Genomic DNA, 72,089 nt, shown 5'->3' with positions numbered 1-72,089 from the left:
CAAAAATTGTAGAGGATCGGATCAGCAGCCAGCTGATTTGGGGTGGAATCTATACGGGACTTGTATAAATAAAAGTAATTGGCCATGTTGAAATTGGATTTTTCATGATCTTATGTGTTCTACTAGTCAGGCCTTTTCATTTGAAATCATTTGATATCCATATTGATGAGGTTTATATCGCCGTTTTGGATTTGCATTTTCACAAATAAATATGTTCTACTAGTCAACCCCTTTCGTTCGATACCCATATTCATGAATTCAACAAAAATGTGGCGATTTTGTGATGGCGGTCATTTTGAATTTGCATTTTCAAGAATAACTGTGTTCTACTAGTCAATCTTTTTCATTTGATACCCATATTGATGGGGTTTTGTTAAAACATGTAGTCCGCCATTTTGTAGCGGCCGCCATCTTGGATTTTCAAGATCATGAAATACGCAGTTTTATAACGATAGCAGAGATAAAGGCGTGTTCAAAATTTCAGATCAATCACTCAACAGGAAGTGGGTTAAATTTCTGTTAATGTGGGACAACCCTACAGATAAACATACAAACATACTTACAATAGGTCATGCTAAATAAAACTGTTTAAAAGTATAGTATACAATAAAAAAATCATAATCTATATGATCAAATAATCAAATAATCAAATAATCAAATAATCATAATCAAATCAGTATAAATAATAAAATCATAAAATAAGAATCATTCATATTTCGATCATCAGTATGTTCTTCGTGATTTATGAATACACAGACATGAGACAAGTTAAATTTGTTAAATTTACAACTAGAGGTCGTTCAAATATTACGTAACGCATTTTTTTACTATTTTATACTCCCAACCTAAAATGAAAAAAATGGTCATTTGCATAAAAATGTTTAGACTTATTTAGATTTATATCTAAACTAGTTTCCACAAGGAATCCCCTCCTCTCTTCCTGAGTGCGTTACGTAATATTTGAATATTTGAATGATCCCATGAGCCTCATTAGCGGCTGTTTCGGAGCCTTACTCTGACTTGAAAGCGTCTAAAATAGTATTCTTTTTTTTTTATCCAAAATATATATTTTTATTAAGGCTCATATGGCGTCAACCTGACGGGGCCGGGAGTTCAATATTTCGACAATGTTTGCCTTATAACTATGTTAGTAATATGTAACCGATTACTCGCGGTTGGCTCGAGGTTAGTATTACAAGTGTTTTCGTAATTGTGATGTTGCTGTCTTCAATGATCTGTACCTGTGCCCGACACGGGATACTTCCTATTGGGATGCAGCTGACCGTTAATCAGCAACGCCCCCCTAGTCTGTACCCCATATCTAGCGTGGTGCGTCTTCTCGAGGAATCCAGGATAGAATGGTCACTAGCCGGCGCAATCATCAGCTCGTGTAGAGTTGTCATGAGCGGTACAACCTTTGGCTTTTGTTGAATCATCAGTGGACTGCACAACCTTTGGCCCGTGTGTCTGTAAAGAGTGTGTGTATGTATTGCCGCGACTAAGTAAAAGTTTATAGATCGGATAGGAGGGATACGAAACAGGGACACAACGAAGGAAACATCATTAAACGTTGACATCGGCGTTTCTGAGGAACAGGTATAGATGAAGCACAAGATCAGGATCACGGCTACCTAAGATATCCCGGACGGGGATATCCGATTGTCTGCCTTTTGCTCTCAGTGCTCTAGAGAGCTGAGAGCGAGCAGCATGGAACCGGATACACGACCAGACAATATGCTCGATGTCGTGGTAGCCATCGCCACAATCACAAAGATTGTTTGCTGCGAGCCCAATGCGATAGAGATGCGCGTTTAGGTTGTAGTGATTGGACATAAGCCGAGATATCACGCGAATGAAATCACGCGAAATCATTCAATCCCTTAAACCAAGCTATCGTCGAAACCTTAGGGATAATCGTGTGTAACCAACGACCGAACTCATCTTCACTCCACATGCGCTGCCAACTAACGAGTGTGTCCTGACGAGGAATGTGAAAAAATTCGTTATAAGCAATTTGCCTTTCAAAAAGTGTGCCTTCTGAAGCGCCCACCTTAGCTAGCGAGTCCGCTTTCTCATTCCCCGGAATCGAGCAATGAGAGGGAACCCATGCTAAGGTAATCTTGAATAATTTTTCAACCAAAACACTCAATAGTTGTCTTATTCTTGTTAGGAAATAAGATGAGCGTTTATCAACTTTCATTGAGCGGATTGCCTCTATTGAACTGAGACTGTCTGGAAAAATAAAATAGTGGTCGATGGGCAATGTTTCAATGATCCCTAAAGCGTAGTATATCGCACCCAGTTCAGCGACATACACGGAACAAGGATCTTTGAGTTTGAAAGAGGCACTGGAATTTTCATTGAAGATGCCGAAGCCAGTGGACCCGTTTATGCATGAACCGTCAGTAAAGAACATTTTATCAGATCTAACTTTCCCATATTCTGCCGAAAATATCTCCGGAATATAATCGGAGCGTAGATGATCTGGGATTCCATGGATCTTTTGTCGCATGGACAGATCAAAATTGACAGAGGAATTGCAAAAGTATGGGAAGCAAACTTGGTTGGAGATGCCCGGTGAAGGGTGCACTTCATGGGTAAGGTACTCATGGTATAAAGACATAAAACTTGACTGAGGAGTCAGTTGGAGTAGATTTTTGAAGTTATCAATCACCAATGGATTCATGATCTTGCAACGGATGAGAAATCTGTAGGATAATTCTGTGAACCGAAGAGTAAGCGGGGGTACTCCTGCCAAAACTTCGAGACTCATCGTATGTGTCGAATGCAAACACCCCATGGCTATACGCAAGCAACGATATTGTATTCTCTCCAGCTTGAGAATATGAATCCTGGCAGCTGATCGGAAGCAAAAACTGCCATATTCTAACACTGATAATATCGTTGTTTTGTATAACTGAATGAGGTCTCCTGGATGGGCACCCCACCATGTTCCGGTTATTGTTTGGAGAAAATTGATTCTTTGCTGGCATTTCTGTTTCAAATACGCAATGTGTATTCCCCAGGTACATTTAGAGTCAAAATATACTCCGATGTATTTGAAAAACATCGAGTGCCTGATCGCTTTGCCGGATAGATGAAGCTGGAATTGGGCGGGTTCGTGCTTCCTAGAAAAAACGACCATTTCGGTTTTCTCCGTAGAGAATTCGATACCCAGCTTGAGAGCCCACATGAACAGGTTGTTCAGGGTATCTTGCAAGGATTTTTGCAGAACGGCGGGATTAGTACCCGTGATGGAAATAACTCCATCGTCTGCAAGTTGTCTCAACGTGCAATCTCTAGTTAGACAATCATCTATATCATTGACGTAAAAACTGTACAAGAGGGGGCTTAGGCAGGAGCCTTGCGGTAGGCCCATAAAACTGTATCGAGAAGATTTCAAGCTGCCATGATTGAAAAACATGAAACATGTGAGAGTAAATTGTACAGAAAATTATTCAGAATTGGTGAAAGTCCACAATTATGAAGTTTCTCTGAGAGAATTTCCATGGAAACTGAATCAAATGCCCCTTTGATATCGAGAAAAACGGAAGCCATTTGTTCTTTGCGAGCAAATGCGATTTGGATTTCAGAAGATAGCAGCGCGAGACAATCGGTCGTCCCTTTACCTCGGCGGAAGCCAAACTGCGTATTTGACAGCAAATTGTTCGTTTCAACCCACTTGTCCAAACGAAGTAGAATCATTTTCTCTAACAATTTACGAATACAGGATAACATTGCAATCGGCCTATACGAATTGTGATCGCAAGCCGGCTTGTTGGGTTTTCGTATGGCTATCACTCTCACTTGTCTCCAGTCATGCGGGACTATATTCAGCTCCAGAAACTTGTTGAACAAGTTCAGCAAACGCTGTTTTGCCAAGTCGGGAAGATTCTTCAATAAGTTGAATTTAATCTTGTCCGACCCAGGAGCTGAATTGTTACATGAGAGAAGTGCAATTGAGAATTCTACCATGGAAAAATTCTCATAGTCGCATTGGAGCGGAATATCGCGTACGACGCTTTGTGCAGGAACAGAATCGGGACAAACCTTCCTTGCAAATTTGAAAATCCAACAGTCAGAGTATTCCTCACTTTCATTTGTATGGTTCCAGCCACGCATTCTCCTAGCCGTATTCCAAAGAGTGCTCATAGCTGTCTCCCTTGACAAACCATTGACGAACTTCCGCCAATATCCACGCTTTTTTGCTTTAATCAGATATTTTAGTTTGGCTTCTAGAGCTTGGTAATTTCGAAACCATTCCACTAATCCAGTTTTCCTGAATTTTTTGAAAGCGGATGATTTTTCAAGGTAGACCTTTGAACATTCCTTGTCCCACCAAAGTGATGGAGGACGACGTCGGAAAGTGGTAGCCGGTACACGTTTCTTTTGAGCTTGAAGTGCGCTTTCGTAAATCAAACTCGATATAAAGTTATACTCTTCGAGTGGTGGAAGTTCATGCATTGAAACAAGTGCTTCAGATATTATTTCTGCAAATTTTCTCCAGTCAATATTTTTCGTGAGGTCATACGCAATATCGACTGACTCACGAGAACCTGATTCATTGGCGATCGATAAAATTATTGGCAGGTGATCACTACCGTGGGGATCTTGGATTACCTTCCACGTGCAATCCAGGGATAATGATGAAGAGCAAAGTGATATGTCTAGCATACTTGCCCGTGCAGGAGGGTTGGCTATCCTAGTTGCTTCCCCTGTATTTAAAACTGTCATGTTGAAGTTGGCGCACAGATCATAAATCAACGTGGCACGGCTGTCATCATAGTGTGACCCCCATGCTGTTCCATGGGAGTTGAGGTCACCTAAGATTAGCCGCGGCTCCGGCAATTCCGCGATGATATCAAAAAACTGATGGCGGCCGACCATGGTTCTTGGAGGAATATATATCGAGGCAATGCAGAAGTCTTTGCCATTGATTTGTGTCTGGCAAGCGACAACTTCAATGCCTGTCATCGATGGGAGAGTGACTCTATAGAAGGAGTGACATTTTTTGATCCCCAATAGTACGCCACCAAACGAGTCATTTCGATCGAGGCGAATAATGTTGAAATCGTGGAAATTCAGCTCGTCGGCTGAAGAAAGCCATGTTTCACAGAGGGAAAATACATCACAGTTAGAACTATGAACTAAAAATTTAAATTGATCTAGTTTAGGGATGATGCTTCTGAAATTCCACTGTATTACAGTGGTCAAATCCTTGACCTCTTGCACTGAATCAGGCATCGAGGGAAATGAACGCTGCTAAAAAACCACATTTTTCTTTCAAAAATGTTCTCACAATCGGAAGCAAACATAATACTATGCTTTTAAGAGGGTCATTTATATTTAGAGCATTTAAAATGTTGTCCACCAGGTCAGAAAGCGCAAGCAAACCAGATTGTGGCTGTTGCCTCGACCGCGAAAATGGAACAGACGGGGTGGGTGCTGCTCCGGGCAGTGCTGAGGACCCCTGGTGCGTAGAAGAACCGCTTAAACCAGGAGGTACTTGCTATGGTTTATTCTCAGCACGTTCAATTCGAGTTTTCATTCCAACTTGGGAAGTTTCGGTCGTCTTTCTGGGGAGTGAAGGAAAAGAAGTTATTTTTCTTTTCCTGACGGCACCCTGCGATGTACCGGAACTTCCTGCATTGGGAGCGTCAGCAACAGGCTCGTCGTTCTGCAGAATGGAGTAGGGATTGTCCTGAGTCGTTGGAACGGAACTCTTAAGCATTTCTGCATAAGTCCGCTTGGAACGTTCCTTTAAGGAACGCTTGATTTTTTCCCCTCGTTGTTTGTACACCGGGCATTGAATAATATCATGAGGAGTCCCGCCGCAATGAAGACACTTGTGCTCTTTCGCGCAAGGATTCTCATCATGGCTCTCTCCACAATCTGCGCAACGTTTTTTATTGCAACAATAGGCGGCCGTGTGACCGAGTTGCATACATTTGTTGCATTTCATTACCCGGGGTACAAACAACCGAACAGGTAAACGAAGTGCACCTATTGCAACGTAGTTTGGAAGGGCGGAACCCTCAAAAGTCGCACGAAAAGAGTTTGTCCGATTGAGAACCCTTTTGTCATTTTTTTGTGACACAGATTTCAGTCGATCGCATGCAAGAATCTTCACAGTTTTTAGTGAAGAGTTCTTGAAGCGACCGACACCATCGATAATCTCTTTTCGAGTCAAACCCTTTTCGGTTATTACGCCGTCTATTTCGACGTTGCAACAGGGCACGTATACGCGATACTCAATCGCAAAGAGGTCGCAGCGCGTGATTTCGTTCGCTTGGGTCCTGCTTGAGACGACAACTCGTAGTTTGTCTGGCCCCATCCGTGTAATCTCGGTAACTTCGGAAAACTTCTGAGTAAGTTCCTTCGAGATACGAATGACATTGAGAGGTTTAGATTTTCGTCTAAAGTATACAATGAATGGGCCTTTGGAGCCTCTAGGGTATTCTTTTGGACGAAAATCCTGTTTTTCTTCAATGTCCTCATCTTCGGAACTTCCAACTTCATATACAGAAGTTTCTTCCTCAATTTCTGCTTCATCTTCCTGCTCTTCAGGAGGAGGATCGGCATCGGAAATATTCAATGGCGTCGATGGGGGATCCTTCCCGCCCTCAGCCATATCAAAAAAAATCGTTCAACTGTTCGATATGAACAGAATATAATGATAATCAAAATAAATAAATAAGTGAAAAAAATATTTTTCATAAGGTTATGATGCGAATATTAAATTCAATTTATTTTATGTTAAATAAAATGATAAAATGAAAAAAAAAATCCAATAAAAGTTCAACGGTATATAAGAAATAATGATCACCCCTAATGCCAACGTTTGCCGATTTGGTTAACACAAAGTTGAACTTGAAATAGTATTCTTGTTGTTATTGTTTCGAATATTAATTCCTAGTATTTAGTGTCCATTTAGGTCCCCTTTTATATGTAATTTCTTTCAATTTAGTGTTTCATTAATCAGTTGTAGATAGTTCGAGAAACAAAACCGCACATTAAACTCATGATAGCTCCACGTTTCAACTTACCCCGCTCTACGAGACAAATTGAAACAGTGCATATGAAGATTAAAACATTTGCAGAATTGATATTTTTCGAAACATCCAGTGTGAATCTCTATTTTTTATCGAAAGTCATCTGTCATACCTTGTATATGCTGCAAACAGATTTCAATTTGGTAATTTGATGATTTTTTAAGATAATTTTCGAAAAAACACTTCAGCTTGCCCCGATGTACCGTATAACAAGAATAACGCTATCGCGCTCCTCGGCCTTAAACGGGTAAAGACGCGTACTGCTTTCTTTTTCACAGCCTCAACGGGCCGAATAATCTTGTTCCTTCGAATGAAAATTGCATCTGAGACAGATAAAGGCAAAAGGCGAAGTCCGACAAATGAGACGAAACATCCAACTGTGCTAGTCTAGGAATCGCTTGAATTTGATGAAAACCTTATAGTTTTTTTCAGCTAGAACGTGAAGTATTGATCCATGGTCTCACCTTGAAGAACCCACTAAAGCTACATAGTCCCAAGTTTCTTTTCCTTATATTCTATATTTTCGTGAAATTTTTGCATATATTGATAAGTAAGAACACATGTCAAATTTTCCTCAGTCAATACATAATCTCTATCTCTATGTCTATCATTCTGTCGAATTTATTATGTTTTTTTTACAATGACCAGATATGATGTATGATGTTACCTTACAAAACAGACCTGAGTCCACCGCACAACGGGGCGACTCTATACAAAGATTGGCCAAGCAAAAAAAGAGTCGTTGAATGCGAAAAAACATAGTATCTACATAATTTCGGGATGCTGGATACGAATCAGGCGTTCATTTTTTATTTGGGGCCGTCCATAAAGCACGTGATCCAATTTTTTGGGATTTTTGTACCCTCCCTTCATTGTATTTTTACATACTTTTTTATATAATTTTATGAACTTTGACCACAAGCAACCTTACTATGCATCCTCCCTATTGAAAAAGATGACGATCACCCCTCAAATCTAACAAATTCTGCTATACAAATAAAGGATTTTTATTACATTACAAATTAAAACAACACAGCTTATCAAAACAATAATCATCATCATCTTTTCCTGATTCAACAATTCTTTCCTTCAATAGGAATACTACTTCATCTGAAAGTTTTTTACAACTTCTTCTCTCCTTTTCAAAATAAATGTTTACTGTTGCTTCCGTGAATTATGAATTTGATTTTCTAAATATAGCTGAACGAATCGTGGAAACAATGACATTAGAATCACAAAACGTTGCAAATGAAACTGAAAAGATGCGGAATTGCCAGGAATGTTCTTTTTTTCTCATACAACGAACTGTGTATTTTACTTCTGTTTGTCAACAAATACGAAGTAAAAACGACCTGCAAACAGGCTATTGTTGGTTCGAATTTTATAATATTTGGTTGGGAAAAGAGTAAACCATTATTTTCTCGGTAGCTGGCTTTAGTGATAAATATCTCGAGTAATATCGATCATACAATTTCATATTTAGGCTCGTTGTAAAGGTGCCGTTTCACACTAAAAAAATCTTTTGCTGTTTTTTATTTGTTTCATTCTGTAGGCGAACCAGCCCAGGAGGCTGAAAGCCTCTCAAATGAGAAAATAAAAAAATTGTTTCATTCAGTTGTGAATTACAGGGTGTTAACAATGGAAGTCTACGAAAAGAAAATTCGGTACATTTCACACTTTTTCTTTTATAAAGGCGAAAAAGCAAGTCAGGCCGCTGAAATTGTGAATGGGGTTAATGTAGCTAATACTGTAACAATAATATTTTTTTTAGTGCAATTCACTGCTGATTATCCAGAAACGTCCACAATTGGCCAACGGAAAGGTGTTGTATCCCATCAGGACAACGCAAGGCCACACAACTCCGGGAGCATGATTGGGATGTTGTAATGCATCCACCATATAGTCCGGACCTGGGCACCAATCGATTACCACCTTTTTCTCGCATTATGAAACTTCCTGAGAGTTATCAGTGTTAAATTGAGATCAAGAGAAGATTGTAAAAATCTACTGCTAGAGTTTTTCACCAATAAGGATTATATGGGAGCCTTGAATCTTGAAAGCCTATGAGGTAGCTTCTATGAAGCCACCTTTAGAATGATAACAAATTTTACAACAAAACGGTGCATATTTGACCCAAATCGGTCAATCCGATACATATTGAAAAAGGTTGAATTTCACCCAAAAATATTGGATCACTTTTTCCCCTTCGGCTGAAGGAGGCCTGGATGATGATAGCTCTGGATTCAGGATAATGTCACACTTTGGTCTTATTGAAGACCATTGGTTTCGTGTTGTTCGGAAACTTAATACACTCTGCAAATTCAAGACTTGGAAAACTTCTTATCACACATGGATTTTATTCTCGCGATCTTGCACGGATAAAGGTTGGAATCGGAAACAAAATATTGCATTGGTAGGGATCGATTCGTATGCACTTGTTTAGTTCTATGCGTTTGATGTTGTACTTCGAGTTTCGATGCTAGTTGTGGTGGTGTAATGACCACACATTGTCTTTTGAATGGGAGGAAATAATTCGGATAGGAAAAAGGATAGGGATGGACATCAAAAACTGGGAATTTGGAACACTTGCTCAAACTTCGCGCTTTGTTCGCGAACACTAGTATTAAGCACTTGAATATATATATTCAGCCATTCCATGGCTAACCGATATAGTGGTTCTCAGATTTTCGTGAAAAGTGGTAGTTTTGTTCTTTATCGCAAAACATTAGACCCGTATTTTTTTATTTTTTCAGTAGGGTGACCATTTCCATTTCAAAACATTAGACCCGTATTTTTTATTTTTTCAGTAGGGTGACCATTTCCATTTCAGGGTTGTCCGAAAAATCAACTTTTTCCTCTTTTTTCCAAGAATGACTTTTCAATTCATAACTTTTGAACTACTAGACCGATTCAGATGATCGACATATCAAATTAAAGCCAATCACCTTGTCTTTTCTGAAAAAATACTAAACCTGCGAATTCGAATTTTGTTCTCGTTATTATTGATTGTATTCGCTTTTTATTGTTTTCATAGTCTCGGGACTCATAGAGGAAAAGAATTATTTTTCGAACCATCGGTTAACTTTGAAAAAACATATCTCAAAAACGAAAAAAAACGCCTCTTTGGTTTCGACATCTAAATCAGTCTAGTAGTTCAAAAGTTATGAATTTTTGACAAAAGTCATTTTTGGAAAAAAGAGGAAACAGTTGATTTTTCGGACCACCCTAAAATGCAAATGGTCACCCTACTGAAAAAAAATAAAAAATACGGGTCTAATGTTTTGCGATAAAGAACAAAACTACCACTATTCACGAAAATCTGAGAACCACTATATCGGTTTGGCATGGAATAGCTGTATTGTTATAAATATGCGCTGAGTGACAAACTGGTTTAACATGATGGAGATTTCATTAATATTTTTTACCCTACTCTAATTTTCCTCCCTTTTTTATCACGCACTTTTTTATAACTTTTTAATAACATATTTTGTGGTTTTTGTTTTTTTTTAATTTATATTTTATGCTCTGATTACTGTGATACGAAAATTTTCATCTATGGATTATTATGATTTTGAATTAATTAAATTCTAGATAAATTTTCATTATTTATAAAATTGGTTTCCAATAAATTGATTGTTAAATTCGCTGTGTGGCTTTTGGCACCGTCCTGTTCAGACCACATATTGTCCATATCATTCAATTCGGGAAAAAATATTCGGTTATGATTGAGCGGTAGCGATTCAGATTCACAGTAACGTGCCGGTCTTGATCATCACGGAAGAAGTACGGCCCAATGATGCCGCCGGACCATAAATCGCACCAAACCGTATTTTTTTTCGGGATGCAATGGTGACCCATGAAGTACGTGTGGATTGCTCCCTGACCTATAACGCATATTTTGCTTATTGACAAAGCCACTCAACCAGAAATGTGCCTCATTGCTGAAGATGATTTTTCCATGAAAATCCGGATCATTTCCAAGTTGTTGCTCAGCCCAATTCACGAACATACGACGTTTCTGGTGGTCAAGCGGCTTCAGTTCTTGCGTCAATTTGACCTTGTAAGGATGAAGATCTTTTCGCAAAACTCGCCACAACGACGTCACAGAGATTCCTAACACTTGAGAACGACGTGTGAGAGACTGATTTGGGTCTTCCTCAATTGATGCGCTAGCGGGAGCAATATTCTCGACACTATGGGCACTTCTTTATCTCACTGGCCCTGGAACATTTTGTACTGTGCCTGTGGATTAATTTTTCCACTTATTGATCTTGCAGGACGATTATGACGACCATAAATTGGACGTAGCGCTCTTAAAGTTGAGTCCATTGACTCCGAATTTCGGTAGTAAATTTTAATAATCTCGAATCGTTGTTGTATCGTATATCTTCCCATTACGAAATGGCAAACCTTTACGGAATAGAAATGTCAAGATAGCGGGAAAAAATATGGTGTCGTTTGTTGTCCTTATCGGTCTACTTTTGTAGCGTTCCTATTGAAATACCCGTTATTATGAAACAGCTGACACCATTTTTATTTTTTGCCTGATGGCTAGCGATTCCCCACTGTGCACCGGCCGTCGTTCTCTAAACTGGGGAAGCCAACATTCAGAAAAATAGTCAGTCAATGTCAATAAATATGAATAATTCGTTTGTTGTTTTCTGACCGATTGAATCGGAAGCTGTAAGCTGCATCGTCGGAATCCCTACTGAGACGGATTGTTATGTAGACATTGTTACAAAAGGTAACTTTAATAGATTGTATTGCGCTTCTTTCCGCAGATATGCATAGCTACTGAAATTCCCTGCAGCAACTGGTAATAAAATAACAATACAGCTTGAGCCCGCTATACTTGCGTTAGGTAGGAACTTATCTCTTCTGCGAAAAACCGATTTACGGTCATAAACAACTGTGCTAACAACACTTGACCATCTTGCTCCGCTGGTCAAGTTTCGCGCAATCGAAAACACATTTGCACCCCGTTTAGAATCGTTTTATTCCCCACATATAGGGTCACACATTGTACGCACTCCCGGTTTCGGTCGAAACTCGTTGCCACACCGGCACCGGATTTGTACTCCAACGGTTGGTTTTTGATGGCTTTTGCAGACTCGGTAGATGAAATTCGATGCTTCAGGGGTTTGGGTTTATCGCAATTCTGCACAATAAACAAACGCTGATGTGTAAATTGCTCATTTAATTAAATCTTTCCACGGCATGCGCTTTTCGGGCGACGTGACCACACGAATAAATGAACCACAAATTTTGCACTACTGTGTGGCAACGCATTCAGTTCTGCAGAGTTCTACAATGTGGGAGAAATGGAGGAATTTGGACCCCCTAATCAAATCGTCTAATATTTCCGGTCTAAATAAAAATTTCACATTGTACACTGACCTACACTTGTTTACTCTCAATCAATAATGTTTAATCATTATTTTTAATCATCAAGCTTCAAACTACCAAATACATCATAAAATACAATAGTTGATTTTTGGACATTCAAATTTGATGCGAGGTGATTTGGACCGTCAGTGGGGTGATTTGGTCCAGTGTATGTTTCATCGAAAAAAAAACATACTTATTTTTATGTTAATTAATTTGGGATAATGTTACAATAAGTAAGAGTGTTCTGGGATCGATACCATGTGTCTTTGCCAAATTCCAGACCAGAAAAATTGAATTGAAACCATCTCGAATTCTGCATGGATCTTTTCACTGTTGTTCGAGCATTTTCAAACACTTTCGATGTTTGGTCAAAGAAAACCCGTTCTTGAAGGCCTGCATTGCTCTTTCAAGCTCCTCCTTCTTCCAACGTTGTCTGCAACATCCTATTTTTGTAATTCCGCGACATCTGGAATCAATTAGACCAAAGAAAAGCCTCAAACCTGTAGGACCAATTCACCCCACACAACATGCGAAAATTAAAATGCAATTAATTTAATTTATTGTTATCAAACTTACAGTTTCGCTGTTGTTCCTCTTCTGTAGGCGAACAGAACTTCACTGCACAATAGACGAAAGGTTTGTTTAATCAGCGGAAAAAAAACCTTAGAACCATGATCGAAAAACTCACATTTTTTGACAATCACAGTGCTTGTTGTGTTCATGTTACCGTTTCCTTTTACCTGTCGAATTTTACCAAAGTTTTTTTTTCGTTAGTTACATGCATGTTCAATAATATAATAAAAAAAAGATGACATTATAATAAATCCAAGTTGAGCCGTACTGGGGTGGTCCAAATCACCCCGTATGTCCAACTCACCCCGTGTTACCCTACGCCGCGAAAATTCGGAGATACTTTTCGCAGAGATACATTGCATATAAAAAGCATCAAGAGAAATACAAACTAATCTGCAGTATAGGATATGATTATATTTGCATACTTTTTTAGATTCTTCAAATTTAGTTTTTTTAATTTTTTGGCTGCTGAAACGCGTACCCCACGGTGGTTTTATGCCTCGATCGGACAGTTCAACATAGGACTATGTCTTTAATTTCTATATAGGCCGGTAACTCTACGAAAAATGTAACGATTCATTAAGAGTTTTCAAACGCATGTTACACAAAATTGTAATTGCGACATATGTTGTGTTGTATACCATTAGACAGGAAATTTATCCAGAATTTTTTTGCTTGAAACGCGAACAGAAAATATAATAAAAAAAGTCAAACAATTTGGCGATTAAGATGGGTATGTATTTTCGATTGCACTAACCAGTTGCTTTCCTCCCTGACACAACGAGCAATATTTTTGCCTACATCCGGCGTTAGAACTTCTCTGTATTATTGCTATTGTGTATTTTTCATCGGTATTTATTTGAAGAAGAGGGTATAACTGAGTGAAGAAACTCCAGAAAATATGTTTTCTTCATCTTCATTCAGTTTTAATAGTCATTCAGTCTCTTCAAAACGGTGTAATTTTTAGAGTAACATAAATATCGAAATTCTACTTTTTCTCTGTTACTAATTGAATGTATGCAACTGAATATAATTCATGAAAGTAGAAAGTGCTATAAAATAACATAAAAACGTATTAATCGATTGAGGTTTCATTGGTGTGGAAATCAGAACATACCATAACTGAATGCTCGAGACAAACAAATTTTGTTTTACATTTCATGAAGTTGTAGCGAGTTTTCCGGTTCTTTTTTTTTCTCGAAGAGAAGAATGTATAACAACCTTCTAGAAAAGAAGCAGATGATAATGGTTCTGGAATATCAAGTTTGCATATTTCTAATATTATTTGTCTCTGTGTTCTTGGTAAACTAAGAATGAATGCCTGTTTTTTGATGGGGCATAAAAGATAATCAGCCCTATTCTGTGTTTCGATCGATTCGAAATATTTCGAACGACTTGATAAAATTCCATTCTGTATTCCGTTCGAGTTGTTTTTGCATTTCGTTCGATTTGTTTCTCTTCGAACATTAAATGGGCGAAACGTTCGGAATAGGGAATGTGAAATTATAACTCGAACGAAATAGCGGTTTCGAACGAAATGGAAATCCGTCGGAATATAGAATAGGGCTGAATATAAATAGATTTCTTGAAACTTCCTGTGACTTTTTTTCTTGTCGATATTTTTCAGGTAAATTTTCGGTAGCCAAGACGTGTTCAAAAGTATGTTCAGCCCATATACTATAAAAAAATATCCCCGAAACTGTAACAGTGAAAAATAATCATAAGCCACCGATTAGTTTATTATTTACAGTTTACGTTAAAGGTCACTTGTCCAAAAAAGTTACTCGTATACTCGCGTCGGTGTCACAGACCGAAAGTGGTAAAAAAGTGACACGTGTCCCCTTCGTACCAACAATGCGATACGCTAAACGATGACGAACTACGAATGAGGAATGAGATAGAGAGAATCGCAAAGACGTTGGGTTGATGTTTTAGGAGAAATTAACGAATTATTGATTTCTCGGTCTGTGAGACCAGTGCGCAAGTATAGGAGAGTTAAACAATAGTACTAGTACTAGTAGAAGCTGAATACCACACAACTTATTGAGTGAATGCAGAGTTTCAAATGCTTGAGTTTAACCTCTCTTTCTCATGGTTCAGGAAAACGACCTTGCACCATTGATCCGTTTTGGAATAAATATCAACAATCTTGATGTGTCAAATTCATAACATGATGTAATATGTCCTCAATTACGATCTAATTCTATTTCCTGTTAAAAGATATACCACAGAATGTAACATTGATTCAAATTATACGTTTAGGTGATTTTCGAACTGCATCTGCCTGAAAGACATACATGATGTCGATTTATTCAATTTTACGATAGTGTATACCATTAAACTGATGCTTGTTATACCCAATTACGACTCAATTTGACGAGATAAATAAAATCAAATTTTAACGCATTTTATACGATTTTGGATCTACACGTTGTATGTGTTGATCAGCATTATATACGATTGTGATTCGGTCCTACTAAATATAGAACTCATTATATGCCAAGTTATACGATTTAATATTTGCTGAGCAAGCACCACAGAAATTTGTATGTAGAATCAGCTTGTAGGATTAATTTTGTGTATAAGAGAGAGTAATAAAATAAGCACCTCGGATGACGGACGTGTTTTAATTAATGATTAAACTGATAGTGGTTTGGCCGGATACCGGATAACGGATATCCGATCAACTTCGAGGTCGGATGGCCGGAAAAAAAATTGTTTATCAAATTTTTCGTTTGGAATGAATATCCGAATTTATATTGTATCACGTTTTCTACAAATCGCGAACGATTTTTTTCTAATAACGATTTTATATAATAACAATGAGATTGTTGTGGGTATATTAAAATAATTTTTGTAATGGTCAAATAAATGTTATGCCTAGTTTATACGGTGCGAGTGAGCATACGAGTCGGCCTAGTCAGTTCCTGCAGTGTAGCTACTCACACCGTGTGAACACATCATGCCAGAAAGTGTCATGTGTGATCTTGCGTTCGAGTTACCTCAGTGTTTATTTTTTATTTTACTCGCACTCGCATCCCCGAAAACGTCAAAAACAGCATTTTGCGTTCGCATCAGATACTCCAGATGTAAAACATGTCCCCGTTTGAAAACATTTAAAAATATGCGAAAATATTATCAACCTATTGAAAATTGTTGGAAAAACATAAACAGTGTCGGACAAAACATTAGGACCACTGCTCAAGCAAAAAAGGAAGTGACAAAACTTTGAGAAAAAATAATCCAATCCAATGCTTCAATCCATTTATAATTGTTCGATGAAATTTATAACATCTGTATTTAAAACAAAAGTCATTCATTAAAAATGCGTTTTAACCATATTTAACAACTAAAATGACGGGACGGGAGCAGTGGTCCTCATGTTTTGTCCGACATTGTAAAAGCATCATAGTGTCTGAACGAAATCGTGCTTATTTTGTTTTGCACGCTGGCGTGACACGCCTCCTTTTTGAGATAGTTTTCTTGAAAACAAGAACATATGCTATCCATGGGTGAAGACATGAGAAAACTAATTCGCATAATCGAAGGTAAAATGTCTATATCAAGCGGCAGGATCCATGTTCGCGAGGAAAATTTCTCTATCAGATTAGTATGCTCGAAAACAATTTTAAATTGTTAAAATTTGATTGATAATTTTTACTTCATGTTATTCGACTACCACGACTACCACTAATCCTCACTTAAACATTTTTCTTTCAATTTTCTGATATTCTCACTAAAACTTATCATTATAATACAAAATCATTATCAAACATAATTTTCGTTCAAGATTTTTCACCACTTGCAAAAAAAAGTATTGTCCATATTCAATACGAAAAAGTTCATTCCCATTTATAATGGAAACAAAACGTCGATTCCAGATCAATTATCTTTCAAACGATTGGTGAAATCTTATCTGCGAATCTCGAAAAAGGAAGTTAAAATCATAGAGGCGAATGAACTGAAAAGTTTAAACCCTCTTAAAGCCAAAACGAAGAAGAAGAAGTTAAAATCAAGTAGCAAGACTTTTAAATATCGAAACATTTTGTTCATATAATTCTTCAGTTTAGATCGTCCACAAAAAAACAAGAAGCACCCAAAACCAAAAAGTTTTTAAAAACATAGTTTTTAGACAAAACAACTAGAAAATATGATTAGCGTGAAATTCAATGCATATGCGGAACCAAATTACAGGGAAACTTCGATATAACGTACCCTCGTTATAACGTACCCTCGATATAACGTCTCTCGATATAACGTACATTTTACCTCGATATAACGTACACATTTCCAAAGTGTAAAGGAAAAGTATTTTCAATTTTTTTTTTCTGATAAAACAATGAATTACCTGTATTGTGATGCTAAAACAAGTTTTGTACCTTCAATAAATCCCGAAATACAGCTGATTTTGTGATTCCGGATTCTAAATGAATCAATCTTTAATCAACAGTACGAAGGAAAACATCATGAGAAAGGCTGGCTTCGTCTTCTGATTGAAGTTATTCATTAACTTTACTAAAACAGCAACACAATAATGTATTATAGACTACGTTTGTGAGTACTTTATTATGCTTCGATATAACGTACAATTCGATACAACGTACAATTTTGAAAGTGAAATGTACGTTATATCGAAGTTTACCTGTATTATCTGTTCCAAACCAATGCTGTTGGTGCCACAGAAACAACATGCAAATTGCACAAACATAAATGTGTATTCCGCCGGATTCATGAAACGAATAAACGAAGCCATAAATCTAACTTATGAAAACATTATTATTGATTTCTCTTCAATCGAATACTTAAACAACACAACTATCCAATCCAGAATCAAACATGTATATCTCCAGATGAACTAACTAGAACGGAAATGAATTTAATTTTATCAGTCTGTATGAATACACAAACATTGAAATTAAAGTATCATCGAAGGAAACGATCGATGAAAATAGAATAGAGCCCTTCATGATTTATCTTAACGCAACATTATCCAAGCAAACTTCAAAACTTTAAGGAGAAAGCCTTCTGGAAAAGGGATGGGTTATCAACAACAAATTCAGCGAACGATCGAACGTACTATTAATCGCTCGGTCCTAACGTATACAACATAAATCATCAGAACACCGATATATGAACCAGTCGCGAATCAACAAAATTTCAAAGACTGCGAACGGACCACCCGAAACATAAGCAGTGAGCAAAACGAGCTGACTTCATAGGTTAAGTTGGAATTCTTAGTCTCAGTTTGAAAACCTAGTTCCAAATTTAAAGAAATGATTCACAGGAGTTTTATTGGAAAGCTTAACTCCCATTCTCAAATCAGTTTCCCATTTAACTCTTTGCGGTCGCTTGTCTGCTCTCAGTCACCACAGCAAGGAATCATACGAATCCTATACATTATTTAGCCATGTATCAATTTAGACTTTTTCTTAACGAAGCTTAATGTCTGGTGAACCTGTTCACGAGTTTAATATGGTGCTTCTATGAAGGTAGAGACGAATGAGCTGAAAAGTTTAAGGCCTCTCAAAAACAAAGAATGGAATGGAATGGATTCTATGAATAATGGATAACGGTGCTCAGTATAATTAGCGGAGAAATATAAGAGGATAGGCACGATGCTGAATAACTACGATACATCAGATACAATAGTTATAGTAAAAAGGATGAAACGAGGCTGCACCGTCTACGTTAGTAATCCAAATTTTATTTTAAACTGCGATATAAATAGGGAAGGAGTACCAAAATGTGTACGAAAGCTAGTTGGTGGAATGACTTGTAGGTTCATTGTCTTCATTGGAGAGATTTTCAGCTGTAGGCTGGCTCGTATGACTTGAGTTTATTCTCGTGTGATAAACACATTGTTCAGTAAATGCATATTTAAAATTCACAGTAAATGATTAGAGCTTCCTAGCTTCCTAGCTAGCTTCCATAATCATACATGATACGTGCAGCGACATATGCTTTTTCAGGGGAAATTAATTGCGACCAGTACGACACCCATATAAAAATTTAATACGACCACAAAGGGTTAAACCACATCATAGTATTTTCATCCGGACACCAATGGTCTGACATACAGATGGCAGTGCACTGCACACATCGTTTACAATCTCACACGTCTTGCATGCAAGATGTACCAACCAACGCATTTCCTGTCGCATGGCAACGTTGAAACTTATCAGCCTGATGATATTTTCAAATTTCCACCTGTTACCTAAACAGCTGTAATATAGCAAAACACACCGGTTGCATTTGCTGCAGCAACAATGTATTCACTTCCGTTTGTTTACACAACAGAAACGGTGATAAAAACCCACCTGATGCGTTTATATTCAACAGGCAGTAATACAAACAGGGCGCTCATTGTCCCGGTTACAATCGTCCTGACTACCAGGAATCCGTTTATGATGAATCAACAAACAAACATAATTTTCACTCAGAACTTAGGAAATTGTGAAAACGTTTTGCTTTGTAAGAAATATTTGAAAAATATGTGAAAAATGATAAGAAAAGTGAAAAAAGTTAAACCAAAGGCGAAAAGACACATCGAGGATGTTCCTTTCTATAAGTTTGTGTATAAGCGTGATGAGTTGCCGCTGGATCCAGCCCGGAGTTTTATAGAGGAGCAAATTGGTAATTTTAAAGTGCGTAAATTGTGCGCTTTCATTCGGCTCGGTTCTATTCCTCAGCAAAAATCAATGTGATCAAACCAGCCTGTTTCAACAAAGACTACAGCTTGCACAGATATCCTCGAGGTGATGGCCAAGGACTGCAGGAACTGCTATTGCCGGAGAAACTATCCGTGATAAATGCACCCGAATATCCCCCAACAACACCGTCCTCATCTTCTCCACCAGATAAACGCACTGTGGATGTGACAGCCCAGCTTATCAGATTCTACAAAAATATTCGTTTGAAGATTTTTCACGATCTGACACTTACCAAGCCGGTCCTGTTAGGAAACGAGTTCTTTCGACGCTACGGACGAGTAAGCCAAGATGGCCGCCAAAGGCTGCCTGCAATACGTCGCAAAAAGCGCCCAAAAAAGTTTCACTTCGATGAGTTTGCTTACCGCACGCCAGAGGAAAACGACGAAGCACTACTGCGAATTCAGCGCCATTTGGATCGGATGATTGCGAAGAGCATTCAGGAGGCGGAAAAGCGTCGGCAGCAAAAAGAGGAACAGGCACGCAAGCCGCAATTTGTGAGTATTTTTGCGGAAAAGTTGTGCAACCACCCCGCATAGTTTGCCGCTTCCGGTCGTCGGCGGCGGATATTCACGTTTTACCTCATTTCGAAACATGATTGAGTTTCTTATGCATCCCAGCCGCTTCCACTAATATGATGCATCGTTTTATTTTATGTTTTAATTAAATACACTTTTGCATTTTCCACCAGTGCACATCCTCGTCTTCATCATCATCAACTTCATCAAAGAGCAAAACCGTTTACCCAGCGAAGGTTAAGAGAAAGCGGTTAAGTAATGAGCAGTACATCAAAAAGCTGAAGTTAGATGAAAGTTTGTGAGTGTGCTTCTCAGCTATTGTAATTGTTTTAATGATTTCTGTATATCGTTTACTGTTAACACTCGAAAAACTCTTTTGATCAAACTTGCAATAATAATTTAACTAAACGCAATAATTTGACACGCAGTATAAATAACAAAAATGCCTTTTCCAGAAAATTAAAATATTTGCAAGCGTTGCTGCCGGTCCATCCCGACGAACAAAAACTCAAAATACTCGAAAAATACGAAAAACGCTACGCAGAAGCCATTGCAATCTTCGACGATGACATGCGTCAACGAACGCTGAATGTCCTAGACGAAATTTCGGTCGAAAAAATTGATCACTACCCGTCACATTTGATCAAGAAAATTCTCCCAAGAATCGACAATAGAATAGCGTACCTGAAGCAAGCGTACAAATTCATTCTGCAAGAGGAGAAACTGTGGCCCAACATAAATCCGGAGGTGATTCTTCTGGATTATCTTTTCGATCCAGAGCATAATGTACACCGAGACCAAGCGGTGTATTTGGTCATATTGCTAATGGATCTGCAGGAAGATTACCGCTACCACGTGAAACGTTCCTTCCTACGCTATATTTTGCGCTCAGAGGACGAACGTAAGCGTCTACAGTTGGCAATAGAGCCTCCTGAGTTTCCTATCGCAACCATGATCGCTCCAGTTCCGTGGAAATGCTCCATCCAAGTTGCTAAAAATCGACTCGAGGAGGTACTGATGGTCAATCACCCGGTGCTACAAGCAATCAATATGCTCTGGCACAAACTGTACGGCAACCTGCTGGTGGTTGATGTGGCCAAATTCTACAGCACAGATATCCCAATGCATGCCGACAAAATAACCGAGACGATACACAATAGCTGTAGGATCACGAGAGATGTGAGTAACCAGTCCAATAAAGTTGTTATTCAGTCAAAACCATACACAAACTTTATAAAATACGAATACAGTTGTCGTATAATATCACTGAGGTGTTTTCAGCTTGTGTATGCCCCTATTAACCAATTATTGTTCGACACATGCAATTCTCTCATTAAACTTATTTTAATTCTTATTCAGGTCGTGTATATTCAATGAAGGATACATGTTGTGCTGACATGTGTTCATTTCTACCATTTCTACCATTTCTACCAGACATTTTACCTCTTATTTAACTGTTTTCGCTGTGTCACATTATAAATTGAATATTTAATTATTTTCATTCAATTTGGTTTTCATCGATGGTGAATTGGATTAGAATGTTTACTTAAACATCCTGAAACAAAATATGAAACGATGTGTCGACAAAATGGGATTGAATCGGGAATTCGAGTTTTACCAAGGCCAAACCACTAAAGCGCAAGGCGCATAAAGTTCACACATGTTTACATTATAATTGCTCAAAATTTATTGACCCTCCACCACAATCCCCCGACATCAATGCCATTGAAATATTATGAGAGTGTCTGTGCAGAAGAATAATAAAAAATCTGATATCTAACGAAAACTACCTCAACGACCTGAAAAGGCTGAAGGGAGTTGTATTTTTACTTGAAAGAGTAGTGACACATAGCATGTAAGATAGGGTGGCAATGGATGTATGGAAAAAAAAGCATAATCGAATTTCAAAAACCGACCATATACATTTTGTTTATTGGCCTAAAAAATAATCTGTGCAAAGTTTCATTTCAATCGGACATGATTCTTAAAATGCATGAAACGTCGAGATCTGGGGTGACATTACGCATTTCGAAACAATTAACCCATTTCGAGATAATTCAAACTCGAATCGAATTATTTTTAGTATTATGTATCTTTTTCGAGTTAATATTTTCAGTGTCTCGAAGAGAAATGTCCAATTTTTGGGTTTGTAAACAAAGCAAACTTCACGGCTATTGCAAATTCAATGCCGAAAAAACAAATTTAATTTGATATTATATTAGAATTGTGATTAAAAAAAAGGTCGCGAAATGTTTTTTTTACGACAGTGATAGTGAAGAAGAGAGCACGCTTTTTCCACAGAGACGGGGGTTGAGGGATAAAAGTGACTCTCTTTCGCTAGGTGAAAATGAGTGAGTTTGTCTTATATACGTTTCCGATATAAATGATAATAATCATTCTTTTGTTCCAAGGTTTCGGCAGTATATCAGACTGAGTCTAGAAGCATTTAAAAATATTTTGGATACAACCGTGTTCCAAACAACTTTCAGAAGCACTGCTACTCCTGCAGCTTTGAAATTAGCGGCCGTTTTGAAACTTCTGGCTTCTGGTCGTACCAAATTAATGTAATGAATGAGAAAACTTTTCACTTGATATGGCGCCACCAACAGTTTCTTCAGCGTTCAATGAAATAATTCCTCTTCTGGAAAGAAGCTTATGCGAAAAATGGATCGAGTTGGATACAACATCGTTTAATGAAACAAAGCAATATTCCTTCGACAAATTCAAGATACCCGGTGTATTAATGGTACTCATATACCCATTCTAAGGCCTACGGAAAATGAACAAATGTACTGCAAATGTGATGCTTATTGTATTACTTTGTGATTCCATAGTGCTGAAATTAAATTATTGTATTTATACTCACATACTTGTACAAATAGACGTCAAAACCAAAGGAAATGCAATTGAAATTTTCTTTGATGTAGGGTTTAGTATTAAAATCAACGTTTCATTGGCATTTTCCTATACGACGATCAACCATTTCTTGTCGAGACATTTGTTCTCGTTTCGAGTTAAAAGTGCTCGAACACAATGTTACGTAATGTCAAACTTTGCTCGAAACTCTACTACTGCCTTATTCATTTCGCTCGTTTCGAGCTCGCTTCGAGATTCATAATGGCAAAAGTGATCGAAACGAACAAAAACCACTCGTTCGAAATGCGCAATGTCACCCCATACCTTCATTGCCTCTCAGGCTAAGTCTCAACAAGGTAGATTTTCGGGCAAAATTTTTTTTTCATGCATTTTTAAGTCATTTAGCATCGAAAAAAAAATTCCATTTTCCAAATTTCCTTTACTCCACCCTTGGATGATTTTCGAGGATTAAAAAATAAAAAGTTTGAGCGCTTTGAGGCACCCCAAATCATGTCCGATTGAACTGAAACTTTGCACAGGTCATTTTTTAGGCCAATAAAGAAAATGTATATGGTCGGTTTTTGAAATACCAACATGTTAAGAAGAACTTCAATTGTATCTTTGGAAACTCATGCTTTCCAAATCTTAATTGCAGTTTCGTGCAATTCAGTGCACTGTTTTTCGAATTAATCGGCTAAATGTTTTACAAAAAAGTGTTTTTCAATGTTTTTTTACTGAAATTAAAACAGACCGAAAAGTAGAACATTTTGGTCGATGCGGTTAATATCCACATATAATGGGGGGGGAGGATAACATGGACAGAAGGGTGCCATTGAATGTACGGGAAAAAATCGACCTTAAAATTCAAAAAATTACCCCATACAAAATGTTTACCACCTCGGAAAAACACCCTCTGCTAATTTTCAGCTCAATAGGACTTAACAGAGAGTGGTGCAAAGCGGTCAAATGTGATTTTTTGAAAATCGAAAAATCACCCAAGGGGGAAGGAAAGGAAATCGGGATTTTCAAAAAAAAAAGTTATGCTCATAGTTTCATTATTGCACGAAACTTCAAGACTTACTGTTATCTTGGAACATTTTTTGACGTATGACTACATCTCTTATTAAGGGTGCCAAATCCAAATACAGGTCACATTTTTATGAAATAAAGTTACGGTTATAACTAATTTTGCAGAAATTATCTAAGGTTTGTTTGATATGCTCTACATCACAATCCTCTGGTGTGTAAAATCTTTAAATTGATGAAAATTGAAAGCATTTCCATTTTCCCATACATTTGTTCTGTCCATTTGTGTCCTTACCTAACCGTGATGTCAATAACGGGCAACTTATGCAGTCGGGAGTATAGAAACAAAGAAGGGGATAACGCAAAGAAAATATTTGCAACGGTAACTCCACCCTGGCACAGTAAGTACGCTGTCGCTAGCGTATAAATATTGCATATCCTTTGAGGAAAATTTTCACTTCCCATTTGGTGGTCATCGAATCAAGTGAGAATTAATAGTCTTTCTCATTCTGCTCATTTTGTGTCATCTTCATTTCCCCTCGAGCTTTGGACGTGTGCGAATATTTCACTCGCTGTGGATCTGGCATTGCAATCAACGCATCGAGCCGAGCCATGTATAAAAAAATCAAGCTGGGCTATCAGCGCCGACTCACAAGGAAAATTATTCTTATATTGGAATGCTATGTGTGATTTAATTTTGCGTTCGCGTCGCAAAACTGACTCCACCAAGGATCTACGCAATACGGCTCATTTTCGATGCAACAATCACCTTGTTTTGTTAACAGTTTTGAACGATAACTCGAGAAACGGCCATTTTCACGATTTTTCATTTTTATCGATGCATCCGTGTGTAACACAGATGGCGATGCACGGAAGATGGCTATAGGTGCAATACCACTGGGGCAACACTAAACACCATGAAACCCGACAATTGATACTTGCAAATTGCAATTTTTGTTATTTTTATGGGTTGCCAAGAAAAAGTGAAGTTGTTAAGGAATTCGAATAAAGGTGGGTGCTGGTAAAACATATATTTAATCGCATTCGGCCGAGTGTGTGGGTGAGTCAAATGCGATAAAATCGCTGGGAGCGCGATTAATACTCAGTGCAACGCGTGCGACTTATGACCACTTCGTGTTGTGTTCTCGCAAAGGCAAGAGAGGATCGCAGGTTTTAGAACGGATTCTACAAAGCCAAGGGTCAATAATTTATCCTTTTCAGGCTCACAGCAACTAATCTAAAAAGGAATGCTTTATGAAATTTCTGTGCATTCATGAATAATATCCGAAATGATATTATTTGAAACGACTGCGTAGTCCTATGTCGTAAGTGTTCGATAAAATTTCATCCACACGCGGAATCATTTATAATGTTCAATTTTTGCTTACCTTTTCAACTTTTGATCAGTATTCATTGTTTGGTGGTGGTTTAAATATTATAGAATAACATGTAGAGCGGGTTCTCATTAACAGAAATTTGAAATTCAAAATGTAACTATACAAATCAACCAACTGTCCATATTACCCCCACTGTCCGTATTACCCGCACTTCCCCTATATGAATCGCAAACATAATTAGTTTGGCGTCTTCCGCCTCATACAGTAAGCTACCTATAATTCGACAAACCGAGGCACCACTCAGTGTAGCATTAGAGGCGATTGTGACCTGTTATTGGACATTCGCTAAGACAGTAGTACAGTGACGACGTCTGGACGTCTGGACTTTCAATCTGGGGCCATAATTTGAGTCCAAAACTCGAAACACAATACACAAGTTGGCCATATGAGGATTTTTTTGCCCTTATTCCTAATGCAAGATGTGCACACGGTATGCATATATTGTTATAGAGACACTGCAGCCACAGGTAATTCCACATTTGCTCCACCACCACCGATATCTACCTTTAACCCTTTTTCTACGGCAGTGTGCTCCGTCGGAGTGCAAAGTTCTGAACGGAGCAATGCGCCGAAAAGTATGTATATCGCGCTGGTGTGATCGATGCGCAGTATCACCCTGATGTCGTCTATAGACGACACTCGTACACACAGGTCGTCGCGCGGATGTCGCCTATAGACGACGCTCGTAGAGAAAGGGTTAACAATGCATGGAATCAACCATCCTTACGTGTGATTCAATAATACACAAACACTCTCCACCTAAGGCGTCGTGCACAAATTGCGTAACGTGAGTAGGGGGGTGGTGGGTGGAGGGGGATCGAGGTTTCGTTACTCAATGTGACACAGGGGGGAGGAGGGTAGTCGTGATCGTTACGTAGCAAAATGCCAATTTTATTTTTAAATAAAATCCACATATGCTTGAGCAGCTAGCTTCGATTCTGGGATCGAAAGAGGTGTGTTTAGTGAGCCAAGGTGATAAAGCACGTGTTTTAATAGGCTTAACAGCTGCTAGTAAGCAGGCACCGATTAACACTTTCGTCGCCCCGTCACCCAGATATGAGTGACACTTTCCTCGTTCAAATTGAATACGATTTTCTAAAGGAATTCGATGGAATAGGCACCTAAGTGTAACTATAGGATATGTAGAAAAATAATAAAATTATAACCATAACAATGTAGTGTTTATACTATACTTTTTAATAATTTATAGTGCGGATGGTTTGTTGCAGCTTTTTGCGAAACCCATATAATAAGGCATGTGTTATTGTTGTCAGTTCATCTTCAAATTGAATAAAATATTGCTAGATCATGTAAAAGTTGTCTACAAACTAAATTTGATATTCATTTAATAATTTATCCGCAAATTGGGCTCTGCAAAAAAATCAGAAAAGTCGCTTTGGGCGACGAATGTGTAATCATGTATACAAACAAAGTTGAACCTTCATTTTAATAATTTATTCGCATGTTGGGTCCTGCAAGAAACTCAGTCGCGTTGGGCGACGAACGTGTTAACGCATCCCAAATATCGCGTTAGGCTACCTGATGATTTTGTCACGTCATAATCATGAGGGATCTCACTTGGGTGGTAAACTTAGAACGGAGACCCGTAACTGGAAACGAAACATTTTGAGTATGCAGGAGAAATGTTAGCTGATGTGTGGAATAACCTAGCGATCGATGGATATCCCGTCAAAGCAAAATACATTGAGTCCACAAACTCCCAAATCGATGAAGCGGAATTCAAGCGATATTAAGTCACGTGGTTTTCTTGTTACGTAAGGTCGTCCCAGTACCTTCACGAAGTAATGAAATGTAACGACAGAAACTGTTGCATTGAACTAAAAAGTAGTTACTTTTGGGTAACTCAATATCAAATTATACCAGCTCATGCTCCTTTCAGCTAAACGCCAATGGTTTGAAAGTACCAATCCCAACAAATGTGAACATTGAATGTCTCTGTTTGTTCGAAATTTTATGAACTTGTTGAAAGTTCTTCCGAAGTCAATTTTTTGCTTGTAAGTAAGGCGGCGGTGACACTGGATGCAGAAAAGTGGTCGTACGAATTGTATGCAATAGTGAAAGTAAACAACCACATTGAGTTGTATTGATGTAGTTAGGGGCTGTCCACATACCACGTGGACAGAAAAAGCACGGTTTTAGGCTCCCCCCTCCCCCTCCGTGGACAAGCGTGGACATTTTAGTACCCCTACCCCCCTTTGTCCACGTGGACATTTTTCCATTTTAAATTAAAATAATTAAGGAAATACCTGATTTGCGCCTAAATTCCATTTTAATTCCATTTAAGTTATTTTTATTTCAAATTTTACTTCCTCTACCTGCTTTGTTGTGGCCCATTGTTCTTGTATGGTAGCGAAATGAGTGGTATAACAAAGCACATGCTTCTTGTGAGTTTAATTTTGAAACACTTGTGAGTATACAATATTTTTTGTTTTTCCATTATCAGCTAAGATATAAAGACTATCTGGTTTGCTAACCCGGAAACACGCAATGTACAGTTAACCAGGTGAGGAACAATCCGCATCTGAATATAAGCTACACAACTACAAAGATTTATCTTGAGCTTTGCTAATTGAGATTGCAAGCTCCAATCAAATAGAAATAAATTAAATTAAAATCATTCTCAAATACATTTTTACTTTACGATTTTCTAAACACTTGCAAAAAAAATGTGTTGATATCACATAGACGCCAGTAATAATCCAATCAACTTGATTATTTCACCTTCATTTGATTCATATTGAATTCCAATAGAACCTTTTACTACAGAGATATTCTCAATCGAATGAAAAGTTATCATTTCATTTTGGATTATGAATATTTTATGACATAACGATCGCACAGCAAATCGAAGGGCAATTGTGGAAACTTGAAAATGTTCTATACAAGATCCAGTTATTGCTTTGACAAATGCATTGTTACAGTGTTACTCAAAATTTTAGATGAAACAAATCTTTGCCCACTCCGGAATATGATCGATCACAGTAAATGCCGATTCATCTTCACTCTAGATTTCCGATTCACCTTTAGTTGGTAGCGCAAGTCAAACCCTTTTCCGCCATAGCTCGGAGAATTTTCAGAGGGTATTGAAGGCGTTTCAGAATATTTTTTTTTCGAATCCTTATGGGCCATTCTGCATTGAGTGTCTAGATGGCTTTCAAAGTTCTTGCGGGAAAAAATGCAGGAAAAAATGAAAGATTCCAAATGCTCATAACTCGAACATTTCTTACTGGATCGGAAAGATGTTTGCATCAATTGATACGGAATATTTCTACGCTTCTATCGCAATTAAAAAAATGTTATTTTTCATTAGATAAACTATTGAATAACTGTGAAATGTCAAGGGTTATCCAAACGCCCTAACTGCCTAGTTTTGATTTGCCCGATTTACGGTTTCCCGAACACAGACTTCAAAATCAATGTGCCTGGGGGAATCCACTTTGCAAATACATGAAAGTCGGGGGCATTTTTATTCCGACTGAAATGTGTTTCCCTAACACAGGCTTCGAATCCATGGAGCGTGGGGAAATTGGTATTGCAAATACATGCAAGTCGGGGGCATTTTTGTTCCGACTGAAATGTGTTTGTCTAAAAAAGACTTCAAAACCAAGATGTCATCATACCAAAAGTAAATGGACTGTCATTAAATTTACTTGTAACGATGAACATAATCTATCCAAATGCATGAATTGACCTTACATGGCATTATACAATCTTTTTACTCACAAAGCAAATATATTGAATTCAATTGAATTCGGAAATTGTTTCATTCAATCAAAAATTAAATCAATACAAACAAATTATTGCTAAGCTAAAGTAGTCCCAAGTCAACCTTGCGGTTATATCATAGATATAACCCACCCATTTTTTAACTTCTGAAAGGTACTTCAATCCATCAATTCAAATGTTTTACAACTGCATTATATGCGAAATTTTCTGAAAAAAACAGAATACTGGGTCAACTGATTCAAGTTTGACGACTAGTGGTGCATGGATCATTTCACGCAAATGTAAATATTCATTAATGGAAATTGACGGAATTCCAATACTTTGAAAAATTCCACCTGTTCGAGAAAAAGAATGCGAGAAAATAATTTTACACAAAATTCTGCATGATAAATTATACAGACATACAGAAGACTAACTGTTCTCGAGATAGAACAAAATCTATAGAAAATTATATTTGATGAAAAAACCATATGTGTAATATCATGAAAACATAACCATTATGGAATCGTTTATTTTTTATAGGTTTGAGCTATGAACGTCTATGCATAGCCCGCAACTATAAAATTATAGGATCATACAAAATAGCTCTGTCGCTCACAGTTTACATGAGTTATTTTCAGAATATAGATTTCAGTGAAGAAGTTCAATGATATTAGTAAAAATATATGAAGCGCTCTCAATACTCAGGAATACTCAGGATGGGCGGAAAGTTTTAAAATTCTTGAATATGGATCAGTTTTTATTTAGTTTAGAATGTATCGGTGATTATATTTGAAAAAATATTTATTTTTCGTGTCCACGTGGACATAGTCTATACCCCCACCCCCCTCTCCGTGGACAAGCGTGGACATTTTCATACCACCTACCCCCCCCCCCCCTAAAATTGTCCACGTGGTATGTGGACAACCCCTTACATTTTTTCCCCCTTGCTTCGTTCGAATTCGTCAGCTTCTATCGAACAAAATTGTTTGTTTCTATTCGTATAATCAAATTTTCGTGCGTACTCCGAGCCAATGTCACCTTACCCTAACTTCCGTATGAACATTTGATTCCGACCTAGGCAGATTTCTGATTTTTTACGTTGATATTTTCATTAGGGTAAATGCTATTGGTTTGTCCGATTTTTGATGTATTTACGCAAATAGTAAATTCAAATCGATTTCCTTTCATGAAAATCACGAGTAATCAAGTTTGTTGAAAGCCCCAAGTCTCTAGTTGCTAATAATAGCATAAGGCGTTTAAATTATTCAAGTGTTAAATAATAATTTAATTATGATAAATTATTATCATGGTTTGTCCGTAAAATGATCATGGGCTGTTCAGTTTTAAAAATCACCTGTTAGATATTGTATTTCTCATTGTTCTGAGCCTTGTAACTGAGAGTTTCGGTGCTTGGTCGCACGCACGAAACTCCCATTAAAAATGCCTCAGGTTCGGCATACGCTCTATTATTTGATTGGGGGAAAACCTCGCGTTTGACTACGTTGCCTTACTATCCACTTCCTTAGCCTACGATTGCCGCGAATCTGGATAGTTTTTTTTCCAAAAATCGACCTTCCCGCTCAACGGTTTCTTTTCAAGTCCCTTTACACCAAGGTTTTTTTTACGTGGGGGATACGTATCTCGTAAAAAACACCGTAAAAAACCACGTTAATTAGAAAATCCGCGTAAAAAAACCGCGTTAATTCGAAAATCCGCGTAAAAAAACGCGTTAATTGGAAAATCTGCGTAAAAAGCCATGTCATAGATATCAAAGTTTACGTTGAATGGAAGTAAAAAATTGAGTGTTGCTCGCTCCCGAAAACCCGTAGTTTTTCGCTGCAATTTCGTTGGTTACTGGTAGCTATAGTTCGGTTTCCCTCACGAATGAGATCATCTGGTGTTGCTAGAAGATTCCCTTGTTATTTGTACACTCTAATGCCGATGCACGTGCAGTACCACTGTTGGACCGTCCAGAGCTATGTAGACAGGGAAATCCATTCACGAATAGCTGCCCGTAAAAACCCCGTCCAGTTATACCGCCCGGTGAGCTACCCGTTACCCAACACCCAAAAACTACGTAAGAATCGTGATAAGGTGCGGCACTCATTTCCTTCATAAGCGCTAACCTCCGTTGCAAGCACTAATTACCGTAATATGCTCTGAGGAAACAAAAGAGAAAAATGTGAGCTGAGAGGGAGATGTGATATTGCACCGGTCCTTTTTTACGCGGGTACCGCGTGAAAAAAACCGCGTTAATTGGAAAATCCGCGTAAAAAAACCGCGTTAATTAGAAAATCAGCGTAAAAAACCGCGATAATTGGAAAATCCGCGTAAAAAAAACCTCGTAAAAAAACCGCGCATAAAAACCGCGTAGAAAAACCTGGGTGTATACTTATTCTACTCGATCGTTCACCACCAACTCGTTGCTAGCGTTCTTCTCGTTCTATTCGTTCTGTTGCTTTCTATCTCGTGTAACCTTATCAGAACACCCACAGTGGAATCATTCTACATGTATTCAAACATTCATTCATATAACTACTATGCCCATACCATTTCCAGATCCTCGTGAACGATTGGATGCCTCGCGTGGCTGATTTGGTAGACGTGATGCGCAAATACTGGAAAGATTTGGTTCCTCGTAACTCTATTCACGGGGGTCGAGGAACCACCTTCTTCAACTGCATTCACTCGCTCACCTCCTACCACCTACAAGGAATGATAAAGAAGAGCTTGGACCACCTGGTTGACGCCCTGGAGGTGTACCGCGAAGGTGACGCTGGAGGTAGCAACCAGTCGTCTAAGCTCAGAATGAAGCCTTTTATGACACTCACGGTGTCCGTTGTGGGCAAGCCCGACACAGAGATCGAGAAGAACACCGAGAAAAGTGACATGTCGCTATACGAAGCGGACGATGATGATCCGAGTCTACTGACTTCGGAATCTACGGATACTATCATGACAACGAAAGCAGAAGAAAGAAGAACCTCGTTCATAATGAATAGCAGCGGAAAGATTATCATATACCCATACATGGAAGAACTCCCAGATTTGTTCAAAAGCTACTTCGTAAAGATTCTTAAAGTAGGGTATAAAATTCCTCGATTAGAATACTACCTGACACAGGACAAAAAGCTGCTGGGTTATTTACACTACATACGAGAGGACAACGTGGACATGGTAAGTCTTTACGAGAGAGTGAAGAATATCGTCGTTGCCAACCAAACAGGTCCAACTATATACCTGTATCCAATGTATGAGTATTATTTTCCGGTGCTTGCAAATAAAATGAAAGTTATCACAGAGAGCATTTTTTCGCAACGAGAGCTCCCTTCGCTCGAAATCTTCAAAGATCTAGTGGACAAGTTTAAAGAGCTACTACATGGAATATATTTTCTGCGAGATTTTATTCCACTCAATCTGTTCATGTTGGATAATAGCCGTCTCAATCGGGTTCTTGAAAATCTTGTGAAAGAACTGCAAGCCTTCGTAATCAATTATTTCATCACTCTAAATCAAGTTGAAAATCGAAGGTAAAACCAATAAACAAATTGTATCACAGCTGAAACAAATAAAATCGTTTGTGCTGGATTGTAGGATCTGTGATGAATACGAAGACATGTCCCTGCATGCAGGCGAACGTCCGAAAGAGATTCCGGAAGTGGTCGCGCTTCAAAATTATCTAACGCAGTGTCGCGAAGAACGAATGTACCAGCTTAAGATCGAGATCAAGCAGGTCGCGCAACGTGTTCTCTTCCTCCTGACCTATGCCATTCTCGATCGTAATATGCGAAATCCACAATTGGTACTAGAGCGATACACCCTACTGATGTTGGGTTTTATTTTTCCAGCCGAAGATATCAATTTGAATTCGCGTCTGTTTCTGTGGCCCCAGGAGCTGGAGAAGGTGCTTGATCTCAGCGGTGCCCGTCTTTCGGTGGTACGTGACAATCTGGAAACGGCACTACGTGAGCGACGAACCAAATTCGAACAATATTTGATCACTGAGAAGAAAAAAATGGACCACTTCCGGACACGTGAGATACGCGAAATGCTCTCGCTAGACGATCTCAAAGAGAAAGTTGAAACGATCGATGGTTTGATGTTGATCTTGGAGGTATTCGACGTTGACCCAGTAGACAACCTTAATTCAATGTCTTTTCAATTATTTCATTTTAGAAATGTAGCAGAGAAGCGAAAGAAATCAACATAGACGAGAACCTGCTGCAGATCGATTTGTCGTTTTTCCCAGCCTTGAACGAAATGATCGATAGGATGGTGCCAATCGAAAAACTTTGGCATACTGCGTATAAATTCGACTCCTGTCATGAAGTTTGGTACTTTGGTCCATTCAGCGAACTGGATGCAACTGTTATTAGTAGTGCAGTTGAGGAAATGTTCAACTCTATAACCGTTCTGCTGAAAGAGCTTGCAGGTAGTCCACAGGCAAAACGTGTTGCCGAGCAGATTCGTATGAAGATCGACAAATTCAAGGTCTACTTACCGATTCTGGAGGCTATTTGCAGGCAAGGTCTCTGCGAACGGCACTGGGCTCAGATAGCCGAAGAACTCGGCCAGGAAGTAAATCCTGAAGTGAAAAACTCACTTGGGCTAATGGTTGATATAGATATCATGAAGATACAAAATAGACTTGAAGAAATTTCCAACGCAGCGGGCAAGGAACACGAATTGAACATACAGCTCATCAATATGCAGGAGGAGTGGATCGATGTGAAATTCATCTGCGTTCCGTATCGTGACTCGGACATGTCCATTTTATCATCAGTCGACGATATCCAAACCCTGCTGGATGACCACATCCTTAAAGCTCAAGCCATGCGAGGCTCACCATACATAGCTGCTCTTGGTAGTAAGGCAACCAACTGGGAGGAAAAACTCATATCTATGCAGGACATTATTGACACATGGTTGCAGGTTCAAGCTACCTGGATGTACCTGGAGCCTATATTTAGTTCTGAAGATATTATGCGCCAGATGCCAACAGAAGGTCGCCATTTCAAAACCGTCGACAAGTTGTTCCGTAAAATTATGCGAAACACACTTTCCGATCCACACGTGATTCAGGCGACCGATTTCCCTGATCTTTTGAACGTTTTGAGGCAAGCTTTCAAGGACCTGGAAGATATTCAACGTGGATTGAATCTGTATCTGGAGAAGAAGCGATTGTTCTTCGCGCGGTTCTTCTTCCTCTCTAATGACGAACTACTGGAGATTCTATCGGAAACAAAGGACCCAATGCGAGTGCAACCTCACATGAAAAAATGTTTCGAGGGCATTTACTCCCTGCAATTTGATTCACAGATGGAAATCACAGCATTCACTTCGGCAGAGGAGGAACAAATTCCCTGTACAAGAAAGATCAATCCCGCTTCAGCAAATGTCGGATAAAGAAGAATGTATCCCCTAGATTGTTAGTAAACCTTATATTTTCTTTTCAGGGGTTGGTGGAAAAATGGCTCAAAGAAGTGGAAGTAGTTATGTTAGAAAGTGTGAAAGAGCAGATTTGGCAGTCGTACGAATGTTATCTAAAAGATCCGAGAAAAATGTGGGTATTGCACTGGCCCGGACAAGTAGTGCAGGTTGTTTCGTGTCTCAAGTGGACAGAGGAAGCCGAAATAGCCATAGTCGAAAACAAGTTGGTGGAGTACGGCCAGCAATGCACAGCACAAATTGGAGACCTGGTGGATCTGGTCAGAGGAGATCTCAGTAGTGGAGCGACAATCACGATAGAGGCTTTGATTGTCGTAGATGTTCATGGTTCAAATTGGTATATTTTATTGGAGTTCGTTGTTTAATGTGATCATTTATTCACAGCTCGCGACATAATCGATCTGCTCATTAAGAAGAACATCTCTGACATCGGAGATTTCAACTGGTTTTCTCAGTTACGATATTACTGGAAGATTGATGACGATGATAAGCAGAGCTACGTAGCATGTAGTATGGTGACAACTGATCTAAAATACGGAATGGAGTACTTGGGCAACACTGGAAGGTTGGTAACGACCCCATTGACGGATCGTTGCTTCAGGACACTTATGGGGGCATTTAAACTCAATCTTGGTGGAGCTCCAGAAGGTCCAGCTGGAACTGGTAAAACAGAAACTTGTAAAGATCTCGCTAAAGCAGTAGCCAAGAAATGTGTGGTATTCAACTGTTCGGATGGATTAGACTACAAGGCTCTCGGGAAGTTCTTCAAAGGATTAGCTCAGTCTGGTTCGTGGGCTTGTTTCGATGAATTCAATAGAATTGAACTGGAGGTGTTGTCCGTCGTGGCTCAACAAATTTTAACGATTCAACGCGCAATTGCCGGAAAGTTCGTAAAATTCGTCTTTGAAGATACACCGCTCAAACTCGATCCAACTTGTAACATATTCATCACCATGAACCCGGGGTATGCGGGACGTACAGAATTGCCCGATAATCTAAAAGTTCTATTCAGAACTGTTGCAATGATGGTTCCCGATTATGCAATGATTGGTGAAATAACACTCTACTCCAACGGGTTTGATGACGCCAGAATTCTGGCACAGAAAATTGTACACACGTATAAATTGTGCTCGGAGCAGCTCTCATCCCAATCGCACTACGATTATGGAATGAGAGCTGTAAAGTCAGTGCTAACGGCTGCTGGAGCATTGCGTCGTGCGCAGCCAGAACTAACCGAAGCTCAGATCGTTCTGCGAGCAATTATAGATGTGAATCTTCCCAAGTTTCTCCAACAGGATATCCCGTTATTCGAAGGAATCTACAACGACTTGTTCCCTGGAGTACCGCTTCCGAATGTAAAATAATATGCTCAGCATTACACGATACATAATTAATCTAGCGGTTCGTTCTTGCAGCCTGCTCGAGAAGATATTGTGAGATTACTCTTGATAGAGCTGATCAAACGTAAACTTCAACCAACACCATGGTTCATCGAGAAAATCATGCAAATCTATGAGATGCTTCTAGTTCGACATGGTCTCATGATCGTAGGCCAGTCAATGGGCGGTAAAACAACTGCATACCAAGTGCTTGCAGAAACTCTGCGAGAGTTACGCAAGGAGAAAGGCCAGTCATCCGAAGAGCAAGGAGTTTCCTACAGGATAATCAACCCTAAATCGATATCAATGGGGCAACTCTACGGTAGTTTCGATCCTGCGTCACACGAATGGTCCGATGGTGTACTGGCCAATACCTTCCGAGAAATGGTAAACACCAACAGCTTAGAGCGACAGTGGATTATTTTCGACGGACCGGTCGATGCGGTTTGGATCGAGAACTTAAACACTGTTCTGGGTAAGGTTTGCGCCTACGGTATTGCGATCTGACACGAAATGATTAATAACAAATTCTAGATGATAACCGCAAGCTTTGTTTGATGTCCGGAGAGATTATTCAAATGACAAAAGTTATGAACTTGATGTTCGAACCAGCGGATCTCGAACAGGCATCTCCAGCAACGGTCTCGCGGTTTGTTTATAGTTCAGAGTTTATTTATCGTTTCTGAAACATCAACGTCTTTTCAAGATGCGGAATGATCTACATGGAACCTTCCCAACTCGGATGGATTGCTCTACACAAATCCTTCTTGTTATATCTGGAAGAGAAAGGCGTCAACGAGATTAACATAGGTGTATTTGAGCAACTGGCAGAGTGGCTCATCCCACCGACGCTCAATTGGTTGAGATCAGTTAAAACTGTTCTGAAACTGTCTGAGATGCATCAATATGCGGTAAGATACAGACCTTTGAGAGCATGAATCCATATTAATAAATAATTAACGTCTGCAGATGTTCTCAAAGTTCTTCTCGATATTTCTCTCTCGCACAAACAACTACAACCAAATATGGTTCCAGCAGACATTTTTGTTTTGCTACGCGTGGGCTTATTTTTCTGCAGTAACAGTGGAGGGAAGACAAACGATCGATCCATTGCTCAGAAAAGTTCTGTACGGTGCCAACGAGGATCATCCCAAACCAAAACACTTCTCTCTTAACCGAGGACAAATGTACCCGGAAAAAATGAACTTCCTCGATTACCGTTTCGACGAACAGGAAACCTGGTGGCCTTGGTTGAAATCGGAAGAGTTGTCTCTTCCCGAAAGTTGCATAATCTCCGAACTGATGATTCCAACCAAGGAAACGGGATACATTATGTATTGGACACAGATGTGTATTTCCGTTGGTATGCCCATTCTTTTAGTTGGTCCAACGGGTACCGGCAAAAGCGCAACTATTGCGAACTATATCCGCGAGTTGCCAAAGGCAAAGTTCATCTCCAATATAATCAATTGCTCAGCACGCAGTACGGCACAGCAGATGCAGGAAACTATTATGTCCAAGCTGGATAGGCGTAGAAAGGGTGTATTCGGGCCACCCGTGGGAAAGGAATGTGTTAACTTCATAGATGACGTAGCAATGCCGGCACGAGATGAATACGGATCACAGCCACCGTTAGAGCTTATTCGGCAATGGTTAGACCACAGAATTTGGTCCGATCTGAAAGATACATCCAAGATTGAACTGATCGATTTGTTGTTCGTAGGAGCCATGGGCTTACCCGGTGGCAGTAACTACATACCGCAACGTCTGTACCGGCACAACTTTGTAGTGTCGGTAGATTCATTTGAAGACAACACATTACTCAGAATATTCTCATTAATTGGAGAGTGGCACTTCGCCAAAGGCTATCCGGAGCCAATCTCACGTTTATGTAAAAATTTGGCCCAAGCTGTCATCTCAGTTTATAGGGGAGCTATCGCAAATTTCCTACCGACACCGGCGAAGTCGCACTATCTGTTTTCGTTGAGGGATGTCACCAGGGTCTACCAAGGAATAGTATTGGTTCCGGCCAAAAGACTACCTGATCCAGAGAAACTGGTTCGCTTGTGGGCACACGAGACATATCGTGTCTTCTACGATCGTTTGATTGATGAAAAAGACAAACAAATTCTTTTACGCATGGTCGATGAAGCAGCCAACAGTCAACTACGGATGAAACTAGAAGTGGCCTTCAGCGATCGCCTGGAAGGCGGCCAGCGGGTGAACGACAAGCATATGCGTGATTTGTTATACGGAAATTACATGGAACCCGATGCTGTAAGTCGAGTATACGACGAGGTTGACAGTTGGGCAAAATTGGAAAAAAATATTAACTACTATTTGAGTGAATACAACGCACATTCCAAGGCCCCAATGAACCTTGTTTTGTTTAGATTCGCAATAGAGCACATATCGAGAATTGCGCGAGTTTTGCAAATGCCGCGTGGCCACTTGCTACTTGTTGGTCTCGGTGGAGCCGGTCGACGAAGCGCTGTCAAACTTGCAGCGAGTATGGCAGATGCCGATGTATTCCAGGTGGAGGTAACTCGGAGTTATTCGATGAACGAGTGGCGTGAGGACATCAAGAAAATATTGATGAATGCCGGCAATGAAGGCAAATCAACGATTTTCTTGTTCAACGATTCCCAAGCCAAAGATGAGGCTTTTGTGGAGGATATCAACTCGTTGTTGAACACTGCTGATATCCCTAATCTTTTTCAATCTGAGGAGAAAGCAGTTATATTAGAACAAATGCAAACCATCGTGAGGCAAACAAACAAGCCTATCGATTCAACCGCTCTTTCACTTTACAATTTCTTCGTCGAGAGAGTACGTGAAAATTTACACATAGCCCTGGCCTTCTCCCCCATTGGAGATTCTTTTAAAAAAAGAGTTCGCATATACCCATCTTTAATTAATTGCTGCACAATTGATTGGTTCACAGCTTGGCCTGATGATGCTTTGCAGAAAGTAGCAGAAAACTTCATCAGGTCAATGGATTTAGAAAAGGATGGTACACAATCGAGTGATCCGTCAATAATATCTCTGAAAAAGGAAGAAGAGGAACAAGAGAAGCAAAAAACAAGAAAACTGACTCGCCTCGAAAAGAGGCTTGTGGAACTTGTAATGATTTTCAATCGTGGAGTGGTTGAAAATTCCTCGAGATTTTTCCTGGAGCAAGGAAGAATCAACTACGTCACACCCACGTCATATTTGGAAATGCTCCGATCTTTCAACGGGTTGTACCGCAAGAAGTACTCGGAAATAATTTCCCAGCGAGATCGATACACGGTAGGCCTCGAGAAGCTGGACTTTGCCGCCGGCCAGGTGTCGGTAATGCAGGATCAACTAAAAGATTTGCAGCCACAGCTGAAACAAACCTCGGATGAAACCGAAAAAATTATGGTTAACATCGAACGGGAAACTGCCGACGCCGAAAAGAAGAAAGAAATCGTAGGGGCCGATGAGACGGCCGCCAACGAGGCGGCTGCTTCCGCCCAAGCCATTAAGGACGATTGCGAAAGTGATCTACAGGAAGCGGTTCCAGCACTCGAAGCCGCACTCATGGCCTTGGATACGCTGAAACCGGCTGACATCACGGTGGTCAAGTCGATGAAGAATCCACCGTCTGGAGTGAAACTTGTGCTGGAAGCGGTTTGTGTGATCAAAGGCATCAAGCCCGATCGCAAGACCGATCCGTGTGAGTTAGGATGGCAACTGCGCTTAATTCAAGTAGTATCTTGATTGATGAAAATAATAAATCTGCTTCTGTTTTAGCTGGCAAAGTCCTAGAAGACTATTGGGGACCTTCGCAAAAAATGTTGGGCGATTTGAAATTCTTGGACAGTTTGAAAACGTTTGATAAGGATAATATTCCCATATCAGTTATGAAGAAAATTCGCGATGTGTAAGTACGAATACTGTGCTATTACATTTCTTGTATTTTAAATCCTCATATTCCAATTTTGGTTCCATTTGCTCTATTCATTCTCGAGTTATGCAGAAATTTGTGTTTTGTTTGTATAGGAGCCCCATCCCACCTACTTTCAGAGGAGGGAGATATACCAAAGCATCAAAGAGTTATGCAGAAATTTGTGTTTCGTTTGTATGGTTGTGTCGGGAGTGAGAATTGAACTCGTGACTTTAGCGTGAGAGGTACGGATGTTATCACTACGCCAGATCGCCTCCACTATATATTTATTTATTTGTTTACTTATTTATTTATTTACAATTATTTCATATAAACATCGTCTAGAAACCCGGTTAATAGCTGCAGTCCTCTAACTCCGTGCAATAACTACTCTTCCCAAGGCTTGTCCGCCTGGTCCAACCACCTCGCTTGCTGGGCTCCTCTTCTTCTTGTCCCCGCTAGATTCGATGCGAACACCATCTTTGCGGGCTGCTGTCCGGCATCCGCTCGTCCAGTCTTAGCGCCTTTCTGAATGCTGGGTTTGCAGTAGAGTTGTGTCATTGGTTCATCCTCCTTCTTCATACTCCGTTTCGAGTCCTCTTTGAGGATCGTTCATGCTTCGTGCCCATAGAGAACCACCATGCTACCCTTCGTACGGGATCGAAGTTTGTTGGACCTTAATGATTTACAGAGCCCATAGTAAGCACAACTTCCATGGACTATGCGTCTTCGAATTTCACAGCTGTTGTCCAAGGAAATCCCAGGAAAATAAGCTCGTCGCCGTCTATTACAACGCTACTACCAAGAGCGATTCTGTCACGATCAGCCCTTCCTGCGAGCATGTGTCTAGTTTTGGCCGCATTGATTCCACGCCCAATCAGCCTTGCTTCAGTCGGTTATGCAAGACGTCGGTCGATGGAATCATATACGGCTTTGAAGTCGACGAAAACACGGCATTTTTGGAGGAATCTGGTTCGTCGCTGAGCAATCGGGCATGAATCCGGCCTGACAACTTCCTACAAATCTGCTTACTATTGGCGACAGACGGCGAAAGAGGAGCTGGGATAGAATGTTGTAGGCGTCATTGAAGATCGTGATCGCACGATAGTTCTCACAATTCAGCTTATCGCCTTTTTATAGATGGGACAGAGTACCACTTCTTTGCACTTCTCCGGTAGCTGTTCCATGTCTCAGATCCTAACTAACAACCGGTGCCATCTTTACCAGCTACTTTGTGGTTCTTCACCTGATTATAGCCCCATTAGTGGGGTGTGGGGTGATACGCCGTAATTGTTCAATGCGCCGGTGTAGTAATCTTCGACGCCGTCTTGGTTTCCTGTCTGCGCGTTGTTCACCGTGTGTTCACCGTAGTGCCGCCTCCACCTTTCGATCACCTCACGATCGTTCGTCAAGATGCCTCCTGCTTTGTTCTTGCACATTTCGGCCCGCGACCAAAGCCTGTGTGCGTTTAGTTTCTTGAAGAACTTTCGTCCGATTCTTGAGAACAATAGAGTAGCTTGCACTCTTTCACGCGTTTCTCCAAAAGCCTTACTTAAACGGATTAATAAGGGAGTATCTTTCAGCTCGAACTGGACATTCAGGGCTTCTCGCGGCTCAGCTCGACGTCGTGGTCTCGTCGAGATACCTGCATTCGACCGATTCGATCGATTTTCTTGTTTAGTGCTCTCAATTTATCCATTTCCCCAAACGATTTCAATGCCAGCTCTTTATATGCTAACCTCTTAATCGTTGGGTCTCTTTTTAACTTGAAAAACATTTCACCGTTCTGGGTGCGCCTCACTTTAGCCACGTTTTCTCCCAAATTGTTCAATGACGAATCGTCTTCCCCTCTCCGCAGAATATCGGCCATAATCTGTTTCTTTTTCCGGAAATTTAGTCCCTCTTTAGTTTTCTCTCCTTTTGTTTTTCTCTCAACTTTCTGCCACTCGTTAGGATATTTTTTGGTTTCATTACTTTCCCCACTAGCACCTCCATACGCATCTCTCTGTTTTTGCTACTTTTTGTTGACGTAGAACAACGTCTTTCATAAAGAGTGCCAAATCAGAAAACAGGTTACGTTCTTATGAAATAAAGTTAACGTTAATAACTATTTTTGCCGCGAACGAATTTTGTCGATTTACATACCAAACGAATCGGAAATTCCATAAAATTTGTTTTTTATGCTATATATTGCAATCCCCTGGTGTGTAAACCGTTTAAATTGATGCGTTTCTGGAAGTGTTTCCATTTTCTTATACATTTGTCATTTGTGAGCTACCCTACCCATGCTTTCAATAACGAGCAACTTATCGGCGATCAACGAAGAAGAAGAACGAAGGGGAATATTTGCCTAGGGCATAAATAATGGATCTCACTGAGGCAAACTTTCAGTATCGTTTTACATACGAAGCAATGAACATCGCTTGTTCTTCCTTTTTTTGCGTCATCACATGTCTTCGTTTCGGATTGAGCTGTGGACGCGACCAAATTACTCACTCGCAAATGTCATTTTTATTGCAATCTATACATAAAACTGACGTCATTCCATTAAGGTTCTGAACTACACAATTGTATGGGGAAACATCAAACTAGGCTATCATCGGCTCACCAAGAAAATAAATGTTTAGGAATTTTGTGTGATTCGGTTTCGCATGACAGCAGCAAAACTATCTCCACCAAGGATAAGCTAATCGAGACCAGAAATATTGATAGAAAGGGCTTCTGTGGAGGACTAGAACGAAATAACAGCGTAGTTCTACGTCAACAATGTGCTCGTGTCTTGGACACAACCTCCTATAATTGTTTTTTTCTTCTACAGTGTGCCTTCTCCTTTTTGGCAATGTGCCTTCTCCTTTCGGTCAATGGGATAGAATCTCCCATTGGGTTCGAAACCGCTTTTTACTCTGTACAACCTCCTTCAGTGCGTTCTCCGCTTTTTCTGCTCTTGCTCTCCAGGATTACTGTTCGCGATCAGCTGCTGCAATCGCGGGTTTTGATATTTATCATGAAGTTTCTTATCACGGCGTGAACTTTACTGCGAAGCTTGATATACTCATAGAATTCTTGGCATACTCTCTTGGCTTCGTTCAGCTTCGAGTTTTCATATTGTACCCACAGATCTCATTACTTGACCCCTACCGGCAAAGATCCTTACCTCTCCAATTTCGATCTCAATTTCTGTGGATTTTTTTAAACATTAATATTTTCATATTTCATATGATGTCGCTTTTAGAGATTCTTATTACTTTTCTAATAGTTTCGAAAAACAATCTCGTGTCCAATCAAAGCAATATGGTGAATGTTATGAATGCGAATAATACATAAAATTCTCGCCACCTGCAGGTACATAGCGGATCGCGAGTTCGTCCCGGAGAAGATTAAAAACATCTCGATGGCCTGTGAGGGACTCTGTCGATGGGTACGCGCAATGGAAATCTACGACCGTGTGGCGAAAATAGTCGCCCCCAAGAAGGTCGCCCTGGCCGGGGCCGAAGCGGAGCTCGCGATGCAGATGGAGAAGCTTAACGCCAAACGGGCCGAACTGCAGGAGATTCTGGACAAATTACAGAAGCTGAACGACTTCTTCGCCGAAAAGTCCCGAGAGAAAAAGCGATTGGAGGACGAAATCGACAGCTGCGAGAAAAAGTTGATCCGTGCGGAGCAGCTAATCGGTGGTCTGGGAGGTGAGAAGAGACGCTGGTCGGAATGTGCGGAAAATTTACATAAATCTTTGGAAAATGTGATCGGAGACGTGCTGCTGGCAGCGGGATGCATCGCCTATTTGGGATGCTTCTCGATGGAATTCAGGAGCAGAATCATCGGCGAGTGGAACGAAATCACTCTGCGAAAGGAAATCCCGTGTTCAGAAAAGTTTTCACTTCTAACAACTCTCGGAAATGCCATGGAAATCAGAAATTGGTCCAATTGTGGACTACCGACGGATAACTTCTCCATCGAGAATGGCATTGTTGTGAAGCATGCGCGACGTTGGCCATTAATGATTGATCCCGAGGGACAAGCGAATAAATGGGTAAAGAACATGGAGAAAGATAATAGTTTAAAAATAATCCAACAAATGGATCCCAACTACATGAGAGTAGTGGAAAACGCTCTCATAAACGGGTATCCTGTGCTTCTAGAAAACGTTGGTGAAACGATAGATTCTGGACTGAATTCAATCTTGGAGAAAAATGTGTTCCGCTTAAGGGGCGCCAATCTGATCAAATTCGGTGATGGATTGATAGAATATAACGACAATTTCCGCTTCTATGTCACAACAAACCTAAGAAATCCGCACTACTTGCCTGAAACAGCCGTCATGGTCACCCTGATGAATTTCATGATTACCGAACAGGGATTACGCTCGCAACTTCTGGGTACCGTTATTATCCAAGAGCGTCCTGATCTTCAAGAAAAGAAAGAAAATCTTATCATCGAATCCGCTCAGAACCAGGAAGCTTTGTACAATGCTGAAGCAAAGATTTTGCAGGTCCTTTCTTCGTCCGAAGGAAACATTCTAGATGACGAGAATGCGATCAACATTCTGACCTCCAGCAAACAGCTTTCCGAAGAAATTCAAGCCAAACAGTTGATTGCTGTAGCGACTGAAGCGGAGATCGATGCAGCCAGACAACTGTACATCCCTGTCGCACGCCATTCAGCGGTTCTCTTCTTCTGCACCACCGAGCTAGCTAATATCGACCCGATGTATCAGTTCAACCTAACCTGGTTTTTAAACATTTTTGTACAAACCATAATCAAAACACCCAAATCGGACAGCTTGGACGAACGCCTACAACTGCTGATCGATTATTTTACCCAAGCAATCTACAACAACGTTTGTCGATCACTGTTTGAGAAAGACAAACTGATGTTTTCCTTCGTTCTTTGCTCGGGAATATTACGCGGAGAGGGCAAAATTGATGATCAAATGCTATCATTTCTGTTGACTGGAGGCTTAGCACTCGATAACCCTTATCAAAACCCTGCACCAGAGTGGCTCCCTGAGAAATCGTGGACCGATATAGTTCGCGCAAGTTCGATCAAATCGTTGGAAAAATTGCGACAATCGTTCGCTGGAAATTTAAATGCATGGAGGGCATACTATAATTTAAGCGCCCCGGAAGAAGAAAAACTACCTGAGCCGTACAGTGAGTGTGAAGATTTAGCGAAGCTGATTTTATTGAGGTGTCTACGGCCGGATAAGGTAGTGCCAGCGTTGCAAAAATTCATCGTAGAAAGGATTGGTCAATCCTACATCGACCCTCCTCAGTTTGACCTGAAAACTTCTTACCAGGATAGTTCGCCACGATCTCCGCTCATTTTCATGTTGTCTCCTGGATCCGACCCAATGGACGGTTTGTTATCGTTTGCAAATGAAAAATACATGGGTGATGACTGTCGTGTGATATCATTAGGCCAAGGTCAAGGACCAAGGGCCACCAAAACTATCTTAGATGCCATCAAACTTGGCCATTGGGTTATTTTGCAAAACTGCCACGTAGCAGAGTCCTATATGGACGAGCTGGAGAAGCTGGTAATGGATTCAAGCTTGTACGAAAATGTACATCCTAAATACCGCCTCTGGTGCACTTCATACCCAAGCAAAAAATTCCCAGTAACAATTCTCCAAAATAGTGTCAAAATGACAAACGAGGCACCAAAGGGGTTGAAAATGAACATGTCGAGAGCATATAATTCTGATCCACTCTCCAACAAAGCCTTCCTGGACGAAGCTTTCCACGAAGATACCACACGGGTATGGATAAGAGGTGTGTTCGCCCTCGTATTTTTCCACGCGGTCGTTCAAGAACGCTGTAAGTTTGGTCCGCTCGGCTGGAACATACCGTACGAGTTTAATGAGTCTGATCTGAAGATTTCGCTGATGCAGCTGAAGCAGTTCCTACATCAATACTCGTACATCCCGTTCGAAGGGCACATCTATCTGACCGGTGAGTGTAACTACGGTGGACGAGTAACAGATGATAAAGATCGTCGACTTTTGATGGCGTTGCTTAACCGGATTTACAACGAAAATACCATTGACGTCGAAGAGTTCCAGCTCTCCGAGTCCGGTATCTACAAAGTACCAATCAATCCAGTTAAGCACGAAGCTCTCGAGTACCTATCGACATTGCCATTGACTGCCCATCCTGAGGTATTTGGGCTTCATGCAAACGCTGATATAACTAGGAATATAGAAGAAACTAATTCAGTAAGTTAGAGACTGTTTTTCGAGCCTTTGTTGACTGCACAATTCATTGTATGATTTCAGCTACTGGACAAGGTATTGCAGACCCAAACGCAATTGTTCGGCGGAAAATCGACAGGAAGCCAGGAAGAACAGAAGACCGATCCAGTGTTGGTAATAGCCACTGAAATAATGAAAAAATTGCCCGATGCATTCAATATTGAAGCTACCGAAGAGAAGTTTCCGATTCAGTACACCAACTCGATGAATACTGTACTGCGACAGGAGCTGACACGCTTCAATCGCTTACTCGCCTACATCAAGGCTAGCCTAGTAGACGTTCAGCGGGCTATTCAAGGCCAGATCAGTATGATACCTGAGCTTGAGCGAATTTACCGCTCGATGAACATTGGTAAAGTTCCACAAGCCTGGCTTTCGAAAAGTTATCCTTCACTTAAACCTTTGGGTAGCTATGTTAATGACTTCGTGCAGCGACTTGCATTCTTCCAGCGCTGGATAGACGATGGTGAACCGAAAGTGTACTGGATCAGTGGATTCTATTTCACTCAGTCATTTCTGACAGGAGTCATGCAAAATCACTCGCGGAAGAACAAACTGCGTATTGACGATTTGGTTATGGCATTCGAAGTGACCGAATTCGACATGGACGAAAAAGTGCAGAAAAGAGGAGAAATTGGTACTTTCATAAGGGTAAGAGTAATGTTATTTGATACCTCGCTTCCACATACATTTACACTATTCCAAGTGCTGAATTAACACCCGAAACCTATACACTTCCATTACATTCACACACAATTTTTCCAAGGAACGCCGAGCTAAAAACGAGGATTTCGTAACATTTGACGTAAGTGCATCATAACACAGAGACAGTAACACGAACCTATCGTATTAATGATAACCTAGAGCAATTCCACGCCGATTTAACCGAAAAATAGCTGATGTAGACCCTCTCTGGTTTTTATTTAAACTTTGGACATATAATGGTAGCTTTTATTGTCATATGATCCGTTGTATTTGTTGCTATTTTTTAACGTAGGGCCACGTTCAAAAGAATGGTAAGGGGTTCACTTCTCAAAATTTAACCAGTTAACTGTGATTGTCGAGTATACTCGTCATGGAGAAGAGGCAAAATTTCGTGTATTGACGAGTATACTCGTCATGCGTATAAATCAGTTACCATTAGCTATTTCAATTTAAATTTTTGAGAAAAACATAACATATAATTTAAAGATATTTAGAATATTTTGAGGCTATGCTGGAATAAAACAAACAAATAGAAAATATAAACAGTTTGAGTTGATGTCATGCGTCCCTGTATGCATTGGTTGAAAACGTTTACCAGTTCGCATAATGAATTTATTTATGTGCGATAATAATGTTTTTTAGGTGTTCGCATTGCTAAAAACATAGGATCAGTAAGGAATCGCGTTACTGGTGTTCGATTTGCAAAGTCCCATTGTGAATAATACCCTGTTTCGATGAATATCACTCCACAGCAAGATTTGAATTCTTACTTTTATATGCATAATATTTAATTTAATTCATTGCATTTTTAGTTTAATATGTATATAATAAATGCTTATGTTAACCAAAGAAGTAAATATTAGTAATAAAATTTAAAATTTTATAAAATAAACCCCTCTTTTTCATCCAATATCTTACGAGCCAAACTTACTTACTTAGTCTGAAGAATACACTCGTCATGGCTCGATTCTGGTGAAACAAAACTGTGTACACTTTTTAATGGAGACGCCACAGTTAACTGGTTAAAATTTTACAAAAACCGCATGATTTATAATGCTTATAACTCGACTTGACCTTCAACTTCCTGAAAAATCTCAAAGATGTTTGCATCTGGTTTCTATGCACCTATCATCCAATCAAAAATGCCACGTTCTGATTGGTTCTGCTCCCCCAATGGTGCCGTCAAAAATGAGCACCTAGCTTAAAGGCTAGGCATTATTTAGTTGCTCTTCTGTTCTGTCATTTTTGGCCCGAATTGTATAATATGGACTTGGACAATATGTGGTTCCAACAGGACGGCGCCACAAGCCGAATTTAACAATCGATTTATTGAAAACCAAGTTTGGTGAGCGTGTTATCTCACAAAATGGCCCAGTCAATTGGCCTGCTCGGTCGTGCGATTTGACGCCATTAGACTATTTCCTGTAGGGCTACATCAATTCTACGGTCAATGCCAACAAGCCAGCGACGATTGATGAACTTCGTATGAAAATCAAACGTAAAATTGCAGCAGTATAAGCCGATTTATGCTTGAAAACTGTCGAAAATTGGGTTCAGCGTCTGAACGTCTGCAAGCGTGCTCGTGGTGACCATGCAAAAGAAATCGAGTTCCATACATAATGGCATCAAATGTACTTTCACATCAATAAAGAATTTCATTGATATCCAAAACCGTTTTTGTTTTATTTAAAAAAAACTTTTGTAGCGCTCTTATTGGAAACCCCGATGCTTGCTACACGATCAATTATACTGCCCGGTATGTAACTTGCTACCAGTGTTTGGATTTCGATCAAAATCGAATGACACAATCAAGTAACCTCTCACGAACATATAACCAAATATGAGAGGATCATTCAGATACTTGTATGAATGACAGTAATCACTTGTACACTAAGTGATTAAACCAAGAGAGGAACGAAGACTGTTGTTTGTATATTCGCAAACCATTTTCGAAGCCTACATACAAGTTTGAACCTCATATATCGTCCCGCTCTACTATAGCGAAACCCACTGCACAGACAAGTACAAAGCAATAAATGATACAAGAAAAATTGCGTCATCATTCGGTCACCATTTGCGGAGAGCAACGAATGGGAAAAGAGAGCGGTGTTGATAGTAAAACTATGCGGTCTATATGAATATACAGGGTTTTCCATTTCGGGCTTCCGAGAGTATACAGCCCTGCGCTGACAACCGTTTGACATAGCTGTCAACCAAAGCGTCATATCGTTAGTTGAATGTCTGCCATTTTACAATATGGATCGTTTTAGCATCGCACAACGTGTTAATTTTGTTAAATTATACTATAAAAATGATGAAAAACCGGCAAATGTTTTCCGAGCATTACGGACGGATTTTGGTCGTCATGGACGGCCTACAGAGCACACAATCGCTAATGTAGTGCGTAAATTCGAACAAACTGGATCCGTAGCGGATATTGTAAAACCTGTGCATCATCGTAATGTGCGTTCGGCCGAAAATATTGCTGCTGTTGCTGCCAGTGTGGAGGATGACCAGAATGTTTCGATTCCACGGCGTGCTCAGCAATTGGGCTTGTCAAACACATCATTGTGGCGAATTTTGCATTTGGACTTGCACCTACATCCATATAAAGTTCAACTGGTACAAAAATTAGAGCGTGGTAACCATGGAATGCGTCGGGCATACGTCGATTGGGTGAACGAACAACAGCAGCAAAATGCTGAATTTTCGCATCAAATTTTCTTCAGCGATGAGGCACATTTCGAGCTCGGTGGCTATGTGAACACCCAAAATTTCTGTATATGGGGCTCAGAAAATCCACACGTGATTGTTGAGAGACCATTGCATCCGCCAAAAGTCACTGTTTGGTGCGCATTATGGTCTGGTGGAGTCATCGGGCCGTATTTCTTTGAAAATGAGGACGGCGAGACGGTAACTGTGAACTCTGAACGCTATGGCCGCATGTTAACCGATTTTTTTTGCCACAAATTGAAGATATGGATACGGATGACATGTGGTTTCAGCAGGACGGCGTTTTGATGATGCCAATTGACCGTCCAGATCATGCGATTTAACCCGCTAGACTTTTTTTGTGGGGTTATGCGGAAGACCATGTCTATGCCAACTCTCCGCAAACTCTTGAACATTTGAAAGACAACATTCGTGAAGTTATGACCGAGATACTGCCCATATGTGCCGAAAAGTCATCGAAAATTACCTGTTCCGGATCATGGTGTGCGAGGAAGCGCTAGGTGGACATTTGAATGATGTTGTATTTCACACATAATGGCATAAACCAAACTTTAATTTGAAATAAAAGTTTCATTGAAATTCGAATTCTAAGTGTGTTTTATTTCAATTTACTTTCGGAATTTAAAGTTGGAAAACCCTGTATATATATTTCAAGGGACAGCAGCGTTATAAATAAAAAATATAATCTGACTACCCTTCCCTTAGCCTCTATCCAGCTAAATAATCATATAGTTTGCACTCTCTGAAACTTAAAAATCAGGATCTGCTACATTAGCTGTATATGAATCATTCGCTTTGCATAGTCCGTATGATCCTGCTGTTTCATGATGCATGGAGAGGTCGATATGTATATATTAGAAGCAAACAAGAAAATAAACTTTCTGCACCGAAATCGTATATGATGGTTCTGCTTGCGTGTCGGTGTATCATGAAGTGCGAACCGATGCAGAGTTGTCTCGTTCTCTCTTGTGTCGTGATTTACAGCACATAACAACAAAAGAATGCCGGGAATGGGGGAAAAGATTTGTGTATGATCATATTTAAACGAACGAAAGCGATTTTTTCAGTGAATGGATCATTTGGCAAACACTGCTTGCTACGCTTCAAACGGCTAAACTGGGGTGAAATTAGACCAATCAAATCGTGGGATTTATCGCGGGATATATTCCACAATTTGTTTCTAAAATAATTTTTTTTGTGATAGTGGCTGAAATAATATGTTTCGATCTAACAAGAAATTGTCGAGTTATAAGCGTTTGAAATCTTTCATAATTTGATATTTGTGCACGTTTTAGATTTTCATTTTACACCCTATACATTACTGTTTAACATAATTCTACGTTAAAAAAATTCTGTTGAGATATCTTATTTCTCTGATTTCTTACCCTTAAAATTAATGATTACTTTATGGTTCTGATCCATAATTTTGAACTGCTTTATGATTCGTTCTTAGACTCCAATCTGCTATTTATTTTACTTTCACACATCATGTTTGGTCTTCAACATCAAGCGTGGACACGTGGCGTAGAATTCGTAGATTTTGAATAATGGGCCTGATCACGAACGTCACTTCACGGTGAAAACGAAATGAAGGGCATACAAATTGCAAACAAATCATCTCGTTTTCACCGTGAAGTGACGTTCGTGATCAGGCCCAATATAAAAAATATGCAGCGGAAGTAAAAAAGGTACCAATGTGGCGCCGACAAATGTCAAGCAGTTTGAGAGGATTAATTTGGTTGATGAGAATAAAGTTAATATTACATTTTGTGAAAGAAATAATGAAAACCTCTAAAGGTCATTAACTTGAAAACACATGAGTCACAAGAGTTTAAAAAAAATCATCGAAGAGGGTTGAGGCAACGGCCGGGTAATTTGGCGCGGAATTGCACCATAACATTCGTTCTAATTCCTGCTTGTTTGTTTGTATATTTCTGCTTAGGGACTGTACCTGGAGGGTGCTCGGTGGAACCATGAAATCAGATGCCTCGATGAATCATTGCCACGAGTGCTGTATGATACCCTTCCGATTATATCGATGACCCCAACACCCAAAGAAAGCAAATCAACATCAGACCGCGGCTGTTATGAATGCCCCGTTTACAAGACGAGCGAACGGCGCGGTATTCTGTCGACAACCGGTCATTCGACGAACTTTGTGATGTTTTTGGATCTCACTAGTGACTCACCACCGGAGCATTGGGTTCTTCGAGGAGCTGCTTGTTTGTGTCAATTGGATGATTAATTGAAAATTTCTCAACAAAATATTTTTATACCGTATTTTATAGAATGATTACTGAGTGTTTTACCGTGTTCTGCGAAAGACTGTGAGTTTTTACAAATAGAAATAAAATTTCTCGTGTGCTCTTGATGTAACAAAATAAACGGCATCCGTTATTTCGTTCATTTATCACCAATTCTGGATGTATGGAACGAGCACTTATCTTATTCAAATGCCAAGCCTGTACGGCAGTATGCATAAAATTTGAGTTCCATAAGTACTTATCTTATCTAGTCAAAGATAACAGCATGAATTTTGTGCGAACAGGTTACAATGCGCTCCGGCACCCGCTAGTGGCAGCGCGTGAAAAGTATTTGTGCGACGTTCGGAGAAGCAGGTGTCGAACATTTAATACAGTTGTTTCTGAAGTGATTAATCGAAAACCATAGGATTTTTTGAAACAACGAAAAAACAATGCAAATATTCAAAAGGAAAGCGTTCTATTTCGCACTTCTAATAGGTAAGTCAGGCAGTAGTGAAATTAATTTAAAGGGAAGAGTAATACTAATACTCTCAATATCGTAACTTTTGTTGGCACATTAAAATGAAGTTCGCTTATGATCAAAAAGTTATATATTCATCGCATCTATGTTATTTGTTTGAATAATAGCATATAAAATCAAACTGTGTGAACTCAAAAAATAGAGCGTTGATTTAGTCATTGTGTGACGAAATACTTTGTGTGCTACAACACTGATAAGATACATTCTGAGAAGTGGGGTGTAAGAATGAGTGTTCTTCGAGAATAAGCAAGAGATATAATTAGTGCCACTATTCCCGAGATTTCCTCAATAGTTCATTTTAATTAAATGCGCTAGATAGATAAATTGGACTGCTGCTGGATACAGTTCAAGTAACGGCCTTAGTGAGAAAGTAAAATCAAAAACTTTGAAAAGGCTTCCTTCGATGGCAATAAGGTTCCTAGAGTTCTACCTTAAAAGTTTATCCACCACTGTCAATTTTCATATTTCCTACAAATAATTCTAAAAAATAATGCAATACACTCTATCAAACTGGTTTTTTCTATCATTTTTCTATCGGTAAAGATAAATTAAGATCATAGTCATGTGATATGAAAGTAATCTTGATCAATTTTGAAATCATATGACAAAAGTAAATACGAAAGACGTAAGACGTAAGTCGAAAAAAATGCTAGACATCGCCGTGGAATTGAGTAAAGAAACTTAGTTGCTTAGCTTTTGTTCTACTCAGTTGCAATTACTCGCTGTACCTTAACTTTCAAAACGGACCCCAAATAATCTAGTGGATCAAGGTCAGGAGACTCTGCTGGTTACTCCAATACTTTGATTTTTCTTTCCGTAAATAAATTTGATACCAGCTTCGAACTCCATACTGCTGGAATGTGTACCAACGACCAAGTTTCAGCTTCTGCAAACTTGCTGAAAGCTTTCGCATCAATGTGTCCAACAAAACTTTTTTTCTCATTATTCTGTCAATGAATCCGAGTTCTCCGATACTACACGATACCATGGAGCCCCAAGCCATAACTCTACCTGAGTTGAGTATCTTAGCACCTTATGATGTTGCAATAATTCTCCTCCTCCATGTTTAACTGTTGACTTCGAATATTTCTCTTTTAGACTTTCGCCGGTTCATCGCTATTTGCGTGTGATAACATCATAGACCCAAATAACATTATTTTAGTCCCATCTGATCAAATTGCCTTCTTCCAGTCTTGTTCAATTAATAAGAGCTTGTGCACATATCAGTCGTTTCTTAATGTTTTTCTCTGATAGTCATGGTTTCTTTAGTGCCATTCGACCAGTGTTGGAAAAAATGGTCTTCGCTAAGATCAAATGCATAGATTTTCGAGCTAGGTTGCATCGAAAACCTATTTATTCCAAACGAAAAATAAAATGACAGATCCAGGCAACCATTGAATATGAGCAAATGAACTTTTGTCCTTCAATATGTTTTGATGTTTATTTTTTCCACCCAGTGTCATTTTCATCTTGATTATCGGAAATGTCAGAACTGAATTTCTTTTCAGCCAAATGAATATTAGCTGTTGTTAACTTCTAACCTGAGGCTGCTGTGTGCGGTTGGATTTTGCAGTTGCCGGATGCCGTAATCGGAAATACCTTATGAAATTCCCGATGTCGCAAATGACTTGACGGTAGCTTTGAAGCAAAATAACACCAACTTTGATCAAAAAACCTTCCAAACAAGGGAATAACAAGTGTATGCAATGTTTAAGTTTGACAAAGTGATAGAAACAGCGTAGTACACTTCGAAATTGTACTAGGGTAAATGATCTTGGTTTGTCCGATTTAGGGTGTTTTCATGCAACTAGAAAATGCAAATCGATTTTTCTTCATGAAAACCACATATAATCGATACGAGTTTTGGGTTTGTTGAAAAGCCCCAAGTCTCTTGTTGCTAATACGTTGAAATTATTCAAATTTTTATGTCTTTCAACGATTTTCCTCAAAGAGAAATTATGATCATGGTTTTTTTCCATCTCTGATCATGGTTTGTCCAAAAAATGATCATGATTTGTCCAAAAAATGATCATGATTTGTCCAGTTTTAGAAATCACCATTTTTGAATGAAAATTTGTAAGGGGTTGTATCTAGGACACGACCGCTTTGTTTACCACGCTTGTTTACCACTTACAGTTTTATTTTAGAATGCATCGAAATTTTTGAAATAGATTATGTTCTTCGTTACAAATAAATTTAATGAACGTCCTTTTACGTTTGATATGCCTAGGACTACCAAAATATTTGAACGGAAAAAAATGGTCAAACGATCATTGTATTTTACATTCCCCTCTGGAATTGATGCACATCTCATGTTTACGTGGTTCTCGAACCGCGAAAATTCATTCACCTCTAGTATCTGAAATGACGATTTTCCCAGGCTTCTCAGTACAAAGCGAGTACAAAAGAAATCAACGCCAAAAATTACCCTCGACTTGCATGTATTTGCAAAGCGGATTCCCCCAGACACATTGATTTTTAAGTCCGTGTTAGGGAAACACAGCTCGGTGGGAGCAAAAATACCCCCGACTTGCATGTATATTTGCAAAGCGGATTTCCACAGGTACATCGATTTTGAAGTCTGTGTTGGGGAAACCGTAAATCTGGCCAATCAATGCTTGACAGTTAGGGCGTTTGAAAAATGCTTGACATTTTACAATTATTCAATTGTTCATCTCAAGAAAAATAATATTTTATTAATTGTGATAGACGAGTAGAAATATTTCCTATCAATTGATGTAAACATCTTTCCGATCTGTTAAGAAATGTTCGAGTTTTAAACATTCGAAATACGGGTAGGGTTAGCACACAAATCGGCAGAAATAATGTATGGGAAAAAGGAAGTTCTCCCAGTTTTCATGAATTTAAACCATTTAGAAATTAGCGAATTGTAATGTATAGCATATCAAACAAATCTTAGAGAAATTCCGATTCAATTGGTAAGCAAATCATGAGAATTCGTTCACAGTGAAAATAGTTATTAACGTTAACTTTATTTCATAAGAACGGAACCTGTTATCTGATTTGGCACCCTTCCTGAAAGACGTAGTTCTACGTCAAAAATTTGAATTTTCAAGTAGATGTTGCATTTCTCATTGCTTGAGTTTACTGCCATCATATTGATCCATTCATAATTTAGTCTTTCTTCAGAATATTGCCTTTTATTGGGCATTCTAAAAATGTTCATCTCAACACATTCAACACAGAGAATCATCATTTCTGCTATCCGCGAAGGACACTATAAACAAACTGCAGTTAGCCAAGCGGTTGCCAAAGAAATCATGTGGACAAAACAACATTAGTGAATTGAACAACTCATAATCAGAATTGAGGTCATCGAAATTCGTTAATTAAATGGTTATCTATGTAAATCTGATACAAATGATGTACAAACATTATGTTCACAATAGATGTAAGTGTTATAATCCAGAAAGGGTCTGAATACGTGCCAAATAATCATCTGATGATTGACTAAAACTTAGCTCAAATGAGGTGCGCATTGGCACGAAGAGAAAGTGGATTTTATAATCCTTTAAAACATGTTAATCCGTAAAAATAAACTATTAAACTACTGTAAATCATGAAAAACACAATTTTATTTATATGTTTTTTTATATGTTTTATATGTTTAGAATATATGTTTTCGAATACCTGATTTGAAACAGGTGCACTGAATTAGAGCATTCAAAATAGTGGACAAACCATGTTCATATTTTCGACTGGACAAACCAAAATCATTTACCTTAATCATATTTGGGTGCATAAACGTTTTTGCGTGTTTTTCTTTCGTTTTTTGTTGTCTCACGCCATGATTCCTCCAGGTAAGGATAATTTATAGCACATAAGATTAAACAAATGTATAAAACAAATACAAATAGCCGAATAAATATCCCAGTTTTCAAACGAAAAACAGAACATTAAAAATTAATTTGAATTAAGATTTCATAAACTTGTTTTACATACTGTATGTCAGTGATCTTGGTTGAACTTTATTCAGATATTGAAAGCATTTTGAGCAGCATTTTTAAGGATACCAACACAAACCGAAACAAATAAAAAAACATTCCCAAAGCTGCCACCACGATTCGTGTTACTAGCACTAATACCGCTAAACACCCGAACACGGAAAAAGATACAATTTTCTTTCAAACATACTAAATCAATAGCATTCCATTCTCATTGAACAAAATCCAAAATCCATCAATTCAATGACGACGCCGAGGTATTTAGGGGAGGACAAAGTAAGACACCCATCTTAACCAAAACAGGCTGAACATGTATTTTTACTACATATTTCAATGTTTTTTTCACATTCACAACGTAGCCACGTCTGTTCGTAAGTTGCATGGAATCATGCAGTTTTTACATATTACTTTTTCATGAAGCAAGACGTGGTTTTCGGTGCTGAAATGCATCTAATGGTATTTATAATAAAAAAAATAAAGCTAAGAGCACAGAAAAATCCTGCCAATTACTGCGCTTCCCATTATTTCATGAAGAAGCGTTTTACCGACACGGTGCGTCATACCCTATGTTCCCCTACACGGGAAGTTTGACGTTTGGACCAGTTTAGATGGGAAGGAATGTAAGTGTTATAATGGTATCTCAAGTAGATGTGGGCAAAACGGTTCACTTAAATGAACCGTTCAATGACCTACAGTTCACCCAAGTGAACTAGTTTTTCTGAGCAGTTCACTCACTATTTCGTATAGTACAGGGATATGTCAGCACAAGTATAAAAAAGTGTGGGATGTTATCTACGACTGTTCTGTCCACTCATATAAAATACTGTTTGTTAGTAAAGAATTATTCGTCCGAATTTTGTGAAAAATATCTCAGCACAATAAGGAACCAAACTTTGGTTTTGAAATTTTGATTCAGTTTGAGACGTGATTCATTTTTTTAGCACAAACCTTTGCACTCAGCACTAGCTTGCGCTGCTTTTCTTACGACGTATAGCAATAACTGCTACAGCAAAACTGTACCAAAACGCAATCGTCTATCCCAAAATTATCGAGCACAATATGACATAATATGAAAAATATTTCATATCAACGACGCGATTTACTGTTTAACAAGACTGTTTGAATAGTTTCGCTTTCAACTGTATTTTTGAATTGAAAGTTTATTTGATAAATAATCAAGCAATTCAATTTAAAAACCATCGTATCCTGAAATGTTGCATTTTATTACGAAAACGACAATACCGCTTATTTTTGTTGTTTCATGGAGCTATCGTTTCTTTCCATTCGTTAATTTGAGGACTATTTACTTTGCAGCACCATTCATCTTTCACTCGTTCGTTCGCTTTCCTCTCATAACATACATCGATCACCATACACAGTTCATTTTGAACTGGTTCTGAACTGCATACACACAGTTCATCATTCACCGTACACAGTTCGTTCTGAGCTGAAGTTCGTTTTGAACTGTGTAAGCAGTTCATATGAACTGTTGCCTAGTTTACAAGAACTAGTTCACCAAAAAGAGTGAACGAACGTGAACGAACGTCGTGGAGTGAACGAACGTCTTTTTGGTGAACTAGTACTATCGAACATTTCATGAACGGTTTGCCCATCTCTAACCTCAAACAATCTGCTTAACACGTTTAGTCCCAGATTGTTTCTATTGGAAAATACGTTGGTTTTGTTTACGCCTTCACGCCTTCGCTTCTTCAGTTTCACTAAGTGTTCTATACTTATTGTCAGTTTTGGTTCAATATTCATTTTTAAACCGTTGTAACAAACGTAATGCCGTTCAGGAACTAATATAAACTGACTCGTATAGAGTTACAGAAGCGTTGTGTCTGAGACACGACCGCATAGTTGACGAAAGATGACGCTAGGCTATTTGTTACATATTGGTTGTGGATATGTTTGAAAATTTTCATATTTAAACTCTTTGATAATAATTTGATGGCCCTGAAAAGGGCCGTTTAGTTTGATTGTTCACTCCTCCAATGCTACAATCAAGTAATGATGGCAGAAGAATGGTGATAATTCGTGGGATGGTGCATATCACAACAAAAGATATCGGAGTGGAATGATATTTTATGAAAACTCCCCTTTTTGGACCTGGACAAGCTGACTCCTGCCATCTGTAGGCATAAAATAAAGCATAGTATATATGGAGCGTCGTGACCGGAATAAATCGTCGCAGTAAACAACTGCAATAGAAACAACCGTGTAGTGTAGTGTGTAGTAGGCTAGAAATATTGTGGCGCGGGAAAAACACCATGTGTTATGCACATGATGTGCCTCACATTTGTATTATGAATTTGTTTTCTTGTTTTTAGTTTTTTGAAACTTTTTCTGAGGACAATGTAATGGAGGCGAAGCCCCCATTTGACGAGGGCAAGGAATCGAAACGGTCCAAGTTGCCATGATGACATACGAGTCCACCACCGACTCGCCGTCGGAAGCGGCGGTGTCTCGTTCTCAAACCTGTGTTCCACTGATTGCCCGGTTAATTTGAAACATAGAATACGATCCTTTAGCAATGTCCGTCGAGCTTTAGCGAGCGTTTAACGACATACGTTTTGCCTGGTGCTTTACGTTTGCCCGATTAATTTTTGTTTTAAAATACAATACCGCGCCCCAATATTTCTAGCCTACTACACTTTTTGTAATGTAAAATTACAAAAATTACATTTATTACATTACACATTACATTTTAAAATGTAAGAGATTTTCAGAGAGTGCGAAAGATTCTCCATTTTTCAATTAGCACCCGAAACATAGAAAAGTTCTTTCACATACATTTCACTAGAGTATCGCTTGGCACAATTACTCTTTCATATTACTGATTCTTTTCAACTACAAATCTGGTCCAAAAACAAGCCCGAACTAAAACGAAGTGTGATTCCTGATGCTTCAAACTTGTGTTGTTCTAATTGAAACACTCGGCATTTCACAAACCCTATTAAGATATCATTTTATTATTTTTTGCAACAATGATAAATCTATATACAGCTAAACGAAAAAGAACTTACTACCGAGACTGCGACTAATGAACCGAATGTAAACAACTCCCACTAAACCGCACTGATTGATGCTAATGAAATATTTGAAAAGCGAAGATCTTAATATTTATACCACATTGACGTCAAAATCTGGCAAATTAAAAGATATTAATTAGCATACCAAATGCCAGCAGAAGCCAATATAAAAGAAATCATTTGTCAATGATTCATATGATATTTCGGGCTATTTCTGGCCTGCAGGTAGCAACATACTCCATTTCTATTTTTATTTCTAAAAATATACTGTTGTGATAACTATTTTCGTCAATTATTTAATTCCTGTCATACGATGCCTGACTTCGATTCCGCGAAACGTAACGCGGAAATATGGCGAAATCATCATTTTGAAATTTAAAACATATTTAATATTAGTATAAATTAGTATAAACATTCTTCTTTTTTTTTCAGTGCTGCTTAGCATGTGCCTAGACGAGACAGAAGCAAGGCGAAAGATTCTAAGAGGACGTCGAACCGTTACTCGCACCTACAAACGTCAGTTGCTTCTCTGGACTGAAGTAATATGTTTTTAATTTTCTCCATTTTCTTTTACAGGCGGAACCATCATTCCAGCCTGGGCTATCATTACAGTGATTGGCATTGCGTATCTAATAGTGGGAGGGTTGACATACCTAGTACTCCGCAAGACGGTACTTCAAGCGCCAATAGAAAATGTAAACTCGTATACGCCGGCAATGATGCAGGATGATTCGTAAATGCGGCTATTGCCGAGTTTTTAGACATTATGTATAAGTATTAAGTATTACCATCGACATCAACATTATCATAAGAAATAAATACGTAACCACAATCTTGATGGTATTCCTTTGTCATATATTCAAAATTCATAAAACTAATCGTCCAAGTAAACAACAATTCTAAAACAAATAATCGATTTCCATAGTACTGAAATCAATTTCCCGAGCAGCTTCGTGGTGAGTTGAAAAACGCGCCATTTTCAATGCGATGTGCGATACACTTGACGAACAAATTACCTTCTGATCTTGAATATTTTATCATAAAACGACTCTTGGTCTGGTTTTCGTTTTTCAATTATGTTTACCCTTGCTTTGGATAGTGCTTGACTTGTGAGTTTTTCAGATATACAAAATCAAGCCGACCGTTTAAGGTACTGTGACCTATAAGTGAAACATTGAACGAATTCGTGCACAACAGTGGATACATTAGAAATAAACTCTTTATGCCTTTATCAGTTCACTTGTTAATCGGGCAAAAAGCACCACACAACAAGCAAATATTTGCCTAATTTATTTAAACGTGGTTTTGCACCCCAGTTCCAGTACCAATTCTGACTACCGAACCGGTGACATGCATGGAGCTTCATTGCATAAGCTGTGACAAACATCGGATCACTACTACGAGAGCAACGGTGGGTTTGTTTACCATACAATTTAGATCGAGTGTGCACCACGGGGGAGAGCTGTTCTGGATACAGATAATCCACTTCAGAAATCTAGTCACTGTCCATCAGTACCATTATAACGTGGTTCGCTCTGGGCAATACTACAGGTTTGTTTTTGTTTGTCTGGGCAAACTTATGAACCCCAAACGGCCAATTTGCGAGGATCAGTTCGATACCAACCGCCGGTGAATCAATTTCGGGAGCCGTGAAAATATCCGTTTCGTGCGGGTGTAAAAGCGGTGTAATTCAAGTGATAGTGAAAAGGGCAAAGTACCAAAATGCATACGCCGGGGTCGTCTGTATCCGGTTATATTTTGCTGCTAGTAGTGCAAATTGTGTTTATCATTATATTTGGTTTTCTCACCGACTACTCAAAAGAGTTACTCCCCAAGAATGGAACTAGCGTGGACACAGACGGCGCTGTGGCAGACAATTATTTGCCGAAATACCCACGTGAGTTTTCGTAGCGTTGAATTTATTCAAAATTAGGTAACCAAATGGGGATAAAATGAAGAAGAATGGTCTAGAATCTTTTAGTTTTTATTTATGATTATCAATAGTTCGAGAACTAATACACACAACATCGTTGAAGTGCTCCTCTATTTTTCTAAAAAAAATTTTTGATCCATCAAAAGGTGAGAACGACTGAACGTATCAACATGAAAATTCACAGTAGTTTCTTGGATACATTAGACCAACAAATTACCAGCTAACATGCGTATTTGCTATAATATTTGAAAAATTACAATGGAATTCCTATTTTTCGCCAAACCAATTAATTGTACAGAGTTTGATCAAGTTACTGAATCTCATTGCATTTGTTATTGGTTAAATACTCGTTTCCATTTTCTAATTTTTATTATTGTCGTTCTCAGTACCGATGCTATCCAAACGAAAAAACTATGGGTGGGTTATACCTACGATATAACCACAAGGTTGACGTAGGACTACCGTTGGCTTAGTAATCATTTGAGTGTGTTGATTAAACCGGTTATTGAATGTAACAATTTCCGAAATCAATTGTGAACAAATCCCAATTTCGGGAAATCCCCAGATCTTGCATATATTTCCAATGCCGATTTCCTCAGACTCCTTGGTTCAGAAGTCTGTGTTGGGAAACTCATTCCGGTCTGCAGATTTTTTCTTATTTATTATTTTTTTTAATTTTATTTGTGGTAATTCATCTGAAATCTTCATCTGTCTTAATGAATAAAAGGTGTTAAGTAAGAGTTAATTCAAAACAAGTCCAATTCTACTACAAAGGTCTAGTTGGTTCATTAAATTCAAAAAGCTTGGCTTGGTAACAGCAATATTCTGTTCCGAAGCGATCTATTTGGCACACGATCTATTTGGCATTGGCAAAAGATCGAGAGCATTTGCTTCTCCGTTTATCAACTTGGCCACAAGCGTCGGTTGCTGTATTTTTCGGCGGCGCTCCAGTGTACCCTTCGCTATCTTCGAAATGCAGCCTAGTTGATGTGATGCTTTCGAAACGATCATGGAGCGGTGTGGATCGAAAGTCATTTTTGAGTCCAGTTGAACCCCAAGATCAGTGACACTTGTTAAAGCGTCGCCACCTATCTGGTAATCAAATATGATTGGCTGTACAACGCGATGGAACGTGATAACCTGACATTTTTCAACGCTCAGTATCGACTTATTTCTCTGACACCAATCGGCAAACGAAGTTAGCAAACTTTGCAAAAGCTAGCAGTCCTCTTCCGTGCGTACTATAACGTATAACCTTTTTGTTCTCTATTATAGTGACTTTCAACACATTTCTCGACTGGTTCGTCACTTTTTAATTCCATTTTTGGAAGAATGTCGGTAGTGAGAATTGAGCTCGTGATCTCTGAGTAAGAGGTATGGATGTTACCACTACGCCTGATCGCCTCCACGGCCTATGGCGATCACCACGTTTGAAAACTGGTGTCATGAACGACTGCTTCAGATGCGGGGAAATTCTACTTGCTGCAACGAGCGATTGAAGATGTCTCTTAATGGTTGCGCAAGAACGACAATACAACTCCGTTGTTCTCCGTTTTGAGCCACAATTATTGGAGTAGTTTGTCCGTTTTAGATTCGCACGACAATTCGCAGCTGGAGGACGTTGGGAAGGTGCGCGGTATCCGGTACAACGTTTCTCTTCAGTCGGTCCATCTCTTCCAGTGATCTCTTGACATAATGGGCCGAGAGCAATTCCGGACATCCTGCTTCTTGTGATACCTCTTGATGGAAGCGGCAGCCACTTCGTGCTTCGTGGAAGATGTCCAATGGCCGGCCCCTGTCAGTCGTTGCCGTCCAGCGTCAAGTAGATTTTTTCATCCATGATGACCACAACATCGCGCATCTTTAGTCGCTTCTTTTTCTGCTCAGATACGACCGTCTCGACCGACGCTTGCGTATAAAAATGTAGTAATCTCAAATTTTCAACAATAAAAAAAATGCAAATAGTTTGTTGAAATTGTTGGTTAAACACGTTTCATGATTGCTTATAGATTATAGACAGTAGAGTGACTAATTCTCTAATAATACCTCCCATCAAATTTTGCACAGTAGCCTTCGTGCACTTCCTGGACGCTTAAGATCAATTCATCTTGAAGTCTGACATGTTCTGAAACATTGTACCACTTTTCTTGAATATGCCCTTGATAATTGCCCGGTAACGTTCGATTGGTCGTAATTGGGGACAATTCAGTGGGTTGATGTCTTTTTGGTGTACATGATGTTGTTTTCAGCAAACCACTGGAGGGTAGATTTGGAGTAATGAGCCGTTGCCAAATCTAGATAAAATAGAAAAGGCAGGTAATGCTTTCTATACAATGGAAGTGACATCTTCTTCAAGCATTCGTCCTAATGATTTTGAGCATTTATGGTCCTTTTTCGAGAAAAGTAGAAAATCATAAGCCTCATGTGCAAATTACTTGCCAAACTAGCACCTTTTGGCTGAATTTTCCACCGCAACAGTCATATCCGTAGTTGGTAAACTCTATCCAACTGATTTAGTGTAAAATTTAGTCCCCGTCAGCGTTCTGGAGTCCCCACGATATTGCTGTTCCGGAGTTTGTTTGGGTACTTTCAGCTTTTTGTAGGTTTACAAAGAATGTCTCTTCTTAATCCTGGATCATTTCGATGCTGGTACCAAACTTCTTGGCCAAGCCCAAGAATAGAGGCAGATTGATGTTTACGAATATAATTCATGACTTTCTGGTCCAATCCGGGGTCACCCGTTTATTAGTGCTAGCATATCAAATGTTTGAGATTACATTTCGATATGTAAACTTCTTCACTATTTGCTCCGAACTCCTGGCTCAAAGTGCGGAACGATGAGGTCACCTTGCTCTCGGTTTTCCTCTTCACCTTCTACTACACTCTGCGGTTGCACAACACCGTCAGGCAAATAGAACTATGCGTTCGACGCTCTCGTCTTTTTCCAGAAAGAATAGGATGTTGTAAATGTCAGATCTGCTATATCCGGCGGACAATAAGTGCATCACGATATCCAACTTCTTCACTCCGGGTGGAGCTGGCAGTACTAACGAAACACCGAGCGTAGCTGCTTGACGCCATGGCTGCTGCAAATCGTGATTCTTTGTTTCGAGCAGACATGTAATAAAATATCTAATTACGGAAGTGTAGTACTTATACTCACCGGAGATAATTTTTGGCGAATGAAGGCTTTCAGGTCATTTCGCAGCCTCATCTTTTTCGCCGAACGTGGCACCTTGGGACATTTTTTTTATTTCCAAAACCCGATCGATTATAAAAGAACACCATTCTAAAAGTACGAAAGGCATCCTTGCGGCTTTAGTTAGTCTGCTATGAATAAATCAGGAGTTTACTGTTGGTTCAAAAGCTCGAAAGAGACTCAAAGAAGAATACTTCGGACAATTCTCGAGTAACCTTCAACGAGATTGCCGATAATGTCGACACATCATTTGGCTTTGGTAAGCAGATTTTTGTAATGTGTCAGATGAGAGGTACTACTTCAAAGAAGACAAAATATACATTAACATGTTTTACTGCATCACAATTCTATATGTGCTTACTAAAGATCTTATTTTATTGGAATCATTTCGTCACAACGGGATAAGAAAATGATCCCAAACCGAGCGTAATTTCAGACAAATCGCCAAATAACGCATCCCGCCAAGTTTATACACCCTAGAAACTATGATATTTTTCAAAAAAATTCATCTGTCTATGCCTGCTGTGAGTCCTACTCATTTATGGGGATAAATTGTCACCGCTGTATTCCGAAGGGTTTGTATAATGGGTGTTTTTATAAAGATTTGTGTTTAATTTGATTTGTCCTTTCATCATGAATAGATTGAACAACGCCTAAAAGAAAATTCAGATTTCTTGTGAAAAGCATGATTCAGTTCGAGAAACTCGTCGTTCGTCAGAACAATTGATTCGAGCAACCATGAGTCGTTTGCGCACCACTTCTACTCTACAGAAAAACACACATCGTCAGATCCTTACGGATCTGGTGTTGTTAAGTACCTTTAAATTGCATGATCGACTAATGTGTGTTTGATTACAAAATGCTTTCAGGTATTACACTGTTCGTCATGGCTAATGTGTTGACGAGGCGGAGACATCAATTTTTACCAAAAAATGGTAAAAAGGCAATGGTTTGATAAGCTTGTGAGTGTGGTATGCTTTCCGAGCCGTCCAACGAAGTTCTGTTCGTACCGATGAATCCAACGAACTGACTAATTGAGACTTTTTTGCCCTTACCGAATCATATTTGAGAAAACACGTGAAGGCAGCAGATTCTATTGTAAACTTCGCAAAAGACTGGAAAAGTGACCAAGTGATCGCAAATCAGTCTGTGCTCAAGAGGATGGGCGGCCCTCGATCGAAAATTCATACCCATTTGACTTGAATCTAATTTTGTTTTAAAGCACTGCAATAAATGATTGTAGAGAAAATAAAAGTTAAATAAAAACTAAAAATGCTCCTTAATTGGGTTTATTAACCACATTTTATATAAAGGCAGAATACAAGAGTAATTCTAGGTTTTTTAGGTAATGGCGTTGTTTAACGACCCGTACTATTGACATTGACTAATTCGTCCTTCAACCTTAAGGTTTATCCTCCTCGCAGGCATGGAAATAGTGATCTGGTATAATTACAGGAATAAGAAATTCATCACAAAATAGTGTTCACCTATAATTACCGCTAATTATATTGTATTCAATATGCTATTGAATAGAACTCTACGAATTGTTCGCCATTTACTGAAAGTTCTACACTTTTGTAGAGATGAAAGGATGGAGAAAAAAAAGTATTGAGTTGTGGTCAGAAACCGAAATCAAACGCTTCTATTAGTTACACTCGCTTGATTCACTACTCTGCTGAACGTCCTAGAGCCCTATGATATACAAGGGTTCGTGAAGGGGCGATGATACATGAGAGGCGAATGAACTGCAGAATTGAAGCCTCTTGAATACAACCAAAGAAGAAGAAGAAGGAGAAGAGGAAGAAAAAGATGTTTTAGTTTTTGGCCCAATCGATTCACCACGAGTGAGACTCGATATCGTGGGTTGAAAGACTAACAGCGTCCTAAAAGCATGATGATCTAACCTTCATGGACGATCTCGACCCCTCATCCTGCACAGTTCAGCATGGTAATGGGAAACCAAAGTTTCTTCCAGTTTCATTCTTCTCAACACGACCAAAGTGTCGAACCTCATCCGAATGCGTTTTAACCAAAACCCATCTCAAACCTAATTCATTGATTGTTCAAAATATGTAAGCAACATTCAGTAGAGATATATTATTCTTTAAAGAGCATTTTCACATTTATCATTTCGTAACAAATTTCCATAGCCTTTTATGTTCTTGTTACAGAATTATGTTTAATGTATTGGATTTTAGAAAACATTATAACGCGGCTACTTTCAATAGCTTATAAACAAAGACCCACATGAAATATGAGGGTTCTTACGTAAGATAATTACACTAGATTATACGTTTGTTTAAATTAGTGAAGCATAGGTGTTGCCGCACGATATTTCAAACAACCAAGTATTATAGGGAAACCTTTACTTTCATTGCAGACTTCCAGGACATTCACGTTATGATATTTATCGGTTTTGCCTTCCTGATGACGTTCCTCAAGCGCTACGGATTCAGCGCCACCGGGCTGAACCTGTTGGTAGGCGCACTGGTCATCCAATGGGCCATCATAATGCGCGGCTGCTACGAAATGGAGGACAGTAAGATCCCTCTATCGCTGGAAAACCTTATCGGGGCAGACATTGCGGCAGCCGCAGTACTGATTAGTATGGGAGCACTGCTAGGTCGAACCACCCCGATGCAACTCTTGGTGATGGGTATCATCGAAATTGCCATATTCGCAGCCAATGAGTTTCTACAGCTAGAAGTAATGAAAATTGCCGATGTTGGAGGCTCCATTACGGTTCACGCCTTTGGAGCGTACTTCGGGCTCGCAGTCAGCTTCATTTTGCGACCAACGAAGGAGGATGCAAAGGCTGGGCAGTTGGAATGTTCATCGTACGGTTCCGATATCACAGCCATGATCGGGACGATCTTCTTATGGATCTTTTGGCCTAGCTTCAATTCGGCTCTCGTAGAAGGAGCAGAGCAGGAACGTGCCATTATCAATACCTATCTTTCCCTCGCTGGAGCTACCGTCACTACATTCGCCTTATCCGCTCTGGTATCGCATGAGAAGAAGTTTGACATGGTACATGTACAGAATGCTACACTCGCGGGCGGGGTGGCCGTTGGTTCCATTTGTAACCTAATGATTCATCCCTTCGGCGCGCTGCTGGTAGGAGTTATTGCTGGCGTTATTTCAGTGCTTGGATACCGATTTCTAACCGTAAGATCAAAATAGAGAATTGAATCGATATATCAATCTTGAACAATATGTTTTTTTTCAATTTCTCAGCCGGCTATGCTATCCAATATGCGGCTTGCGGACACATGTGGAGTGAATAACCTACATGGAATGCCAGCACTTCTCTCTGCAGCTTTTTCCGCTATATATGCTTCATTAGCCACTTTTGAAACTTATGGCACATCGTTGACCAGCATTTTCCCGGCGATGAAATCTATTGCGCCAGTGATGAACACAACCATGACAAATGACACAAGTGGCGATCATCACGAGTTTGTTGCGGGGGTATGATGAAATTGTTGTATCATGCTGTTCAGAATTGTGCAAAGTCGTTATTCTTGCAGGGATTCGGCCGAAGTGCTCATAAGCAGGGTGCCTATCAGTTGCTAGCTGTTCTAATTACAGTCTCGATAGCTATTGTCGGAGGCCTGTCTACAGGTATGTCAAAAAAGTTCAAACCTTGTTAACTGCATGTGACTAACAAAATCCTAATCTAAGGAGTTATATTACTTTATGAACGGTTTGGAGGAGTCATGCAACCTAAAAATATGTTCTCGGATAATCAGTGGTGGGAACTGGATACACGAAACAATCTGATTTGCGTTCTGCCACAACCAGTACAATCTCTGAACACGAACAGTGCACAAATCTCATTGGTCGTTTTGAATGTGGATGAAATATATAAAAATGCAAAAAAAAGTTTTACTAAACAGTAACTGTTCAATAGTACACGGTTTGTAGTTTGTTCAATATATTCAATGGTGTGTGACAAATAACGCAATAAAAACAAAATAATCGCCAGTAGTAATCTGTGAAATTAAATGTTCTGTACTTTGCAGGCCTAGTCCTTAAATCGCCCATGGTTCGACAGCTTAACAAAGATGAACTTCACGACGACGAGAAATACTGGGAAACACCAGTGGAATCGAATGACATAGCAACAACTACAACAGTCTCTGCCTAAAAGAAAAACATCAGCGATAAAATAATGTTTCAAGATGTTGATAGTTGGAAAAGGATTTTATTCTGATCATGGAATGTAAAATAAACACTGAGTGAAAGTCTGGTCATGAGGCATCCGAAAGCCCAAAAATGTTTACATATTAAACAAGGGACGAGCAAGCAAATTCTGATCCAGAATCTTATTCTGAATTCTAATTTAGATAATAAATACATAAAAAAATATATAACGAAACTCTGCTACTCATATTTATCGAACACATTTTGATATGTGCGATGGACATACATCATCTCAGGAGTTTTGTGAAAGCTACAAGAACCAGACCCTACCACTAACCGACAATGGTCTATAGAATTACTAAAGAACTCACTTTCGCGGATAATCCGCATCGCGGTTCATCCGCTCGCGGATAATCGAGGTTCCACTGTATATCATTCATATGAGACAAACCAATTTGTGTAGATAAGGATTTAGAATATAGCCAAAACTATCAAAAAAACACAAAGAACCACATAGCTTCAATTTCCAAAAAGTGTTTAAGGGACACGTGCAGAGATGCCAACCATCCTGATTTTCCAGGTTTTCCCAGACTTCCTGGCACGTTTCCTGATATCCTGACAAACACTTAATTTTGACTGATTTTTATAAAATGATCCGGATTTCTCCTGATTTTTGTACTTTTTATTTTATAAGAAAAAGAAGTTATCCATAATAAATATACTAGGATCCCTACCAAAATTTTCCTGGTACAAAGCTGTACCTAACATTTTTATCATACATATTGCCAGTTGGAAATCTACTGAACAAGCTTTTCCAGAATGAAAATCCCGAATTATATTCACTACAATTAAAATTAGAACATTTCCAAAACAGTGCCGGATAATTTCATGAAACCAGAATATTTGACGGATTGAGAGGATTATAACGAGAATAGGTATCAGACGCAATATATCAGAGATGATGATGTGTATGTAGGAGTAGCCACAAAGTAATTGATAAAGATATGTTTCAGAATTAAAGTTACCCAAGAGATAAATTTTGAACACAAAGTCAATATAAGAAGATTTATATAAACTAACCAGATAACATCAAAATTTGAAAGCAATCTTCAATTCTTCTTCTGCTGATATGTTATCCTCACTTGGTGATTAAATATTCAGTACAAAACATGAACGATGAATGCAGAGAAAATCTCAAATTTTCTCTCAATACAATCTCAATTAAACGACGATTAGAATAATAGGCTAGGAACGAAAAAAATCACAGGAATGTTAACCACTAAAAATTATTTAGAACTAAATAAAAACGATACAGGTTCCGTTATATTCCGCAACAAATAACATCTAAATACATCAAATCGGTGTATGAAACATTTAGATGTAAAAATATTGAATAGTCTACATTAAGTTGTTCGAAAAGTTCGTGTCGCCTCAGATGATAACCAAATCGAAATGTTGATCAAGAATAATCCTCGGAATACGACAAATGAATGAGGTATCTCTACAGATACCTAAAACCACCGTTAACGTGGATCTCATTCCGCACATTTTGACCAAAAAAACATTTAATAGATAGCAAAACGCAACAAAAAGCACATCGTGATGGAAGATGAAAATGAATCATTTACAACAGTGTTGAGCGGCTTAAAACTTGGGGTAAGCGAAATAATTAGCGAACCCCAAAGCCGATCTTCACCCGAAGAAATCATACCCTGTGTCTGTTCGGATTGGGGAGGAAAATTTTACCAAGCAACCAGTCGATGCATTCCCACAAGCACTGTTCACAATTGGACAACTTAAAAGCAGCGATACATAATTAGTCAATGTGATAGGCGTCGTGTTCCATCAGAGAAACAGTAAACTTCGTGTATTCATCGTCGCAAATTCCTAAGTCGAATTCACGCCGAAACTATGTAATCCGAGTCCCGCTTGAAAGGTGACACCATTTAAACCAAATGTAAGCAATCAGCGTGGAATTAAAATGGAACTAAGTTCGCAAAATAACGATGCGGATAGCGGTTGTCGCAAATCAGAACCTCCTATAATAATCCCATTACCCCGGACTAACTTGCAGAGCCAATTGGTGGACTTTAGTGGGGAAATGAGACTGCTGTTTGCCGATGGTATTATTCCATGTACATGAGTGTCTATTAGTGGTGATTGCACAACAGGAGATTATAATATCTCCTAAAAAGTAAAACGCCAGAGTGCTACTAGGAGTGCGATCACAACTTCTAAACATCAATTAATCAATTTATTTTTTGTTTCATATTCTACGGTATGCATATAATGTGTCAAAACCGGAACAAGTTCTAACTGCTCGCCTAATCAAGAAAATAAGCACAAATATACACCAAAAGAAGCCCCACAATCGCTTCAAATTTTCCAATAACACTTGCGCTGTTAGGAAACGATAATAAACGTACCTTCACATATAAGCTATGACTACGAGCTAGAATTCCCATGAATGCTCATGTAAAATAAAATAATCGGCAACTAAGACAGAAATATATAGAAATATGATGAAAATGTGCATTCGTTATATGATTTCAATTTTATATTTTTATCATTTCTGGAGCCATTCCAAAACTTTCCAATGCGCACAACGGAAAAATCAGAACAAGCAAAATATCATAAAATAAATGTCTCCATAAAGGAGGAAAAAACTACCATTATTGTGGAAGCAAAGAAAGTCACCTAATGACGAAAAAAACTGATTCAGTCACTGTGACACACCTGTCGCGTACGTAATGCATATACGCTTGGTCTGTATATTCTCAGGTGTAATTTAGTAAACAGATTCTCGTCTAGTGCCGTCTGGTGTTCGTGGTTTCCCACCGACCGTGTGCCTGTCCGTTAAATCGATACATCAGTTAATCGCACGGTAGTCTGATGGGAATCTCGTTGGGCTATTGATATCGTTCACACGGCTGAACATGAGATGCACAAGATGCATGCATCGCTGTCGCGCATAACCACCCGTACTTGAGGGGATTGAACGCTCACGTCGAGCCAAGAGTGTGTCTGTGTTCGATTATGGATAAATATCAAAAATACTACTACGGATTGTAAAATAGAAAACATCGCTTGAATGCGAAACAAGAGTGAAACAAGTTGAAGTGTTAAGTGGTTGGGATGTTTATGACGATATAACTGTAAATATCAAGATGAAATTCGGAAGAAATCGTGAAAGATTTTTGTTAGTATGTAATTTTTACATTTCATGTAAATGTTCGAATGAGTAATCAGTGAATGATACCAGACCATCACTTTCCCACTAACCAAATTGGATCACTTTAGTACCTCAAGGTCGTCATTAATAAAGTTTGAAGTAAAACCTAAGCTTTGAACTAAACATG

The 72,089-nt window shown here is 39.1% G+C and overlaps 3 protein-coding genes across 10 annotated transcripts; all 3 read left to right on the top strand.

The window, feature by feature from the left end:
• Nucleotides 1-19,454: 19,454 nt before the first annotated feature.
• Nucleotides 19,455-52,338, top strand: LOC129776328 (dynein axonemal heavy chain 3). Of its 7 annotated transcripts, none has more exons than XR_008743088.1 (19): nucleotides 19,455-19,646; nucleotides 19,703-20,217; nucleotides 20,412-20,536; nucleotides 20,694-21,417; nucleotides 31,806-32,776; nucleotides 32,841-33,360; nucleotides 33,423-34,643; nucleotides 34,703-35,021; nucleotides 35,079-36,049; nucleotides 36,110-36,548; nucleotides 36,608-36,722; nucleotides 36,780-36,984; nucleotides 37,043-39,773; nucleotides 39,851-39,980; nucleotides 43,326-46,197; nucleotides 46,258-46,884; nucleotides 47,000-47,038; nucleotides 51,614-51,998; nucleotides 52,220-52,338. XR_008743088.1 is itself a non-coding variant. In XM_055781911.1 (19 exons), exons 1-19 carry the CDS (start codon nucleotides 19,514-19,516, stop codon nucleotides 51,914-51,916), a joined length of 12,891 nt encoding a protein of 4,296 aa, XP_055637886.1. In that variant the 5' UTR covers nucleotides 19,455-19,513; the 3' UTR covers nucleotides 51,917-52,063. The 7 variants fall into 7 exon arrangements, 6 of the variants coding, with proteins under 6 accessions (XP_055637886.1, XP_055637887.1, XP_055637884.1 ...); XM_055781911.1 differs by lacking the exon at nucleotides 52,220-52,338 and having other exon boundaries at nucleotides 32,841-33,025; nucleotides 33,095-33,360; nucleotides 51,614-52,063; XM_055781912.1 differs by lacking the exons at nucleotides 47,000-47,038; nucleotides 52,220-52,338 and having other exon boundaries at nucleotides 32,841-33,025; nucleotides 33,095-33,360; nucleotides 51,614-52,063.
• LOC129776329 (uncharacterized) lies at nucleotides 52,230-60,277 on the top strand. The gene is made up of 3 exons (XM_055781915.1): nucleotides 52,230-52,412; nucleotides 59,885-59,968; nucleotides 60,029-60,277. The coding sequence occupies exons 1-3, from the start codon at nucleotides 52,367-52,369 to the stop codon at nucleotides 60,187-60,189; spliced, it is 291 nt and encodes a 96-aa protein (XP_055637890.1). The 5' UTR covers nucleotides 52,230-52,366; the 3' UTR covers nucleotides 60,190-60,277.
• Nucleotides 60,278-60,555: 278 nt separating this feature from the next.
• LOC129774969 (ammonium transporter Rh type A) lies at nucleotides 60,556-68,819 on the top strand. 2 transcript variants are annotated; one of them, XM_055779097.1, is made up of 5 exons: nucleotides 60,556-61,349; nucleotides 66,965-67,752; nucleotides 67,822-68,055; nucleotides 68,115-68,208; nucleotides 68,269-68,501. In XM_055779097.1, exons 1-5 carry the CDS (start codon nucleotides 61,175-61,177, stop codon nucleotides 68,484-68,486), a joined length of 1,509 nt encoding a protein of 502 aa, XP_055635072.1. In that variant the 5' UTR covers nucleotides 60,556-61,174; the 3' UTR covers nucleotides 68,487-68,501. The 2 variants fall into 2 exon arrangements, with proteins under 2 accessions (XP_055635072.1, XP_055635071.1); XM_055779096.1 differs by lacking the exon at nucleotides 68,269-68,501 and adding an exon at nucleotides 68,610-68,819 and having other exon boundaries at nucleotides 60,767-61,349.
• The last annotated feature ends 3,270 nt before the right edge of the window (nucleotides 68,820-72,089 follow it).

This window comes from Toxorhynchites rutilus, chromosome 3, assembly GCF_029784135.1.
Source record: "Toxorhynchites rutilus septentrionalis strain SRP chromosome 3, ASM2978413v1, whole genome shotgun sequence".
In the NCBI taxonomy this organism is placed as follows: domain Eukaryota; kingdom Metazoa; phylum Arthropoda; class Insecta; order Diptera; family Culicidae; genus Toxorhynchites; species Toxorhynchites rutilus.
The sequence above is the reverse complement of the archived record's forward strand: the minus strand, read 5'-3'. Positions and strand labels throughout refer to the sequence as shown.

Excerpts from the sequence above, each read along its gene's own strand:
- LOC129776328 (XM_055781909.1), top strand. The coding sequence starts at position 19,514 with ATGATAAGAAAAGTGAAAAAAGTTAAACCAAAGGCGAAAAGACACATC. Across the intron at positions 20,537-20,693 it reads CTGAAGTTAGATGAAAGTTT|AAAATTAAAATATTTGCAAG; the intron begins GTGAGTGTGCTT and ends TGCCTTTTCCAG. Across the intron at positions 32,777-32,840 it reads AATCAAGTTGAAAATCGAAG|GATCTGTGATGAATACGAAG; the intron begins GTAAAACCAATA and ends GCTGGATTGTAG.
- LOC129776329 (XM_055781915.1), top strand. The coding sequence starts at position 52,367 with ATGCAAATATTCAAAAGGAAAGCGTTCTATTTCGCACTTCTAATAG. Across the intron at positions 52,413-59,884 it reads CTATTTCGCACTTCTAATAG|TGCTGCTTAGCATGTGCCTA; the intron begins GTAAGTCAGGCA and ends TTTTTTTTTCAG. Across the intron at positions 59,969-60,028 it reads CGTTACTCGCACCTACAAAC|GCGGAACCATCATTCCAGCC; the intron begins GTCAGTTGCTTC and ends TTTCTTTTACAG.
- LOC129774969 (XM_055779097.1), top strand. The coding sequence starts at position 61,175 with ATGCATACGCCGGGGTCGTCTGTATCCGGTTATATTTTGCTGCTAGTA. Across the intron at positions 67,753-67,821 it reads TTGGATACCGATTTCTAACC|CCGGCTATGCTATCCAATAT; the intron begins GTAAGATCAAAA and ends TCAATTTCTCAG. Across the intron at positions 68,209-68,268 it reads TGTCGGAGGCCTGTCTACAG|GAGTTATATTACTTTATGAA; the intron begins GTATGTCAAAAA and ends TCCTAATCTAAG.